We start from the raw sequence: 72,089 nt of genomic DNA, 5'->3' as shown, positions 1-72,089 counted from the left end.
ACAGTTTTCCCATCTCATAAGAGTTTGAGATTTCATATTTTCCCACTGTCCTGAGTCCATATGAAAAGTTGAAATACCAATTTTTTTCAAGGACCTATAATACAAAAATAAATTGCCGATTGGATTAGTCAAAACATTTAGTTTTAATAATTTCTATATATTTTGTATTGAAAATAGTTAACTTTTAACATATATATTAACTAAAATTTCAAACTGAGTTTAACATTAAACTTTCATTTCAAAAATGTCAAAATGGGATGGTTATTCCATAATGGCTATTTCAAAACTTTTTTTTTTCCATCTAAAAAAATGTTTGAATTGGAGCAGTCATCACAACCAACCCTTTCTTTCAAACATTTTCAGTTTTGACAAATCAGCATTCTTTGACCTGTTCAGCTCTAGGTAATATATTTCTCCCATACTGTATAAATATCTTAGAACATATCAGATGACATCCATTTGATAGACCTATAAACTGTATTCTAGCTTTACACTGTTTCAGGATATCATGAAATTACTTCATTCCATTTTTACCATACATTAGAGTTTGCAAGCTGTGTTACTGGGAGACTGAAAACCTGAATATTTATAAATGAAGGACTGAGGGTGAAGAAAAAAAGCTCACTTTAATGTTACAGGCTGCTCCCTTTGACTGAAATAGCAAAACTAAATAATTCTGTAATATTATATAGTCACAGAGAGCAAAGAAGAGTGGCACAAATGTCTAGCTTGTCTTTTCCTCTGCCTGGTTCTGAGAGTCAGATGCTTCCACTGGACACTTACGTGATCCAGCAGTCTACTCTTATAGTTCATCAGGCCAGCTTGCATCTGTGAATCTTGAATTTTCCCTTCAGCCTTCTCTTGCCTTCCCTCCATCATCTGCTCAAATCCCCTTTGAAACTCAGCCATAATGTCTACATCCATCACCAAACCTCAGATCTTCTCGTTAAGGGAAGTGGGATAGTTCAGTGTTTTGAGCATTGGCCTGCTAAATCCAGCGTTGTGAGTTCAATCCTTGAGTGGGCAACTTAGAGAAGTAGGGTAAAAATCTGTCTGGGGATTGATCCTGCTTTTGAGCAGGGGGTTAGACTAGATGACCAACTGAGGTCCCTTCTAATTCTTTGAAAAGCTTTTTCAGGAGGAGCACTAGCTCAGTGGTTTGAGCATTGGCCTGCTAAACCCAGGGTTGTGAGCTCAATCCTTGAGGGGGCCATTTAGGGATTTGGAGCAAAAATCTGGGGATTGATCTTGCTTTGTGCAGGGGGTTGGACTAGGGGACTTCCTGAGGTCCCTTCCAACCATGATATTCTATGACTGTATCAGGCAGCACTGCATACAAACAAAGCATTTTAATGTAAATTTCACAGGTGTCACATCTGGTCATCTTCATTGTCACTTCCAGTCCTTGTGTCACTACCACTGCTGTCTCTGTAGCTATAATCACAATTGCACCCATCCGTAAAGGTTTTTAAGGCCCAGCTTAAAAAAGCCCTGGCTGGGATGATTTAGTTGAGGTTGGTCCTGCTTTGAGCAGAGGGGTTGGACTAGATGACCTCCTGAGATCCCTTCCAGCTCTGACAGTCTATGATTCTGTGATTAAATTTCCCTGTTTTCAGGTCAGTTTGCTGACTTCTTTGCTGCTTGGCTGCTTTTGTAGGCCCCTTAAATCAGACAAGCCTCGCCTCTAATCAGGGCTCCACTGTGATCAAAGGCTCTACTTCTCTCACAGCACAATGCCGCCCTACCAGCCTCTGCAAACTGAAAACAAAAAGAAAGCAAACAGTCTCAGAAACTCAGGAACTGCCCCTAAGGAACAGGGGCTTGCCTCCTCTTCCTCCAACAGATCTCTACTCAGACTCCACTGTTTTCAGCTGTCACTGCTCAGTTTACCCAGTGGTTTTGGGCTGGGATTGGAGATTCTTCAGGGACATCATAAAGTTGTGGGGGTAATGACTGCCTGGCAGGGGCTGACCCTCATGTGGAGGCTCCCAAGTCACAAAAACCTGAAAAGTTAGCAGGAGTCAGAGAGATGGAAGATCCTGATGAATGGACCTCACAGCCCCTGTACTTAGATCTACTGATGGCAGACATGGGTTTCGTAGGTGAACGGAGACAATCAAACCATGAGCAGATAATGGGACCTATTTGCCAGTATAAATGGTGAGCCAGTAGACCCTTGCTGATGAGAGATTGACCCCAATTTGAGCTCAGAAGGGAGAGACTGTACTGGGTGGCAAAGGACCCCTAAACCAGAGAAACAAGGGTCCAACTTCTGACCCCTTTAGTTTTCAACTACTCCACCAAGCAGGGAGGAACCATAAGAACAAAGACTTTTTTTGTTTTGTTTTTTTAAGTAGTGGGGATAGGTCCTCAGGAGGGTACCCTGGCACTGAACTTGAGGGCCAGGTTATATGCTGGAGTTTATAAACCCCACATTAGAACTGAAGGGGTTAAGGAGCAACTCTGGGCCCCAGCAACCTCACCCAGCCCCACCTGCAGAACATGTTCCAGCTGGAGGTGGAGCAGAAAAGGGAACCAGACTGTTCAGAAAGGTGCTTATGGGGAAAGGAGAGCATTACCTTGAGAACTCCTAAAGAAGGGTGCTGTAGAAGCCTTTTCCTAGGGACACAGAGAGAGAGCACCTGCTGGTTGAATCCCAAGAGGTTGAAGGTTCAGTTAACTTCTTTTGGAATTAAACTGTAAGACTTTGGTGGGGCAGGAGTGGTAGGAAGTGACCTAGGAAGGTGATCTTGAGGCATTCTTGGGTGCTGGATTTTATGGCCTCTTACAGGATGTTAGTGAAGTGGAGTAGGAGGATCAGGGCTCCCTCACTATGCCCATCATTATGAAAAGAATGTGAACTCATTTCTAGATCCCCTCCCTGCTTTGGGGAAGCAAGGGAAGGTTTATGACTTTGAAAACTCCACAGCTGGGACTGGACATCCACAGGATCATTAGACAGTCAGAAGTTCCCTCCACCCACCTCTCAGTTGTGACAGCAGGGAAACCAATATCTTACATGAGACTCTCCTAGCCTGGAGAGACATAAGGCAAACTGGTGACCTGAACAGAGGGTTGAGTCAACCCCCACCAAAAGGTGGTACAAAGGCCAGTGAGACATTGAAGGTGGGGTGAGTGGAGACCTAGTGCCCTAAGCACTAGATGATGCTGCCAGTGTGCCCCTCCCATCACAATATACACATCTATATTATAGCTATTTCTAAAACGATGTACGTATGCATGTATATAAGGATGTTTGGTATCTCTATATTTAGAAGTGTGTGTGCACAAATATATTTATACACACTGTGACGGACTCGGACCAGAAGGCTATTAAAGAGTCGTGGAAGGCAAATATATCAGCCTCAGGATGAGCAGGACCCTGTTCCTTGGGTAGCCAAACAAAGGCTACTCCAGGACAATCAAGACACCTGATGCCAATTAAACAGTGAAGGTAGTTAGGCTAATGCAGGCCCCTACTCCAATTAACCTGCAAAGGATCAGTTAAGGCTGTTAGGCTAATGGAGACAGCTGGAACTAGTCAAGGTCCCACTCATAGTGCTTAAAAGCTCTCCTTCCAGTGTCCTCAGGAGAGCCCAGATGGCAGGAGCTGGAGGGGAGGAAATGTTGCTGAATCCTAAGGTAATGGTGCAGCTAGGAAAAGGTGACTACGGCAAAGTGGCCCAGGGAATCAAAGCTGCACCAGTGGTAAAGGGAAAGCTGCCAAAAGCTGCTGCTATTAGGATCCCTGGATTGGAACCTGGAGTAGAGGGTGGGCCTGGGTTCCCTCCACCCCCTTGCTCTACAGCAACCCCCTGAGAGGGGAAGCGGACCTAGGTCTAGGTAGGACTGCACCTACAGATCTCTAAGCAGCAAAAAAGACTGTGGGATATTCCCCCTTCCCATCTCCAATACTGGCCTGTGATCAGGGCTGGTTCTAGGCACCATCATTCCAAGCTGGTGCTTGGGGCAGCAATCTGCAAGGGGCGGCAGTCCCTGATGTTTTGCCCCCAAGCAGCCCACCGAATTGCAGCCGTGGACAGTGGAGGCAGTCCGTGTTCCCTTAGGGCGGCAGGTGTGTTTCCACAGGGGCAGCAATTCTGCAGCAGCTTCTATATTTAACTGTCCGCGGCGGCTTCAGCTAAACATAAAAACTGCCACCGAATTGCCACTGCCATGGAAACACGCCTGCCGCCCTAAGGGCACATGGACTGCTTCTGCCCTCCATGGTGTAATTTGGCATGCTGCTTGGGGTGACGAAAACTGTAGAGCCAGCCCTGGAGACACTTCGGGCTCTTCGGCGGCAATTCGGTGGTGGCTCTTGTGGTTGCTCTCGGTGGCTAGGATGGTGTTTTCTGGAAGGTCACCAATGCATTGTAGTTTCCTCAGGAAATCAGTGGTGTCATGGAGATAGGTGGGAGTGCTGGTGGCATAGGGTCTACTTAGACCCTGATTTCCTGAGGAAACTACAATGCATTGGTGACCTTCCAGAAAACACCATCCTAGCCACCGTGGATGTAGAAGCTCTCTACACAAACATCCCACACATAGATGGAATACAAGCTGTCAGGAACAGTATCCTTGATGATGCCACAACACAACTGGTTGCTGAACTCTGTGCCTTTATCCTCACACACAACTATTTCAAATTTTATGACAATATATACCTCCAGATCAGTGCCACCGCTATGGGCACTCGCATGGCCCCACAATATGCCAACATTTTTCTGGTTGACCTGGAACAATGCTTCCTCAGCTCTCGTCCACTCACATCCCCTCTCTACCTACGCTACATTGAAGACATCTTCATCATCTGGACCCATGGGAAGGAGACTCTGGAAAAATTCCACCACAATTTCAAAAGCTTCCACCCCACCATCAACCTCAGCCTGGACCAATCAACACGGAAGGTCCACTTCCTAGACACTATGGTGCAAATAAGTGATGGTCACATTAACACCACCCTATACCGAAAACCTACCAACCGCTACGCCTACCTTCATGCCTCCAGCTCCCATCCTGGCCACACCACACGATCCATTGTCTACAGCCAAGCACTGAGGTACAACCGCATCTGCTCTCACCCCTCAGACAGAGACCAATGCCTACAAAATCTCCACTAAGCATTCTCAAAACTACAATACCCGCACGAGGAAATAAGGAAACAGATCAACAGAGCCAGATGTGTACCCAGAAGCCTCCTACTGCAAGACAAACCCAAGAAAGAAACAACAGGACTCCACTGGCCATCACATACAGTCCCCAGCTAAAACCCCTCCAACGCATCATCAGGAATCTACACTCCATCCTGGACAATGATCCCACACTTTCACAAGCCTTGGGTGGCAGGCCAGTGCTCGCCCACAGACAACATGCCAATCTGAAACATATTCTCACCAGTAACTGCACACCGCACCATAGTAACTCTAGCTCAGTAACCAATCCATGCAACAAACCTCGATGCCAACTCTGCCCACATATCTACACCAGCGACACCATCACAGGACCTAACCAGATCAGCCACACCATCACCGGTTCATTCACCTGCACGTTCACCAATGTAATATACGTTATCATATGCCAGCAATGCCCCTCTGCTATGTACATCGGCCAAACTTGACAGTCTCTGCGGAAAAGGATAAATGGACACAAATCAGATATTAGGAATGGCAATATACAAAAACCTGTAAGAGAACACTTCAATCTCCCTGGCCACACCATAGCAGATCTTAAGGTAGTCATTCTGCAGCAAAAAAACTTTGGGACCAGACTTCAAAAAGAAACTGCTGAGCTTCAGTTCATCTGCAAATTTGACACCATCAGCTCAGGATTAAACAAAGACTGTGATGGCTTGCCAACTATAAAACCAGTTTCTCCTCCCTTGGTTTTCACACCTCAGCTGCTAGAAGAGGGCCTCATTCTCCCTGATTGAACTAACCTCATTATCTCTAGCCTGCTTCTTGCTTGCATATATATACCTGCCCCTGGAGATTTCCACTATATGCATTTGACGAAGTGGGTATTCACCCACGAAAGCTCATGCTCCAAAACGCCTGTTAGTCTATAAGGTGCCACAGGACTCTTTGCTGCTTTTACAGATCCAGACTAACATGGCTACCCCTCTGATATTTTATTAATTAACTTTCCATGTGGCGGTTTTAATGGATGATTTGTTTCAGGATTTTGGTATTGGTTGGAGTATACTGGGCACAAGGGTGTACTAGGTAGACAATAAAAATGTCTGCACTGAGGGTTTTCTAGCTATCCATGTATGCAAGATATACATTTGCTTGTCAGCCCTCCTACGTTGTGACAGCTGGTTATCTACAATCTTTTTTACAAGAACCTTGCTCTCTGCAATGCACTGATGCCTCTGTGCTATGTAAGATAAACATGGCAAACACAGATAACAACAAGGGAGTGGTATCACAAGCCCTGCTTGGCAGCACAGCGGCAGCTCTGTAAACCTCCTCCAGATTTGTTTGTTTATATGTTCTGACAATCTGGATAGGAAAGTTGGATGAAGCCAGAATTTATTACAGCAAGAGGGGCTGGCTCAAGTGCTTCAGTCTCTCTTTATTTTAATGACCATTTAAATTATTTCTCTGGAGTTATCACACACAGGGAGGCTGCACAATTTTAAGCTGAATCTTTCATCTGAATAAGTATGAATGCAGATTCCCAACTGGATACTTGTTGTGGACGCTCTCCAGATTTTATGCCTAACATTGCCACCAAGTGTGAAGTTGTAGGTTCCGCTGTTAGCAGAAGGAAAGGGCTTGATCCTGAGAGGTGCTGAACACCTCAATCCCACTGAGTTGAGAATGCCCAGAAACTTTCATGATCAGCCATGAATACACTGTGTTTCTCTCCCCCGCCCTCTGCCATTTACAAGACAGCAGTGGAAGGCTAGAAAAAAGGTTGACTTGTAGTGACCTAAATTTCTGGATTTCCTTCTTTTTCCCAACCCCTGACCCATTCTAGCTTCCCATATGCCTAGCCATTTGTTATAATGTATTATTTTCACCATCATGGTACCCAGAGACAGCAGCCAAGATTGGAGCTCTGTTGTAATATGTCGGCTATGCAAATGAATAGTAAGATAGTCCCAGCCTCAAAGTGCTTACCATCTAAAAGACAAGACAGACGAAGGATGGGAAAATGGAAGCATTATTATATCTCCCTTGTCAAGACGGTGGACTGAGGCACAAAGAAAGTAAGTCACTTGCAAAGGTACACAAAGGAAGTTTTGTAGCAGTGACAAATATGAAGCTGTAGTGTCCTGAGTCCCAGTCCAGTACCTTAGCAAGACCAACCTTTGTCTCATCATAGATTCGAAGGACAGAAGTGACCATTGTGATTCTCTAGTCTGACCTCCTGTATAACACTAGCCATAGAACTTCCCCAAAATAATTCCTAGAGCAGATCCTTTAGAAAACCATCTAATCTTGATTTTAAAATGGTCAGTGATGGAGAATCCATCATGACCCTTGGTAAATTGTTCCAATGGTGAATTGCTCTCACCATTAAAAATTTACACCTTATTTCCAGTCTGAATTTGTCTGGCTTCAACTTCCAGCCACTGCATTGTGTTATATCTTTCTCTGTTAGACGGAAGTTCCCATTATTAAATATTTGCTCCCCCTGTCGGCATTTTTAGACTGAATCAAGTCACCCTTAATCTTCTCTTTGATAAGCTAAATAGATTGAGCTCTTTCAGACTACAACTATAAGGTATATTTTCTAATTTTTTACTCATTCTTGTGGTTCTTCTCTGAACTTTCTCCAATTTATCAACATCCTCCATTCAATTAATGGACGTTAAGTACCTAAATGCTATTAAAGATCAGACCCAAAGTGCCTAAATTGATTTTTGAAAATGGAACTTAGGCTCCTAAGTCATTTTCAAGTTTTGCAATGTTTAGGCCATGCCTTTGGAAGGCATCTCAAAACAGCATTTCCCTCGGGAATTGAAATTAGAAAGACTGTCTTTATATACAGGAGGGAGTGAGGCCCAACAAGGGGTGAGACCAGGAGGCTGAAGGTGTGCTGTAGAGCACTATAGTAAAAACTGAAAAATGTTTCACAACCATTTTATTAGATTTAACTCGTGTCCTAAAATCATCACACAAGTTAAAGTTGACTACTCCAGCCTACTAGGAAGCACTACATCTACATCCTCCTTGGTTTCTTCTTGTAATTTTGCACAATCCTATTAACGAACTTCTCAAATGAAGTGTGTTCATTTTCGGTGGCTTCTCGTGTGTCTGGTACTTCTGGTCCTTCATGATATGCTCATGACTATTCAGAAGATGACTTCTTTCAGAGCACAAAATTCTATTCAATGAGGAAAAAGAAAGCTCATCTGTAGCTGTTATGTCCAGGAGTAGCAAGAAAGGAATTCCTACTTCTCTCATCCCCAGGAAATGTAGCACAAAGATTGGGTCAAATCACTAGTGGTGATAAAGAAGTTGAAGTCAAATCTTCATTTGTCCATTGTATGATATTTCACTCTGTGTTCAGAGTCTCTATTCTGTCCTGATCACAGACAGAGAGCAGCCCCATTGTTAGTAGTACCTCACTCCACTCAATTGCCAGTCTTTTATAAGACAGGCATCTGTAAAAGCTACATAGAGGTTGAGTAGAATCCAGAAGTTGCTGTTGTAGATTTGTAAGCATCAAATCTGTGTACTTTACTGTTTTAGCTGGCTTAACAAACACTTCTTGTCCTCTTCACTTAAGGCCCATATATTGACTCCCTAACTAGTCAATTTCTGAATGGAAGTCTTTGCTTCTTCCAGTATGTTTTCAATGGATATCACTGATTGATCCATGTGTAGCTTCTATTGCTGAACAAAGATCTATTACTGTTATAGCAGATGCCTGGGGCATTATTTAATGATCCAACTGGTTTGAACAGTAGACTTGCAAGAGAGAGAATGTCAGTTGTCTGCTCTGAACTTAGTAGCAAAAGTAATCCAATAGTCTCACTACTTAGATCTGTCACATCACAGTAGATACTTTCCAAAGTCAATAATACTGGTTACTGTATTTTCCAGTCCATGCATCTGATGAAATGGGTTCTAGACCACGAAAGCTTATGCCCAAATAAATTTGTTAGTCTCTAAGGTGCCACAAGGACTCCTCATTGTTTTTGCTGATACAGACTAATATGGCTACCATTCTGAAATAATGGTTGTAGTAATTTTAAGACAACAGCCAAGGATGGCTCATGAGAAAGCCAGTGGGTTTCTCCAGGTTGGACTGATTTGAATTTCAGTTTCAGTGTAGTTTCTATATATTACAAGATGTTCAGTCCTTTTGGAATCTTGCTGAAAAAGACATTATAACTAAGACATTACATTTATGGCTTTTTAATGTCTTTTAAAGATTCTGCTGTTTGTATTAGTGCTAGTTGGAGTAGATGCCCTCTGCAGAGGGCATAGGAGAGATTAGGGCTACACTGTTCTTTCAGCAAAGATTGTACTATGTCTTCCAGAGAATTTTGCAGCTCCATCAAATGCACAAGCAGCCATCTGTTTGGGGTCCAATTTACAAGCATTTAAATCTTCTGAGATGTGGATTGTCACAGATGCAGCTGAGCTGTCTTCTATAACCTGAACATCTAGAAATGCAACTACTGGCCTACTACTGACATCAAGATAATGTATGCTATGACTTAATGCTTGATGCCCATCTGCATCAGTTCATTCATCAGCCATGAATGTACATTTTCTGAATGCAGTGAGAGTTCTTCACTTTTCAGCTGCTGAGTCTTTCACTGTTGCACTGCATGCATCTAACCAAACAGCTGAGTTTGCTTGCAGAAAGATAGTGAGCATTTGCTGGTCTTGGTCAGAACCAGTGTCCAACTTCAGGATTAGCAAGTGACAATGCACTTAACATTGGCCTCCAGTTTCTAGTGCCTGGTATTTCTTGCTTATATAGAAAGTATGATGTGATAGCCATGTTTATTTGCATAAACGGTGTTTCTCCAGCATTCTTAATAGCCTCATTAAGTACTTCTAAAATTGGCTTTGGCAGTGACTAGCTTACAAGATTTTCTGCATGTCGATACAGTCTAGAGGCTTGATGTTTTGCAGCCTTTTCACATAGGTTGTTAACATTAGCTTTGCTGATTGGTCTGACAAAACACCTCTGCTTTTATTATATAAATCCATAGGACACCTATATCTTCATTACCATGTGCAGTTCTGTTTACCCCATCTCAAAAAAGATATATTGGAGTTGAAAAAGGTACAGAGAAGGGAAATTATAATGATTAGGGTACGGAACAGATTCCATATGAGGAGAAATTAAAAAGACTGGGACTTTTCACCTTGGAGAAGAGATGACTAAGAGGGGATAGGATAGAGATCTATAAAATCTTGACTACTGTGGAGAAAGTGAATAGAGACATGTTAGTTACTCCTTCACATAACACAAGAACTAGGGGTCACCCAATGATATTAATAGGCAGCAAGTTTAAAACAAACAAAAGGAAGTATTTCTTCACACAACACATAGTCAACCCATGAAAATTTGTGCCAGGAATGTTGTGAAGGCCAGGACTATAACTAGGTTCAAAAAAGAACGAGATAAGTTCATGGAGGATAGGTCCACCAATGGCTATTAGCCAGGATGGAACAGGATGCAAAACCATAGTCTGAGTGTCCCTAGTTGCTATTTTCCAGAAGCTGGGAGTTGATAACAGGAGATGGATCACTCAATAATTTCCCTGTTCTGTTCATTTCCTTTGAAGCACCTGAATTGGCCACTGTTGGAAGATAGGGTACTGGGCTAGATGGACCATTGATCTAACTGAGTATGGCTGTTCTTGTGTTATGTAAAAATTAATTATAATATAATAATGTTTAGTACAGAAACTCCCCAAGATAATGACCTCTCAATATAGCGACCCTGTGAGATAATGACCTTGGCAAATAATAAATTTTAAAAATCTTGGTCTACTAGGAAATGTATATTTGTATTAGTTTCCCTGTCACAAATCTAACATTCTGGAGCATAGTCACTAGAACACATTCCAACAAACAAATGCTTCTTTAACATATCCCGCCATTCTCCCTCCACAGCACCTCCATCATAGTTGTTGTCATTTGTCAGTGGAGACCCATAGTTTAGAGGTGCTTCTGTGTGAATTCACCTCTCACCCTGAGGGGAGTGGGAGCGAGAAGGCACTTTGCTCATTCTTCCAGACATTCGCTCTACTGCTCACTCCGGCCACTGTTGTTCGTCGTGACACCATTCACTCCACCACTCTATCGCCTATGGCCCTGTGCTGTCAGCTTCTGCTTCCACCTGCCACTGTGACCTCTTTGAGTTGGTCTCATGAGGTTCCACCCAACTATCAGTGATTTCAGTTGTCAGTGGGGAAACCTCACAGCTAATGCTGGCTGGGATGTGTCTTCCACAGAAACTTATACCTGATTATCAGTGGCTTCAGCTCTGGTGATCATTTAACAAAACAAAACACACGCTATGGAGCCTAATCAGCTCTATCTTTAAACAGAGGAGAGGGGCAGGTCAAATAATGCTTGTGATTATTAGGTGTTTTGCTTGGCGGTGTGGGCTGTGCCTCCCCTCCCCCTTTCTCCCCTGGGATCTGCCATCCAATCCCCTGGCTTACGGAGTGCATTTCAGTTGAGGGCCACCAGCGCTTGATTTGAAATGAAAGAGGTGCCAGGGATCAAGCAAGTTTTTTGCTTTCATAACTGATGTGGCAAACCCAGAGGTGCCAGGGATATGAACTGCCAAGCCTAGAGGTGCCTGGGCTCAGCCCTGGCAAGCCCCAGCACAAATTGAGCACTGAGAGTGATCCCCTCAATCAGGATAGCTAAGCACAGTTCTGCTGCCCTGTGCTTATAGAATAAAGATAACAACATTTCATTACCCAGGCATTTAATACCAAAGTGATTTGTAACCCAACACCAGCCAAAACTGATCACTTAATAACACCACTCTGTCAGCTCATACCTAAGCAGACTGGGTGTGTTCATGTAAATACAATCTGCTCCGGAAGCCTTTCCCTCCCACCCATCAGCTCATCACTAGTTGTGAGGGGAGAGCTGATTCAGACCTTGCTTACAAATCATCGTTTGTATGGCCAGCATCACTGAAACAAATATGCCAACATTGTCAAGAAAAACAACAGCTGTGTGAAGAAGCTAGTCTTTGTTCACACGTTTCAAACCTATTATGCTTTTTCAGGTACAAGTATTTTATCATATACTGTATATGCTTTTTAAAAATGTTTAATGTATTAATGTTTCGATTTCAATTTCCAACCAGTGACTAAACTGGCAACACTGCATGTAACTAGGTGATCACTCGGGGGGGTTGTTGAGGAATTTCTGGGGGGAAGAAATGTAGGAAAATCCTTGTCTTCAAAAAAGAGTCAAATTCTGACTCTGGATGCACATGCATTACTACCATTGATTTAATAGGAGTGATTTACATGCATCAAAGAACAGAATTAGCCTTGTACACAAATCCTACTGTTCTTCTAATGCAAAAACAAAGGATAAGTTAAGCAATAGGTATTTTTTCCTTAAATAAATGAGTGCCCAAATAATTATTTCTCTTATTGGCCTTAATGGCACCAGAGGAGCTATTTATCAGGTAAATTATACACAGCTTTGAAATTAGCACATGTGCTGGAGGAGCTGTCTGGGTCTATTAAATGAATAAGATTTTTTTGTAAACAGTAGATAAATAAACAAAACATGCCCCCCCCCAACAAAACAAAACAAAACAAAAGAACTAGGTGATTTGGTCTCCCATCACAGCATGGAGGATTTACCCAGGGAACTTGCATTTAAATTAATTAGGCAGAGATGGCGTTCACCTTTCGAGGAAGGGAAAGATCCTATTTGCACACAGGCTGGCTAACCTAGTCAAGAGGGCTTTAAATTAGGTTCGACGGGGACAGGTGAGCAAAGACCACAGGTAAGTGGGAAACACAGAGACCAGGAAGGTGGGTCAGAAACAAGATGGAGCATGGGCTATAATGGCAGAGAGAAAGGAGGGTCAGGGCAAAACTAGGAGGCAAGATCAAACCAGTATCTTAGATGCCTATATACAAATGCAAGAAGTATGGGTAATAAGCAGGAAGAACTGGAAGTGCTAATAAATAAATACAACTATGACATTGTTGGCATCACTGAAACCTGGTGGGATAATACACGATTGGAATGTTGTTATGGATGGGTACAGCTTGCTCAGGAAGGATAGACAAGGGAAAAATATATATGTTGCCTTATATATTAAAAATGTGCACATTTGGACTGAGGTGGAGATGGACATAGGAGACGGAAGTGTTGAGAGTCTCTGGGTTAGGCTAAAAGGGGTGTGTAAGGAGGCGCCCTGGCTCCCCGCCGAGCCTGAGGGGGACGAGCCAGAGCAGGCGCCTCAGTGGGCGGAGTCAGCACGGCCTGTCCCCGCCCCCCGGAAGTCAAGGGGCTGGACAGGAAGTATAAAAGCCCGGCCCCAGCACTCAGTTGGGCGCAGGCTGCCGGAGAGGACAGACGCTGGTGCCCGAGCTCCCGCCGGGCCGGACCTGCCCCGTGCCCACTACCCAGAGGAGCGCTGGCTGGACTTGCCTCAGACCCGGTACCCGGAGGAACGTCGGTCTGACTTGCCGTGTGCCCGATACCCCGAGGAGTGGCCTGAGCTTCCCCACGACCGGAACCTGGAGGAGCCCATGGTCTGGGACCCACCAGACGACGCCGGCATGAACCAGGTACCCAGAGAGGGGGAGGTTGGAAGTAGCCCGGGGATAGCCGACCCTGGTTTGGCTCCGGAAGAGCCCGAACCCATGTCAGTGTGTTGCGGCCAGGATCCCCACTGACTGCAGCGGGTCTTGACCGCTGCTAGGGCCCCGGGCTGGAACGCAGTGGAGTGGGAGGGCCTGCGTTCCCCCTGCCACCCGTAACCAGGTGGCAGACTCCCCCTCTTCCCGCCTATTGTCACTGCTCTGCCCTGACCCAAAGGGCCAGAGCTAACTAGACTTGTGTTTGGTGCCCCGCCCGAACCAAGGGCTGGGCCCCGTTGACTTTGCCACTACTCTGCCCTGACCCAAAGGGCCAGAGCTAATTAGACTTGTGTTTGGTGCCCCGCCCGAACCAAGGGCTGGGCCCCGTTGACTTTGTCATTGCTCTGCCCTGACCCAGAGGGCCAGAGCGAACTAGACTTGTGTTTGGTGCCCCGCCCGAGCCAAGGGCCTGGGCTGATACTGTGTTTGCTCAGCCCCGCTAGAGGCCTGAGCCTGAACTATTGCTGCCCGCCCTGTCCAAGGGCCGGGGCTTATTGACTTTGAGAGCCCCGACCCCGGCTAGAGGGCCGGGGCTCTACCCTGTTTACAGAACCTGTACCTGCCGAGGGCTAAACCTACCCAGACTGCGGAGCGTAAGGAGGCGCCCTGGCTCCCCGCCGTGCCTGAGGGGGACGAGCCCTGACACAACCGGCTTACAGGGTGTAAAACAAGAGTGATGTCATGCTAGGAGTCTACTACAGGCCACTTAACCAGGTGGATGAGGCTTTTTTTAAACAACTAACAAAATCATCCAAAGCCTAAGATTTGGTGGTGATGGGGGACTTCAGCTATCCAGGTATATGTTGGGAAAATAACACTGCGGGGCACAGATTATCCAGTAAGTTCTTGGACTGCATTGCAGACAACTTTTTATTTTAGAAGGTTGAAAAAGCTACTAGGGAGGAAGCTGTTCTAGACTTGATTTTAACAAATAGGGAGAATTTGAAAGTAGAAGGAAGCTTGGGTGAAAGTGATTGTGAAATCATAGAGTTTGCAATTCTAAGGAAGGGTAGAAGGGAGTACAGCAAAATAGAGACAATGGATTTCAGGAAGGTGGATTTTCGTAAGCTCAGAGAGCTGACAGGTAAGGTCCCATGGGAATCAAGACTGAGGGGAAAAACAACTGAGGAGAGTTGGCAGTTTTTCAAAGGGACACTATTAAGGGCCCAAAAGCAAGCTATTCCGCTGGGTGAGAAAGATAGAAAATGTGTCAAAAGACCATCTTGGCTTAACCATGAGATCTTGCATGATCTAAAAAATAAAAAGGCGTCATATAAAAATGGAAACTAGGTCAGATTACAAAGGATGAATGTAGGCAAACAACACAGGAATGCAGGGGCAAGATTAGAAAGGCAAAGGCACAAAATGAACTCAAACTAGCTATGGCAATAAAGGAAAATAAGAAGAATTTTTATCAATACATTAGAAGCAAGAGGAAGACCAAGGACAGGGTAGGCCCACTGCTCAGTGAGGAGGGAGAAACAGTAACAGGAAACTTGGAAATGGCAGAGATGCTTAATGACTTCTTTGTTTCAGTCTTCACTGAGAAGTCTGAAGGAATGCCTAACATAGTGAATGCTTATGGGAAGGGGGTAGGTTTAGAAATAAAATAAAAACAGAAAAAGTTAAAAATCATTTAGAAAAGTTAGATGCCAGCAAGTCACCGGGGCCTGATGAAATGCATCCTAGAATACTCAAGAAGCTAATAGAGGAGGTAGCTGAGCCTCTAGCTATTATCTCTGGAAAATCATGGGAGACGGGGGAGATTCCAGAAGACTGGAAGGGGGCAAATATAGTGCCCATCTATAAAAAGGGAAATAAAAACAACCCAGGAAACTACAGACCAGTTAGTTTAACTTCTGTACCAGAGAAGATAATGGAGTAAATAATTAAGGAAATCATCTGCAAACACTTGGAAGGTGGTAAGGTGATAGAGAATAGCCAGAATGGATTTGTAAAGAACAAATGGTGTCAAACCAATCTGATAGCTTTCTTTGATAGGATAACGAGTCTTGTGGATAAGGGAGAAGCGGTAAATGTGGTATACCTAGACTTTAGTAAGGCATTTGATACGGTCTTGCAAGATATTCTCATTGATAAACTAGGCAAATACAATTTAGACGGGGCTACTATAAGGTGAGTGCATAACTGGCTGGATAACCGTACTCAGAGTAGTTATTAATGGTTCCCAATCCTGCTGGAAAGGTATAACAAGTGGGGTTCCACAGGGGTTTGTTTTGGGACCGGCTCTGTTCAATATCTTCATCAATGACTTAGATGTTGGCATAGAAAGTACGCTTATTAAGTTTGCAGATGATACCAAACTGGGAGGGATTGCAACTGTTTTGGAGGGCAGGGTCATAATTCAAAATGATCTGGATAAATTGGAGAAATGATCTGAGGTAAACCGGATGAAGTTTAATAAAGACAAATGCAAAGTGTTCCACTTGGGAAGGAACAATCAGTTTCACACATACAGAATGGGAAGAGACTGTCTAGGAAGGAGTACAGCAGAAAGAGATCTAGGGGTTATAGTGGACCACAAGCTAAATATGAGTCAACAGTGTGATGCTGTTGCAAAAAAAAAGCAAACTTGATTCTGGGATGCATGAACAGGTGTTTTGTGAGCAAGACACGAGAAGTCATTCTTCCGCTCTACTCTGCGCTGGTTAGGCCTCAACTGGAGTATTGTGTCCAGTTCTGGGCACCGCATTTCAAGAAAGATGTGGAGAAACTGGAGAGGGTCCAGAGAAGAGCAACAGGAATGATTAAAGGTCTTGAGAACATGATCTACAAAGGAAGGCTAAAAGAATTGGGTTTGTTTAGTTTGGAAAAGAGAAGACTGAGAGGGGACATGATAGCAGTTTTCAAGTATCTAAAAGGGTGTCATCAGGAGGAGGGAGAAAACTTGTTCACCTTAGCCTCTAATGATAGACCAAGAAGCAATGGGCTTAAACTGCAGCAAGGGAGGTTTAGTTTGGACATTAGGAAAAAGTTCCTAACTGTCAGGGTAGTTAAACACTGGAATAAATTGCCTAGGGAGGTTGTGGAATCTCCATCTCTGGAGATATTTAAGAGTAGGTTAAATAAATGTCTATCAGGGATGGTCTAGACAGTATTTGGTCCTGCTATGAGGGCAGGAGACTGGACTCGATGACCTCTCGAGATCCCTTCCAGTCCTAGAGTCTATGAATCTATGGAATTAGGTCTGTATACCCTCATATCAGTGATTGTCTAGACTCCTAAATAGTAATTCTAATTCAAGTAGTTTCATGTTAGACTGTAATAATTTATCACACAAATTAGAGAAGGAAAAAAACCATATGAGGTCATCTAGGTTGAACCCCTCCCAGACTTGTTTGTAGCCTACTATGGACTCCAGTTCTTTGCCTAGTTTTAAGTGGTTCAATTGACAGACTGTCCATTTAAAAACAAAAAAACAAACAAAAAAAAAACAAGGAGTCCATGTGGCACCTTAAAGACTAACAAATTTATTTGGGCATAAGCTTTCGTGGGCTAGAACCCACTTCATCAGATGCATGGAGTGGAAAATACAGTAGGAGATATAAATACACAGCACATGAAAGGATGGAATTGCCTTACCAAATGGGAGGTCAGTCTAACAAGACAATCTGATTGACAGCAGGATACCAAAGGAGGAAAAATCACTATTGTAGCGGTAATGAGTGGCCCATTTCAAACAGTTGACAAAAAGGTGTGAGTAACAGTAGCAGGAAATTAGTATGGGGGAGATTAGGTTTTGTAATGACCCAACCACTCCCAATCTTTATTCAGGCCTAATTTGATGGTGTCCAGTTTGCAAATTAATTCCAGTTCTGCAGTTTCACGTTGGAGTCTTTTTTTGGAGGTTTTTTGTTGAATTGCCACTTTTAGGTCAGTTATAGAGTTACCAAGAGAACGTTATAATACCTGATGTCAGATTTGTATCCATTTATTCTTTTGCACGGAGACTGGTTTGGCCAATGTACATGGGAGAAGGGCATTGCTGGCACATGATGGCATATATCACATTGGTAGATGTGCAGGTGAATGAGCCCCTGATGGTGTGGCTAATGTGGTTAGGTCCTATAATGGTGTCCCTTGAATAGATATGTGGACAGAGTTGGCACCAGGGTTTGTTGTAGGGTTTGGTTCCTGGGTTGGTGTTTTTGTTGTGTGGTGTGTAGTTACTGGTATTTGTTTCAGGTTGGGAGGCTGTCTATAAGCGAAGACTGGCCTGTCTCCAAGGTCTGTGAGAGTGAAGGATTGTCCTTCAGGATAGGTTGTAGATCCTTGATGATGCGCAGGAGAGGTTTTAGTTGGAGGCTGTAGGTGACGGCTAGTGGTTATCTGTTACTTTCTTTGTTGGGCCTGTCCTGGAGTAGGTGACTTCTGGGTACCTTTCTGGGTCTGTCAATCTGTTTCTTCACTTCACTAGGTATGTATTGTAGTTTTAAGAACACTTGATAGAGATCCTGTAGGTGTTTGTCTCTGTCTGAGGGATTGGAGGAAATGCGGTCCATTGTTTTCTTAGGGTAACTATATTCCACACTGTTAAGAATTCCTTTCAGGTATTCAGTTTAAATATTCATTCAGTTACTCCCATTGGTGGAGCCACATGATTCACATGTTAAAATCAATTATTATAACTTATTTAGGAAGGACTTAGTAGTCAGAAAGGGAGGGTGAGTGGCACAGTATTGTCAAAAATGGCATTACCTGTTTCTGGACCACTGACACCTTGGAAGAAAATAATATGGAATGTTTATGGATCAATGTCTTAACAGATAAAGCATAAAATGGGGGTATTAGTTTGTTCTCTCAAATCACATGAGGGAATACCTCCTTACAAACCTATCTCTAATGTGGAGGGAAACAAAGCTGGGTGATCATGGAGACTTCAATCTGAGTGACACATGCTGGAGGTTTTATGGTGCTAGGACTAAAATGTCCTTGAAATTTCTTAATATTATAGATGACAACTTCCTAAGTCAAATAGTGTTGCATCCAACATGGGGGAATTCTATATTAGACCTTGTCTTGACAGATAAAGAAGAATTGATTACAGAACTAAAAAATAACGTTAGCTTAGGTAAAAGTGATCATGGCTTGATCACATTTATAATATACATCAGAATAAAATCCAGACCTATAATATATATACTTGGTGCTTTAAACGGGTCAGTTTCAAAAAGCTGAAAACTATTATGAGCCAAATCAGTTGATAGGAAGAATTTAATCAGAAAAATGTGAATGATAATCAGGAATTATTTCAGAACACTTTACTAGAAGCTCAGAAAGCAACAATCCCATCTGAGGAGAAAAGCTGTATTGGTTATTGAGAAGTGAAGGCAGCTATAAAAATAAAATAAATGTTATTTTATATATAAATAACAAATGAAAAAAAGGGAAAGCTAAAAGTAATGAATATAAATCAGAAGATAGGAATTGTAGAAAATTGATTAAGGAAGCAAAGGGATACAAGGAAAAATCTATGACCAGCATAATTAAGGACAAGAAGGAGGTTTTGTTTAAGTGTACTATCAACACCAAAAATATCTAACAATGGTGATGGCCTATTACTAGTTGGAAATGGTAGAATTATCAATAATAATGCAGAAAAGGCATATGTATTCAATAACTATTTCTGTTCTATATTTGGAAAAAAGATGAAGTAGTCATATCATATGATAACACTCTTTCTATTCCAGTAGCATCTCAGGAGGATGTTAAACAGCAGCGACTAAACTTAGCTATTTTTAAATCAAGTCTGTGTAGTCTTATCTATAGTTTTAGGAGACTTTAACCAATTTCCCACCCCAAGGTGAGGTTATACACCTATTTTAATCTCTGAGATTTCAGCCTCCATGATCGACTACAGTAGAGAGCTTATTAATAGATGGGGGGGTCCCATGGTGTGCCACCAAGACTACATAGTGCTCTTTCTATGTTAATTAATTATTATTAGCAATATTATTATGAGGAACAAAGGATGTGGCTCATATGTACAGGATGGGGGACTATATTCTGGGAGGTTGTGAGGCTGAAAAGAAGCACTGGGGTCATGGTCAATAATCAGCTAAACATGAGCTCCCGGCATCGGCAAAAGAACTAAAAGAATCCTAGGATGCATAAGCAAGAAAATCTCAAGTAGGAGGAGAGAGGTTACTTTAGCATTGTATTTGGCATGCCAATGACCACTGCAGGAAGACTGTATCCAGTTCTGATACCAACAATTCAAGAACAATGTTGATAAATTAGAGTTTAGAGAAGAGCCATGGGAATAATTAAAGGAATAGAAAACATGCCTTATACTAGCAAAAAGTCCTGTGGCACCTTATAGACTAACAGACAAGGTGCCACAGGATTCTTTGCTGCTTTTACAGATCCAGACTAACAAGGCTACCCCTCTGATACATGCCTTATAGTGATAGACTCAAGGGGTTAAATTGATTTTACCTTAAGAAAGAAGACATTAAGGAGTGAGCTGATCAAAGTCTACAAGCACCTACATGGGAATATTTGATAATGAGTTCTTCAATCTAGTAGAGAAAGATATAGCATGATCCAATGACTGGAAGTTGAAACTAGACAAATTTGGACTGAAAATAAGGTGCCCATTTTTAACAGAGAGGGTAATTAACCACTGGGACAATTAACAGAGGTTGGGTGAGTTCTCTGTCACTGGCCATTTTGAAACCAAGATCGGATGCTTTCAGAAAAGACTGTTCTAGGAGTTATTTTGGAGAAGTTCTCTGGCCTGTGTTATACAGGAGGTGAGACTAGATGAACACTTTGGTCCCTTCTGGCATTGGAATTTCCTGGCTCCAACGAGACGCTAATGTGGAATGGGAGTCAAGAGACCTGGGTTCTGTTCCTAGCATCGCTGATCTGCCCTGGGAATCTGGGGCAGGTCACTTCACCTCTATTTCTCACACTCTGCTTGTCTTGTTTATTTAGTTGTGAGTTATTGATTGAGATCAAAGGGGAGATGTCTTTCAAAATGTGTTTGTACAATATCTAGCCCTGATCTCAGTAGGGGCCATTAGCCACTACAGAAATATAAATAATAATATGGGAAAAGTCCAAAGTACCATGAGGATAACTGCTGATTAATCAGTGCTACATGGCACATCACAGAACACCTAAAAAGACACAGTTCCTTCCCTGAAGAGCTCACAATCTCATTCAGATAAATACCACACAAGAGTGGAGGTTAAAGGAGTGGCAGAAGCAATGCCAGAGAAGAGATCAATGAAGGAAAGCCTTGCAGAAGAGGTAGCTTTTATCTTGTTTCCACACTAAGCAATTGGCACTTGTAACACATGCAAGCTGTGGAGAAGAGCCAGTGTTGATTCACTGAGATTCTGTGAGTGCACAGATTATCCGAGTGACCTTGGAAACAGCGGGAGTCATTTCCTGGTTTTTTCTCTTTAAAGTCAGCCATATGTGATCAATGTGGGTGTGCATACAATGCATCCAGGGGTTTTGGGTTTGCTTCCAGGTGCAGGGGGTGGTGTGAAAGAAGGCAAAGAAAGGACAAGAGACCAAGGGCTCTGTCATAAACAGATAGCTAAGGGTTAATGTTCTTTTACCTGTAAAGGGTTAACAAAGGGAACCAAACACCTGTCCAGAGGACCAATCAGAAAACAGGATTTTTCAAATGTCAAGGGAGGGAAGTTTTTGGGTGGGTGTTCTTTGTCTTGGTTCGGTGGCCCTCTCAGCTCTGAGAGTGATCTATCTATCTCCAGGCTTTCTAATCTTCTGTTTCCAAGTTGTAAGTACAAGGATAGTAAGACAATAGGTTTATATTGTTTTTTTGTATTTACATGTGTGTAGTTGCTGGAATGTTTTAAATTGTATTCTTTTTGGATAAGGCTGTTTATTCATTTTTTCTTTTAAGCAATTGACCCTGTATATTGTCACCTTGATACAGAGACCATTTTTATGTCTTTTTCTTTCTTTTTATATAAAGCTTTCTTTTTAAGACCTGTTTGAGTTTGTCACTGGTTAAGGCTAAGGAACGAAGGGAGGGGGAAAATCTCTTTGTGTTAGATTTACTAAGCCTGACTTTGTATACTCTCTGGGTCAAGGGAGAGAGAGATTTGATCTCTCGGTACTTGTGTTTCAAGGACTTGAAACAGGGAATATCCTAGAGTACCCAGGGCGGGGAAATCTGGGAGGAGGTAAAGAGGGGGAAGGGAAGTGGGTTATTTCCCTTTGTGGTGAGACTCAGGGCATCTGAGTCTTGGGGTCCCCCAGGGAAGGTTTTGGGGAAACCAGAGTGAGCCAGACACTGGAATTTTCTGGCTGGTGGCAGCGATATCAGATCCAAGCTGGTAATTAAGTTTGGAGGTTTCATGCTAGCTTCTCATGTTCTGAACTCTAAGGTTCAGATCTGAGTAGGAAAGTTATGACATGAGTGGCAGCAGTGTGGAAAGATAAGAATCCAGAAGCCAGTAGGAATATTATTTTCTTTTTCTCTGCTAGGGCTTTTATGCAGAGAGAAAGGGTTTGGCTTTAAAAGGAGCCAGAGAGAATTTTTTTTTCTGTTCTCTCGTTGCAGTTTGGCTTGCATATTAAGCAAAGAACTATTAAGGTTGACAAAGGGTCTTTTGTTAAACTACAGCACTCCGATTGAGAGTCAAGTACCCAGCACAACACACATGCAACTAAAGTGGTTTTTCTGGTTTACTTTACATTTAAAAGATTAGCTAGAGGAAGAAAAAAAAAAGGCACTGTTGCTAGGCAAACCCCAGGAGACAACAGAGAGCCAGCAGTTCAAACAATAAACACCAGAGGGCACCCCAACACACGAAAACAGGAACCATGACTTCTAAGGCAAAAATGAGGGCAGAGAAACAAATCAAAGAAGCAGACCACAGGCGACAAATGGAAAAAAGAGAAAAAGAGGTGGAGCTGAAAGAAAGGGAAGAAATCATCAAACTGGCAGCCTATAAAAGAGAACAAGAAGCCAAAGTTGCAGCCCACCAACGAGAACTGGAAAAACAACAAAAACAGAGTGAAGAGAGGGAAAAAGAGAGAAAGCATGAAATGGACTTGGCGCGGGCCAGGCAGGATGCTCCAGCTAATCCTAACAACCCTGCGCCAATGATTGTTCCACATCACAAGAAATTTCCCACCTACAAGGCAGGTGATGACACTGAGGCCTTCTTAGAAAATTTTGAAAGGGCCTGTCTTGGGTACAGCATCCCTGAAGACCGGTACATGGTAGAGCTGAGATCACAGCTCAGTGGACCCTTAGCAGAGGTGGCGGCTGAAATGACAAAGGACAGAATGAACGATTATAAATTGTTTCAAACCAAGGCCAGATTCAGAATGGGGATAACCCCAGATCATGCCCGTCGGTGTTTCAGAACCCAAAAGTGGAAACCAGATGTGTCATTTCCCAGACACGCCTATTACATTGGGAAAAATTATGAGGCCTGGATATCAGGAACCAATGTTAAATCCTTGGACGAACTGCACCTCCTCATACAAATGGAGCAGTTCTTGGATGGTGTTCCTGAGGACATAACACGGTACATACAAGATGGAAAACCCAAAAATCTCACCGAGGCGGGGGAGATTGGAGCCAAATGGATGGAAGTGGCAGAAAGCAAGAAAGCTACTGTCAAGGGGAATGAATACCCCAGGGGGCACACCGACAATAAACCCTACAACAGAGGGCAACCCAAGACCCCTCCTACAACCCAAGGAAAGCCACAGACACCCTATTCTTCCACCTCACCAGTCTCCAGTAACTCACTTCGACCCAGTGACCAGTCAGATGGAAGATGCTTTCAAGTGTAATGAACTGGGACATATAAAGGCCAACTGCCCAAAGAACCCCAACCGGGTGCAAGTCATTACACCACCATCACCCAAAAGATCCCCAGGCCCAGATGCCTCTCAAATACCCTTGGAGCGAAGGGAAAATTTGAGAGTGGGCGGAAAGAAGGTTACTGAGTGGAGAGACACGGGGGCACAAGTGTCAGCTATCCACCAATCCTTCGTGGACCCCAAAGTCATCAACCCAAAGGCCCAAGTGACAATTTACCCCTTCATGTCACAAGCTGTAGACTTGCCTACAGCTGAACTGCCTGTCCAGTACAAAGGCTGGTCAGGAAGGTGGACTTTTGCAGTCTATGACAATTATTCCATCCTCATGCTACTGGGGAAAAATTTGGCCAACCAGGTGAAGCGGGCCAAGAGAGTGGGAATGGTTACACGTAGCCAAACCAGGCAAGCTTCCAGACCCATTCCTGTTCCTGAGCCGTCCACAGGAAACCCGTCTGTGCTACCAGAGACCCAGACAGAGGTAGTGGACCCAGATTCCCTGCCAACAACGGAAACAGCCACAGCACCTCCAGTCCCAGGCCCAGAACTGGAACAGCTCCCAAAACCAGTACCAGTGCCAGCAATCGCAACCACATCTTCAACCTCACCACCAAAAAGCACCAGCGAGCCAGAACTGGCAGAAGCAACAGATAACCATACCGAAGAGGCTCAGCCAGAGCCTGAAATACCCCCAGGTGCACCACCGGAGAGCGGTTCACCAGCAACAGAAACAACCCCATCACCTACATCGCTTCCAGAGGGTCCAAGCCCAAGTCCCCAGTCTAAGGAAGAACTGGTGTCTCCAGCTTCAAGGGAACAGTTCCAGACTGAGCAGGAAGCAGATGACAGCCTTCTTAAAGCTTGGGCGGCAGCACGGAGCACCTCACCGCCTCTCAGCTCTTCTAATCGATCCCGGTTTGTTGTAGAACAAGGACTTTTATACAAGGAGACTCTTTCTGGTGGACACCAGGAAGACTGGCATCCGCAAAAACAGTTGGTGATTCCAACTAAGTACCGGGAAAAGCTCTTAAGCTTAGCCCATGATCATCCCAGTGGCCATGCTGGGGTGAACAGAGCCAAAGACCGGTTGGGGAAGTCCTTCCACTGGGAGGGGATGGGCAAGGATGTTGTCAAGTATGTCTGGTCTTGTTAGGTGTGCCAAAGAGTGGGAAAGCCCCAAGACCAAGTCAAGGCCCCTCTCCAACCACTCCCCATAATTGAGGTCCCGTTTCAGCGAGTAGCTGTGGATATTCTGGGTCCTTTCCCAAGAAGGACAGCCAGAGGGAAGCAGTATGTACTGACTTTCGTGGACTTTGCTATCTGATGGCCGGAAGCAGAAGCTCTAGGCAACACCAGGGCTACAGCTGTGTGTTAGGCACTAACAGACATTTTTGCCAGGGTAGGTTGGCCCTCCGATATCCTTACAGATTCAGGATCTAATTTCCTGGCAGGTACCATGAAAGAATTGTGGGAAACTCATTGGCTGAATCACTTGGTTGCCACTCCGTACCACCATCAAACCAATGGCCTGGTGGAAAGGTTTAATGGAACTTTGGGGGCGATGATACGTAAATTCGTCAATGAACACTCCAATAATTGGGACCTAGTGTTGCAGCAGTTGCTTTTTCCCTACAGGGCTGTACCACATCCCAGTTTAGGGTTTTCACCATTTGAATTTGTGTATGGCCACGAGGTTAAGGGGCCGTTACAGTTGGTGAAGCAGCAATGGGAGGGGTTTACACCTTCTCCAGGAACTAACGTTCTGGACTTTGTAAGCAACCTACAAAGCACCCTCCGACACTCTTTAGCGCTTGCTAAAGAAAACCTAAAAAATGCTCAGGAAGAGCAAAAGGCCTGGTATGACAAACATACCAGAGAACATTCCTTCAAGGTAGGAGACCAGGTTATGGTCTTGAAGGCACAACAGGCCCATAAGATAGAAGCATCATGGGAAAGGCCATTCACGGTCCAAGAGCGCCTGGGAGCTGTTAACTACCTCATAGCATTTCCCAATTCCTCTCTAAAATCCAGAGTGTACCATGTTAATTCTCTCAAGCCTTTCTATTCCAGAGACTTACAGGTTTGTCAGTTTACAGTCCAGGGAGATGATGCTGAGTGGCCTGACGGTGTCTACTACGAAGGCAAAAAAGACGGTGGCGTGGAAGAGGTGAACATCTCCACAACCCTGGAACATCTGCAGTGGCAACAAATCAAGGAGCTGTGCACTAGCTTTGCCCCATTGTTCTCAGCCACCCCAGGACGGACTGCATGGGCATACTACTCCATTGACACAGGTAACGCTCACCCAATTAGAACCCCACCCTACCGGGTGTCTCCTCACGCCCAAGCTGCTATAGAACGGGAGATCCAGGACATGCTACAGATGGGTATAATACGCTCATCTACCAGTGCATGGGCATCTCCAGTGGTTCTAGTACCCAAACCAGATGGGGAAATACGCTTTTGCGTGGACTACCATAAGCTAAATGCGGTAACTCGTCCGGACAACTATCCAATGCCACGCACCGATGAGCTATTGGAGAAGTTGGGACGTGCCCAGTTCATCTCTACAATAGACTTAACCAAGGGGTACTGGCAAGTACCGCTAGATGAACCTGCCAAGGAAAGGTCAGCATTCGTCACCCATGCGGGGGTGTATGAATTTAATGTCCTTCCTTTCGGGCTGCGAAATGCACCCGCCACCTTCCAGAGGCTGGTAGATGCTCTACTAGCAGGAATGGGAGAATATGCAGTTGCCTACCTCGATGATGTGGCCATTTTTTCAGACTCCTGGCCCGAACACCTACTACACCTGGAAACGGTCTTTGAGCGCATCAGGCAGGCTGGACTAACTGTTAAGGCGAAAAAGTGTCAAATAGGCCAAAACAGAGTGACTTACCTGGGACACCAGGTGGGTCGAGGAACCATAAACCCCCTACAGGCCAAGGTGGATGCTATCCAAAAGTGGCCTGTCCCAAAGTCAAAGAAACAGGTCCAATCCTTCTTAGGCTTGGCCGGGTATTACAGGTGATTTGTATCACACTACAGCCAAATCACTGCCCCACTGACCAACCTGACCAAAAAGACCCAGCCAAATACAGTTAAGTGGACTAATGAGTGTCAGAAGGCATTTACCCAACTTAAGGCGATGCTCATGTCTGACCCAGTGCTAAGGGCCCCGGGCTTTGACAAACCATTGCTAGTAACCACCAATGCATCTGAGCGTGGTATAGGAGCAGTTCTCATGCAGGAAGCAACGGATCACAACTTCCATCCTGTCGTGTTTCTCAGCAAGAAACTGTCTGAGAGGGAAAGTCACTGGTCAGTCAGTGAAAAGGAATGCTATGCCATTGTGTATGCCCTGGAAAAGCTACACCCATATGTTTGGGGACGGCTGTTCCAGCTACAAACTGACCATGCTGCACTAAAGTGGCTTCATACTGCCAAGGGGAACAACAAGAAACTTCTTCGTTGGAGTTTAGCTCTCCAAGATTTTGATTTTGGAATTCAGCACATTTCAGGGGCTTCTAACAAAGTAGCTGATGCACTCTCCCGGGAGAGTTTCCCAGAATACACTGGTTAAAAAATTGTCCTTCATATGTAAAAGTCTTGTAGTTTACATACTTAGTAGTATATGTAAAGGTGTTTGTGTTGTATTCATCTGTTTCTTTAAAAGTTCTAGGAAAAAAATCACCGCCAGTGACGTTTCCCACTGTCTGTGATTTGGGTGACGTGTCATAAACAGATAGCTAAGGGTTAATGTTCTTTTACCTGTAAAGGGTTAACAAAAGGAACCAAACACCTGACCAGAGGACCAATCAGAAAACAGGGATTTTTCAAATGTCAAGGGAGGGAAGTTTTTGGGTGGGTGTTCTTTGTCTTGGTTCGGTGGCCCTCTCAGCTCTGAGAGTGATCTCTCTATCTCCAGGCTTTCTAATCTTCTGTTTCCAAGTTGTAAGTACAAGGATAGTAAGACAATAGGTTTATATTGTTTTTTTGTATTTACATGTGTGTAGTTGCTGGAATGTTTTAAATTGTATTCTTTTTGGATAAGGCTGTTTATTCATTTTTTCTTTTAAGCAATTGACCCTGTATATTGTCACCTTGATACAGAGACCATTTTTATGTCTTTTTCTTTCTTTTTATATAAAGCTTTCTTTTTAAGACCTGTTTGAGTTTGTCACTGGTTAAGGCTAAGGAACGAAGGGAGGGGGAAAATCTCTTTGTGTTAGATTTACTAAGCCTGACTTTGTATACTCTCTGGGTGAGAGGAGAGAGAGATTAGATCTCTCGGTACTTGTGTTTCAAGGACTTGAAGCAGGGAATATCCTAGAGTACCCAGGGCGGGGAAATCTGGGAGGAGGTAAAGAGGGGGAAGGGAAGTGGGTTATTTCCCTTTGTGGTGAGACTCAGGGCATCTGAGTCTTGGGGTCCCCCAGGGAAGGTTTTGGGGAGACCAGAGTGAGCCAGACACTGGAATTTTCTGGCTGGTGGCAGCGATATCAGATCCAAGCTGGTAATTAAGTTTGGAGGTTTCATGCTAGCTTCTCATGTTCTGAACTCTAAGGTTCAGATCTGAGTAGGAAAGTTATGACAGGCTCAATGAAGCTCCTATTCAAGTTACTCTTCACTAAGAGGAGGACCTGGCCCAAAAGGAAAAGTTATAAGTGAGAGTGAGGGAGCACTATAGGATGGAGATGGGGCAGGGTGGCTAGACAGGCTGTTTTGACTTCATGTTCAGGAACATCTGGATGAGACTGGAGTCAAAGATTCAGTGATGGTACACTGAGCAAAATAGTCACTGTTTTGTACCACTGTCCAAGAGACATAATTATTGTATCTCCATCAATCATCCTGTGTAAGATAATGCAATGGCTTAGTCTCTATCACAGAATAAATGCCTCCCACTTGTAAGAGAAATGTCTCAGAGATGCAACAACATTCATTTCTGGTAACACAGGAGGCAATCATCATGTGACAATGTGAAAAGAATCAGAGGGGTAGCTGTGTTAGTCTGGATCTGTAAAAGCAGCAAAGAGTCCTGTGGCACCTTATAGACTAACAGACTTATTGGAGCATGAGCTTTCGTGAGTGAATACCCACTTCTTTGGATGCACGTAGTGGAAATTTCCAGAGGCAGGTATATATATACAAGCAAGAATAGGCTGGAGATAACAAGGTTAGCTCAATCAGGGAAGATGAGACCCTCTTCTAGCAGTTGAGGTGCGAAAGCTCATGCTCCAATACGTCTGTTAGTCTATAAGGTGCCACAGGACTCTTTGATGCTTTTAATGTGAAAAGAGTTGGCTGAGTTCTACCATTTTAGAAGGGAGCATATGTCCTTATCGCCCCAGCAGTTCAACTGGAACTGACTGAATCTCGTGTCTCAACAGAAGGTCCAGGAATGAACAGAATAAGGAGACTGGACTATCCTCTCTCTGCTCCAAGTGGCCTTTCCAGGGGACGGTGAAGGCACAGTAATGGGGCATTGAGGAGGAAGCTTGCCCTATCACTGCCCACATTGTAAGTGAGAAATTAAGGGCTATCAGTTTAGCATCTTTCACTGGTATAAAGCTCATACTGGTGAAATGCTGCATGAGAGATTTTTAAAACTCTTCTAACAAAGGCCAATTCCATTGACACTACATTGGTTATTGGTACATTGTCTATGGCCATCTGTTGTCTCTTGTCTTAGACCGTAAGGTCTGGGGTGTAGGGATCATTTTTTTCTTCTGAGTTTGTACAGTACCTAGCACAGTTGGGTCCTGGTCTATGATTTGGGCTCCTAGGGACTGTTGAATTACTGATATTAATATTAATTCAAACACTAAATCTTGGGCCTTGTAGCTGAAGTTCTACCAAATGGCTTTGTGGGGGGACTGATATTTGCTTGCTTTCATTTTTATAGACAAACTACTACTTTTTCCCTGGGCATGCTCCACCCCCGCTCTGTCCTAAGACCTCCCCACCCTCTGCTGGTTCCCCCAAGGCCCCACCTTCGCTCTGCCTCTTCCCACTCCCGCTCTGCTTCCCTCCCCCAAAAGGCCCACCCTTTCTTTGCATCTTCCTGCCCCCACTCTGCCCCCTCCCTGAGGCTCCCGTCCACCTACTGCTCAATGGTCTCTGCCCTACCCAAGCCCTTACCAATTGTCAAATAGCTGTTTGGGTGCTGAGCACACAGTATCTTTTTTTTCCTGTGAGTGCTCCAGACGAGAGCACCTATGCACCTGGAGGATCTAAGGTCCTGGAATTAAATGATACACCAAAGTATCCCTAGTTACACACAGTGAGGGCAATGCAGGTACCTCAAAGATGCATTTATCATGATACGTCTAATTATAAATGCCATCTCCATAACATTTACAACTAGATGTTACGGCATGAAGGAGAAAGGGCATAACCATTCATAAACCACATATAGGTTTGTTTCCCCCCCACACACACACTTCTTTTCTGTGATGGAGACAATGCCTAAATAACAGCAGCCTTTTTCACACATTCAACCTGAATTTGAATCTCTTCCCCTCCGCCCATGATCCTTCTTCTGCATATATCCAAACACACACACATTTTATGGGCTAAGTCCTAAAAAATCATCCAGGGCATTTTAAAGCTGACCACAGAAAATGTTTTTCTTTTTAGAAGTCAAGTCTACTAGTCTAATAATTATTTGTCCTTATTTCTTAATAGTTTCTTCTCTCCTCTCCTCTTCTAGCTGTGACAGTCTTAATTTTCTGAGAATTAGAATCCAAGAAGAGCCAGATATGCTCAGCATTAGTATGCCAAGGGAATGGTTTCCCTGGCAACTGCAAGCACATAAAAAGTATACAGAATAGACCCAGTTTCCCCTCTGTTTTAAGCCTCCACTGATAGCAGAATCAAATCTAGTTCAGATTATATATAAAGGTGAACTGCAGGGCAGTCCATGGGTGTGTTCTATTTCATTCTGCCATCTAGTGGAGAAAAATTGTAATGACTGTTGTCTCTGCCAGAATATAGAAGGAGCTGTTGTCACAGAATTCAATCCCTACATTGAATGGATTTATAATCAAAGTAATAAAATAAAGATAAACAAATAGTTAAAATAATAGAGCTCAATATTTAAAAATTTCTAAAATCAGTTTTTAAATTATTGTGGTGTACTTTTAGGATTCAGCCTTCAGATGTGTGCTTGGGAAGCAAGTAAATATATTGATATGGCTCTAGTTCAGCAAAGAACTTAAATGCTTGCCTGTATTTAAGAATGTGGGTAGTCCCATTGACTTAAAATTCAGATCCACATTGATTTCAATGGGACTTATTAAATTAGGTATATGCTTACTGAACCAAGGTTTAGATGATGTCACTTTTTGGCCATTCCTATGTTGATGGTATTTTGTTTTTCATTCTCAGTAAAGGCTTGATCCTATCAGAGAAGTCGATGCAAAGCTCCCACTGAGTTGAATGTCTCAGGATCAGCCCCTAAGATGGAGTAATGTGGTATCTTACAACTGGCAAAAATACTAGCGTAACCCTACTGTAAGAGATCATGTTTCAGATATAGCATTTGATCTAAACTATGAAATAGTCTTTGTAATAAACTGATATTTGGCACTACCTTAGCCTTGGCTTGGTCTGTGCTGCTCTGCTTCAAGTAAGAACACGTGTTTCTGATGTTTGCAGATTGTAGTTCTTTTTAGTATTTGTTCGCATGGGTAAAGACTTAAAACCTGGATCTGAAGTAGAGGCGGGTTCAGACTTTCAATCTGATGCTGAGTTGCACAGTTGCCTGTGTCTTTGATCACAACACCCCTAGACTGACTTGGAGTTTGAACTCTGAATCTTTTGGCTTTGGCTACTCTCTAATTTTTTATGGAGCAACATCCAAACATGTATATGGCCCTACCCTGAAGAACTTGCAGCTTAATATGAATCACCGGGGAAACAATGCAGACATGGTTCAGTGGGCCACTCTTTGAAACAGAGGCCAGGGACTGAATGAACATGAAAACTGATCTGCTGCTGCTTAAGTTATCCTTCCAGATCCCGTTAGGCACATAGGTGGGTCAGCGGGGGGTAGCTTGCTCCGCTGCTCCCAACATAGGACAGCACCTACTGAAGGCAATATAAAGGTTCCCATTAACTTCAATGGGCACTGGATCAGGCCATAGAGTGAGGTTGTTCCTGTGCCTCGAGCAGCTATCTGTGCACTTCAGCAGCAAGGTCCAAGGAGTCCTGCAGGGACTGCTCCTTCTATGAATAGCTAGACAGTAGGGTGCATTGCTTCCCTAGGCAAAAAAATCCAGCTGCAGGCAACGTGCGTAATGAAGGGCAGTTTTGGCCAATAGTTTGTAAAGAGCTTTCAATCACGTTTTGAGTGGAAGATGTGATAATGAGTTACACTTATAAGGACCTGATCTAAAGCCCACAGACATCATTGGGGATCGTTGTATTGGTTACAGTGGGCTCTTGATCAGGCCAGTGTGAATTCAACATTTGATAAAGTGGCTTGATTCTTTTTTCCAAATAACAAAATTTTGCGTAAAGAGTAGGAGAGGGGTTGTTTCGTTTCTTTTAGTTTTTTGTCCAGCTCTGTTGGACATGTTTATACATGAACTACCACAAATTGCATCTAAATACCCTTACCCAATGTAAGTAAGACGATGAGCATTTTCTTCCTTCAAAAGTCCCAGAAGCTTTTCCTCATCCCTGCACTGTCTCCCATTTTGTACATTTGCCCAGTATTAATATTCCCTAAGTGCATTAACTTCCCTTTATCCTAATTGAATCTCATCAAATTGATATTTCTCAATTTCTCTAACTTCTCATCATTCCGTAATTTCTCTCTCTCTCCTTCACTGCATTAACATCCCCTGGGCTTTGTAATAATACTGGAGGTGGAGTGACTTATCAATCAAGCAGTGCAGAAATCACCCAGAAATATGTGACCTGGAATATCTTATTGCTGTGTTAAGAAAAAAAAATACACTAATACTCCCAAGAGCAGGGAGGTAGAGCTAATAATCTGAAATCTGTACACTCATGGACTGATCTGTGGTCCCTGCTGCAGCATACACATGAGCACTCAATGTTAGCAACATTGTGAGTGAGGCCAGGTGCAGACATTCAGCAGTGTGTTATAACAGGGCTGATGAACAAAACAATGCTGCTCCCAAGAAGTTAAGGGCTTAGTCCTCCCGGTTCTGAGCAAAGGCACTTCTAGAGGATATGACCCCCCATCCATATTTGTGTGTTCCTATCACACACTAGAGGTAGAGAGGAGGGTTCAGGAGTTAAGGCCCAGCTTGACAAAGCCCTGGCTGGGATGATTTAGTTGGGGTTGGTCCTGCTTTGAGCAGGGGGTTGGACTAGATGACCTCTTGATGTCTCTTCCAAACCTAATATTCTATTATTCTAATGCTGGAAGGAGCAACATAATCTCTTATAGAGCACCTACTCAGCTGGCAAGAGCCAATGTAAAAAGAAGCCAAATAAAGCCATTTGCAGTGCGCAAGATAGTTTTATTGGTCTTACAAAACCACAGTAACTATGCTTAAGCGATATCTATTAGTCTCTTATATATTAACCATTTACATATATACAGATATAGATCGCTGCTGTAATGCTAGTTGGATCCAACCTGTTCCAGATAACTACCTCTTAGCAAAATTTTTTGGTTCTCTAACCATATGTTGTCGTGCATGAGGCATCTATCAAGCTGGGAGAAAGAGAATGATGCTTTTTTAGACTTTGTCTCCTCCAGCCAGTTGTTGTGGTGATTTGATCCCATTTTTACAGTGAAGGCAACAGATGATCTTAAACTGTATTTTGGCGTGCATGGGATATGAATATGCTTACTCTGCCCATATCTGTTAGACCTATGTTTATACATTGTGGATAGTAGAAATATTGAAACCAACTCAACAAGGGTCATTCTTGGGGACTGAACCCAGAATTTCCCATACTAAAAGCATGAGCTTCCTAAAGTTTCCTAATTGGCTACTGTAGCAGAATCATTGATCTCTTATATGGACCAGTTAGTAAAAGGGAACAGAGATGAGATCTGCACAGTTATAGGCTGTATTACAGTGTGACATCACTGCAAGCCGATCCAAAAGTTTCATTCAATTCCAGAGCTGCTCACTCCATAATGAGATCAACACCCTACTATTCTTAAAAATTCTGTTCTATGCAGGTTCTTATAACACACCCATCACCATGTTATCTGAGTGGCTTCTAGGAGAGCATTATGTAATGTAACAAGCATCTGTCACATGTGGTTCTTTCACAGAATCATACAATATCAGGGTTGGAAGGGACCTCAGGAGGTCATCTAGTCCAACCCCCTGCTCAGAGCAGGACCAATTCCCAACTAAATCATCCCAGCCAGGGCTTTGTCGAGCCTGACCTTAAAAACCTCTAAGGAAGGAGAGTCCACCACCCCCCTAGGTAACCCATTGCAGTACTTCACCACTCTCTGTGTGAAAAAGTTTTTCCTAATATCCAACCTAAACTGCCCTCACTGCAACTTGAGACCATTACTCCTTGTTCTGTTAGCAGGTACCACTTGATAACAGTCTAGATCCATCCTCTTTGGAAGCCCCTTTCAGGTAGTTGAAAGCAGCTATCAAATCCCCCCTCATTCTTCTCTTATGCAGACTAAACAATTCCAGTTCCCTCAGCCTCTCCTCATAAGTCATGTGCTCCAGCCCCCTAATCATTTTTGTTGCCCTTCGCTGGACTCTTTCCAATTTTTCCACATCCTTCTTGTAGTGTGGGGCCCAAAACTGGACACAGTTTTCTCTCCCTGGGAGGAGAAAATTGCATGTGGATTTCATTTTCTTTAAATGTACCCTGTGCTCTTTGTTTATTTCAGTGAAGGAAGGTCTAACAAGTGTACATTGAACTAGGAACAGAAAAGAGTGATGTTCATAGTAGTTTTTAGATCCTCTAGGCTTTTGTTTCCCAGCTTTGGGCTGACCTCTAAGAAAGCTCAGTCTCCTGACCAGGTGAACTTTACCTTTGTTGTAGACTGTTCCATTGTAGTAGAGAAGCAGAGTTGTTGACTGCAGTCCTCATGTCAGAGCTTTAGACAATCTTTTAGGTAGCCTGGGCCCAGATGATTGATGCCATGAAGATAACTGAGATCTTGAACATATTACCATGTTTTATGGGGAGCCAATGTAGTGAGTGGAAGACAGATCTGATGTGACCCATGTTGCTAAAGACATGCGCTGCTGCATTCTATATTGGTTGTCACTTTCTGAGGGCTAATGCCCACTATATTTTAAGATCAACTCGCTGCACTGGCTTTGATTTCTATGTTCCAGTATAGAAAGAAGCCTTCTGCAAGAAGAGTGAGACTTTTCATAGACCCATATCTGAGACCTTTACTTCTGGGCAGCTGCTCAAGAATATCTGTCCATTCAATAGAACTTATTTCCTATTCTGTATGGATAGTGACTAGATCTGGTCGGGAATTTTCCAGCAAAACCATTGTCCCCCCAGACAATGTAGATTCACCAATCTACATGGGAAAGGGTCAGTTCTGACAAATTTCCTGACTTCAAAAAATGTTTGAAACAAAAAGTTTGGAAGTTGTTTAAATGTCTAATTTTTGGGAGTGGAGGGTTATTCAAAATTATTTTTTGTTTCAAAATGTTGCTTAATTTATACTAAAAGGCTATAATCAGAACATTTTTTTTCAAAATGAAACGTTTCAACTGACCCAATCTGAACATTTGTTTTGCATTATCAGTTTGCAAAATTTTTGAGATATTGATTTTTTTTTCTTGATTCAAGACCAGAGAAAATGTTTAAATCTCAAACTCTGATGTGATGGAAAATCTGTTTCCCCCCCAATCTAATTGTGACACTATTTACAAATCTATAAGGAATATCACAGGTGAATGGTTTTTGCTTTGTGAGCATTAAAACAAACAAATCACACATACACAAAGTCTGCATGTCAGTTTGCCCATAGGTATCCTATTTATTTTCCTGAACTATCCAAATTGCATTCAGCTAAGATTTGATTATCTGAGAAGTGTGTTGACTTTGGTATCTAGGTTATATAATAAATAGGTGCTCTAACCTTGATTATTCCAGGAACAGAACATAATGCACTGATCAGGTGATTCTAGCGCTGACAACCATTCTTAAGAAGTCAAAGTACAGGCATTTCAAATGCTCCTACAGGTGCTCCCTGGGTTACGCAAACCCGATTTATGCAAATCCGCACTTACGGAAAAAATTCTGTAAATTCTGTAAGCTAGAAAGTGGGTTTTTTTGTCTGTTTTGTTTTGCATAATGGTTGGTTATACATTCCTGACTTATGCAAAATTTGAGTTACGCAAGGTGTTCCGGAACGGAATGCTTGTGTAAGTCTGGGAGCGTCTGTACTTGTGAAACCAATGTGAAAGAAAACTTGTCTCCACTTGTGCCATGTTTGTGCACAAACCAATTAAAAACAAAAACTGCAAACCAGACTGATGAGCAGAAGCTAAATGTGGCATCCATTGTTAATACAGGGGAAAGTTCTGTTCCAAACCATGTCACTTGTATCTTATTTGGTGGCTTTCAGTAACCTCTCTGCACCCCAGTTTGTGCACCTGTGGTGCACTGTTGTAACAAATCCTGGTTGTCCTTATGCTGTATACCATGATCACTTGGCACTCCCCACAAGGACATAATGTGTGTCCTGCTCTGGAAACACAGGCTCCTACCACTTCTGAGAAGAGAGAGACTATTAGCAGTGCAGAGCCCATAATATGCAGCTGAGTATTGTGGTACTGCATGCTCCCTAGCACTTACTCTTCCCTGAGTAAGCTAGTATGCAGGAGGACTCCTATGACAAGAGATTGGCAGGCAAATCTTGCTCCTGCCCACTTGTGGCCTGGTAAACCAAGGGAGCTGTCAAACTGAAATGGCCCATGCCAGACCTTGTAGTCTTCCCCCAGTCCAGACACCTGTGTAAGGGCCTGTCACAATCCATCCCTAAATCATCAGTTGGTTAATGCCACACCCTGTGTCTTCTCCTTTCCAAGTGTTGACCCAGCCTGACCACACTTGGTGTTATATTTACACTATTACAGCCTTATGTGTTATGGATACAAGAAAATCATTAGGTGCAGTGACCATACAAAATGCAATGATCACTGTACCTGATTCTCATAGTTCTATGCTATTCAGGTTCTGCAACCATCACTGTTAGTACCAGATCAAGGCAATTTATGACCTCAGGCATACCAGATGGGGCCACCCCTCTCCCCCGCAGGATTAGCCAAGGGAAGGGTCCCTGCTCTTCTCCCATAGAGGCAGAGGCAGCAACAAGAGGGTCCCCCAGAACTTACTGCAACAATTGAAGTATATCTGCTTAGGTTGTGGACTAGGCCCGCAGCACTCTTCCCTTCCTGCGTTGCATAGGCTTCTGCTGGGGTCACACTGGCAAGACCTTCCAGGGCTCGTAGTTACCATCTCATGGAGATAAATACATCCATTCAAACCTCTCAGCTATTGTTTCAAGCTGCCTACAGACTCAAGCTGACACCTCTGCATTGTGTTCACATTTTCAGGCTTCTCTTCCTAACTATGAGAGCTAGACACATACTTTTTCTAAGAAATGAACGCTGAGCCACTGGTGTGCTCACATAACTCCAAGAGCTGGAGCCCTGCTTCTGGATTTACAGTGCCTATAACTTAATCCAGCCCTGATCACTGTGGCATCTGAGTGTCTCAAAAACATACCTTCAAAAAAAGCTACATCATCTCCTCTCTGAATGTATTTCTGTCCTTTGTGCTGGGCATAATATCACTCTCATAAAAAAATATATATATTCAAAGTGCCAACATCCAATTATTTTCACAGCTCAGACCTTCAAAGGCATGACAAAATGCACTCTTATGTATGGACGCAGTCAGTCGAGGAGGAAGGTGATAGGAACGTTACAGTGCTTGCAATGTCTATAGTGAAGTCAGCAAATTAATAATAATACATAAATAAACCCCACAATGTTTGTTCTGTAGAAAACACCAAAAGCAATAGCCACCACACTGCTGTGTCAAAAGGGAAATGGTGCCTGCCAATGTGAATTTGGGTAAGTACTTGTCTTGCTAAATAAAAGCAACAGGGGGTCTTGTTCAGCAGGATGCTGGGGTAGGTAAGCAGGCCATAGACTGCTGAGCAACAATTTAGCAGTGTTCTGTGTGTGTTTGTGCGTGGTTTAAAGAAACAAAGCCTTTGAAGTCAGTGCTTGTGATATCTGCTCATCTTATGAGTGTGTGACATGACAGCTCTATGAGAGATAATCAGGTAACCTGAGGGCAGCCACTTTAAAGGATTAGATACAGAGGATGGTTTGCTTGATGCACCTGTTGTATTAATTCTTTTTCTTTAAAACATAACAGTTCTTAGGGAAGCTCCCTGCTGCCTTCGGTTCCTTGGTGAGAATAAAAGAGGTGGAATCATTTTGTAGAGAAACATTCCATTTGGAGTGTTTGGCTTACATTGTCTGTATGATCCTGTTAGGAGTTTCATAAAGAGAATCAGCAAAAGAAAGATGCACAGACTGCAGTACAACAATGCTTTTTTCTAGCGGGTAGCTTTCATGCATTTGTCTTAACATCCCTGTCTAGCACTGTGGTTTTTCTTATTCCCCTACTAAGTTTTAATTAATGAGGACCCCAATCTGCAGATCTGGATCCAAACCTCCATAACGTTCTAGGAAATCTGGGGTTTGGATCCTCCTATTATAGAGATTGAGCCTACTGCCATGTTTGGGTTTCAGACTTTCCTCAGAGTTTAGGATGTTCACATCCAGCAATTTGGAGTGGAACCTCTAATTGTAATCAGACATTATTGCTGTAAAGCTCATGTGATATTCAGCAATGACCTTTAAAATGAAATTGCTTATTGACTTGCAGTAGACCGTTACATAAACACTTATAGTTAGATAACTTCAGCACATTTGTAATATTCAGGGTATTTTCTATCATAAGCATATAGAAGAGCAAGAAAATACTGAAAATTTGCCATCACTTTAAGTTACCTAATGTGGTCTAGTGGATAGAGCACTGGAGTGGGACTATGACCTTATTTCTGTTCCTGGCTTTGCCACTGATTTACTGACTGGCTGGGTGACTTTGGGCAGATCACTATACCTCCACGTACCTCATTTTCCCCATCTGTATAATGGACATGATGATACTGAGCTCCTTTGTACAGCATTTTTGAGATCTACTGATGAAAAGTGCTATGAGAGAGACCCTTTAAATGGACCAGCCACCCTGCGACAGAGCCAGGTATTATTAATTATATTATATTAATTAGCATTATATTTATTACTTTTTATTATTATTAAATACCCCGACTGTAACTTATATGACAGGCCTACTTTTTTGTGTGTCACTGCCAGCACTGACATACATAAAGCTCATTTAAGGGAATCCTTTATGTTCTATCACCAATTCTTATTTCTCATATTATGTCCATCATCTGGAGATAGACTAGTCACATCCTGGATATGCACTTCTCTAGTGCAAGCAGGGGACTCCCCTAAATGAAGGGACCCAGTTAGAACCATTGCCAAGACACAGCAATGAAGAGGTTGACTTCATCGGCTGTTTACTGCGCATTAGAAGAACCAGTCTCATTTCTTATTGGAATACATCCTTTAAATATTGTGAAGAGTGTTGCATGGACAGATCCTCACTGGGACTTGGTGGAGGTATAGGGGCTCCTGAATGGGACTAGTAGAGGGATCAATGAAGCTTTATTCATAAAAATTCTGCCTTTTTTTTCTCCTCCTCTGGAATCTACTGAATGACTTAATAGGCTAGTAGCTTGAAGGCATGAAATACATGCCTTCCTAAAGAACTATATCATTGTCTTTAGTCCTGTTTCCTTATCCACCTAATTAACTTAGCCTTCCTAGTGTAATCCTTCATTTAATCACTCTTTGCAGTTGCTTCATTTCACTAAGATCTTAGTCTTTCCTCTTCTATCCTGATGTTTTAATTCCTTGCCTCAGAGATCACTGACTATTTGACTTGCTAAATCTTTAGAAGGATTTTTAACCCTAATCTATTAGCCTCAGAAGCAAGTGCTGGGGGCTTTTCATTTTTATCCAATGATTCATGGAGAGGGGGGGAAAGAATCTAAATAGGAATTCAAATTAATATCTAAATTGCTCAGATGCTCAGACTGCCATAACCAGTGGCTACATTTGATTCTATGAGATTTAAATTATTGTTTTCAGCTTCTGACAGTTCACTGGCATAACAGGACATTTCTGATTACTTAACACAGTCCTTAGCCAGATATCTTGCTATTATATGTCCATGCCTTTGCATATTTTCTTTTGTTAACAAAGACACCTTTAGTCACTCGTTCACCATCACCAATGGCAACTGTGTTTCTATCTCCCTGCCTGCTTACATCATCCCCAGTGTTAGAACATAAAAACATAAGAACGGCCGTACCGGGTCAGACCAAAGGTCCATCTAGCCCAGTAGCTGTCTACCCTTACCAGGTGCCCCAGAGGGAGTGAAGCTAACAGGCAATGATCAAGTGATCTCTCTCCTGCCATCCATCTCCATCCTCTGATGAACAGAGGCTAGGGATACCATTCTTTACTCTTCCTGGCTAATAGCCATTTATGTACTTAGCCACCATGAATTTGTCCAGTTCCCTTTTAAACATTGTTATAGTCCCAGCCTTCACAACCTCCTCAGGTAAGGAGTTCCACAAGTTGACTGTGCGCTGTGTGAAGAAGTGTTCAATATCTTTCTTGGAAATCCCAGGCTTTTTTTTCTGTTGAGCAGGGGAGCACCATTCTATCATCACTAGACATGGAATGCTAAACTCTAGCAGAGAGGCCTACTGGATAGTATCTTGGCCTAGCATTTGGGAAAGCTAGGTTTTAGTCCTGAGTTCTGGATAACCTTAAGCATATAACTTTCTCAATCTGTAAAATTAGGAAAAATGATGCTCACCTCTTATGGTCAAACCATAGGGTTGGAAGGGACCTCCGGAGGTCATCTAGTCCGACCCCCTGCTCAGAACAAGGGCTTCTTGAATTGTATATATTTAGGGAATTTCTCATCTTTGCATTTTCCATGAAATTTCCCACCTTGGCATAATCACTGGTGCAAGGTCCCTGGGGGCAGCAATGGTGGGTGTGCCTGGGATGAAATGTGACAAAGTTGGATATAAGGAATTCTTGGTCAATGTTGTCTGGCTGTGGAAAAAACTTCCAAAAGAGATCAGAAAAATGCACAGCCTGACCACCTTTAGGTCATATTGCAAGACATTTTTCCTTGTTCATTTCTCCCTGACACTATTACAATAACTCTCTCTTGCCTCCCACCCAAAAATCAAAAACCTACCCCAAGCTGAACATCTCATCACTCAAAATGGGAGAAGAGCAGCAGACTTCATGAAGTCCACTAGGGACCTTGCTAGGAAAATCTTCCATGGAAAGCACTCCGACCCACATCTTCAAAGATATTTAGGATCCTAACTCCCATTGAAATCTATGGGAGTTAGATGCCAAAATATTTTTGACAAACTGGGTCTCAGATACTAACGTGATGGACACCACTACAAAATCCTAAACACTGAGAAATTAAGTATGTATTTACCTGTTCTCTTTCATCTTACATTTCAATTGTAGGCTCTTTAAGGTAGGAAACTATTTTTATATCACGTGTACATCACCTAACACAATGGGGCCCTGGCCCTTGACTAGGGTCTCTAGGCACTACCACATTCCTACCAACATGCCATCAAGACCTTTTCTAAAGCAGGGTTCAGAACAGATTCTGAAGATGTAGAAAATAAGGTGATCAAATATTACATGGCTATAAAACAATTCTTTCAGTGTGATCTGTTAGATGGACAGCCAACTGGAACAACATTATTTTGCCTTAAAAGACAAGCCAGTGCTTTTTATTTTATTTTTTTACAATATTATTCCTAAAATGTAGCAACACTTTGATATCACTAGATAAATCTGTATGACTTTGTTATCACTCTTTCATTTGTGCAGACACTCTCTAAATTTAATAGATTCTTGAGGCAGCGTTAGTTGTAATATCTTGAGATCTGAAATGAAATGTCGGTCAGGTCAGGTTCATTTTCCCCTGCATGGCTTTGCTCCGAGAATTCATTGATTTCTGTAATTAAATGAGTTGGAAGTAAATCCCAACCCTTTGCTGCATGTTACTCATCAGAGCCAATGGCTGAATCTTAATAAGCTGTTTAGTGTGATCTTGTGCCAGAGTGGCTAGGTGTTAACACTTTCCCTAGCGCTACAATTTCATGTAGCAATCTGTGGTTATAATTGACTCTGCCAGGACAAAAGAAAGAGGAGGAGGAATGGCATTAGATTAAAATGAAACAGCATAGCTCAGAGAGTGGCTAGCTCAATGAATACAAAATTCTTCCCCCTTTGTGTAAATTCAACTCACCAGTTACAATTTTCTTCCTTTAAAAAAATAGATTGCAGTGTTTCAAATTCAGATACTAGTTAGGAGAAAGCGATCTGAGGATGCTCCCTATAAAAAGAGCTTTGAAATGCAAACGTTAAGATACTTAATTAATTATCCGAGATAATGGTGATGTCTGTATAGTGTTCTTTGTAATCAGCAGTTTGCCACTGCCAATGTTGTGTAGTCAACATGCATTATAAGACTGGGAAAACAATACTATTGTGGTGTTCATTGAGCTGCAAAAAATCAGATAATGGTGTGCTTAGCTTAAAGAGACCAATCCAGAAAGCAGGGGAAAATAGACTATCTCATCATAGATGTACATTATGAAATAAAATGTGTACATTAATGCATAGGCTGTTGCAGGAAGGGAAAGAAAGATTGAACAGCTGATGGACAGATGTGTGTTGATGACATTTAATTGGTTACATTTTGCTTTCATTCACAACACTGACAAGGGCTTGGATATCACTGGCAAAGCAGATAAGAGAGAAAGACCTTTCTGAAAGAGCTTCAGTCATCTCTGCTGGAAAATCCCCTTTTAATAAGAGTCACTTTTTGCCCTATTTGTCTGCGCACATCGGAAAGCCAAGATGACCTGTACGCAATGTTGTTGTAGCTGTGTTGGTCCCAAGATGTTAGAGAAGCAAGGTAAGTGAGGTAAAAATTTAATTGGACCAACTTCTGTGGAAACTTGAAAGCTCGTCTCTCTCACCAACAGAAGCTGGTCCAATAAAAGATATTACCTCACCCACACTGCCTCTCTAACAAGCCTTCTAAAGTTTAGAATTCATAGAGGGGAGATTTTTTAAAAGGGTTTATTCCTCTAACCCGGGAAATGTACCAAGACTGAGAAGGTTACACAGCTGTTACGCACATTTCACATAGGTAATATATTACTTCACAGATCCAATGATAATGTCAGGCTACCTGGCAGTAGTCAGCACAAGTATTTGCTCATGGCAGATTACCCTGGGCACTGGGAAAATACATTGATGTGTTTTGAGACATGTAGTCTCATTGCTCCCTGAGTTTTCCTTTCAGATGACTGTGAACCTAAGCACTCAAAACATGAAGTCAAAATAAAGCCAGTTAGTCAAAGTGATTTTCCTGTTTTACATGGCAATTCACCTGAATGTCCTTGCCCCACACATATAGTTCTCATTCTATACCCCAACTCTGCTGTTGCCAGTAGGTGCATTAATGCTAATCAGCTTTCAGTATGGTTCTCTGCTGGGCCATATCAAGAAAAAATAACGTGTTTATGCTTCTTCTGAACAGCAGTTTTCTTTTAAAATGACTGTCAGCGTAAAATCCCACACTTTTCCACAAAGTGACTATATTACGCTAATGCTAGACATAGTTACTATTCCATAGCCCCTCATGACTGTCTCCTACTGAATGGTTACCCTTTTAAAGGCGCTTTCTTACCAGCAGGCATTTCTGCTCCTGGCCCTTTAAATTTAGCAAAACCGAACTATTTCAGCCCCATTCCTTTGAATAAACAGGACTATAGAGATTTATACAAATCCTTTTTTTAAATTAAAATGTACAGCAACAATTGTAGATGAAGGAGAAAAGATGAAAAGATACTATGAAGTAACAGAGGATAATAGGTTACTGAAAAATTATGAAAGAATCAGTGGAGTGCTAGTTAGTTTGTTAACTGTTAAGTGGTTTGGTCTGGCAGCAAAAGGGGGCAGGAACAGATCAATTTGCATTTTGACAAAGAACAACATGGAACCTCTTTCTCCACATGACCCCATGTCTCCATAGTCAGATCTGGAAGGAACTTTATCTAGGAGTAGCCCTCAGGAAAATGAAGTCCAAGGGGTGACTGGACTATAAAAGGGAAGAGCAAGAATGCCCATTTCTCTCTCTCCCTCCCTGCATCACCTGAGAATACAAAGGAACCAGTCTTGGGCCTTTGGGAAAGCTTCTGATCTGATAATTTTGTCAGCTCTGTTGCTGGAAGCATGAATTTCAACACTGTACAATATCTGAGACAATGGAGACTTCTTGAACAAGCATGTCACAATTCATGGCAATTGCACCTAATGTTCCCACTAGATGTTCAAGCAGGGCATCCACTCTTAGGCTTCCAGTTTCCCATTGATCACCTTTCTTGGGCAGAGAAAGACATCTCTCATCCTCCTGGCTGGGGGTATTTCCAGAGTGTGAAGTTCCCTGTCAACACTATGAATTCCCCAGGAAGTCAGATTGCCTCAGAAGACCTGCTTTGCCTTCTCCTCAGAGGCTATAAACACACAGTTCTTTCTAAGTAAGGACAATTATTGTGAAGGCAAAAGCATTACACACAATATATTTAAAAAAAACTCAGAACAAGAACTGTTATGGATCTGAGTCACTCCCTTATACATCTTGGGTTTTTGATCTGGGAATAGGTAATTCATAGACAATTGGTTTTGCCTCAGGATGAAGCTTGAAAAAGTTAAGACCAGAGGTAAAAATTTGCATTCTCCTCTTCTCAAGTATTTCCTAGAGAACCCATTCAACTTTGTTTATCTTAAACATTCCTTCCTGTCTGGTTCATAGTTTAAGAGTCCTTTGAAGCTCATAACACTTGCCAAAGTTTACATTAATCATGTCTCCCGCATAGAGATGTTATGTACTATTCCACAATAATACATAAACAGTTGTATTTTTAATGCAATTAACTACTAAAATACTTAGACTTCATTCAGGGTATTGACATATTGGTCACAAACCACATTTAGAAACCATTGCCAAAGTCATTACAAGGGGAAGGGTGGCAATAAGAGAACTAGAGAAAGCAGAAACTGAAGAAATGGACTGGTGATGTGTGACCAGCAAGGGAAAGAGCCAGGAAATATTCATCCCAGATCAAAGTATAGAATAGTTTCAGGAATTTGGCGAGTCTGCTATCAAGGAACCAGTCTTTGGAGAAATGTACCAGAAAGCTCCAGTGAACATACTTGCTTTATACTTTACAGACATTTATCAGGTTGCTACCAAGAAAGGATTTTAGCCATCTTGAGAAGGCAAAGAATCATCTATATTAAGAAGAACAGGATTCAAGATTAGATGGGTTACGTAGTCATCAGGCAAGTCTCCACTGGTGATGATCCATATTGCAACAGAGACTTGGTGCCACATGGAATATAGGAGACTTCTAGGATGTTGGAAGGGAGGTGATAAAGAGAAAAGGTGAAGTGATCTTCTTGGAGACCCTTCCAGTCCCATGAACAGGAGAAGGAAGAAAATATTGGTGGTAAACTATTGGCTGAGCAACAGATGTGAAGGTGATTCTGGTTCTGGGATGCATTGGCTCATATTCCAGTGACAGATGGGGCTGTATAGAGGGAAAAGGCCTACATCTCACAAATATGGGTACTACTAGTCTTCTTGGTTTTAGGCTACTTAGAGCAAATATGAAGGCATTAACCTACAATGCCAACAGATAGTGTTGAGGAGGCAAATTTAGTAAATTGTGAACAAATTGAACCAATGTGTCAGAGAATGAAGAGAAGACATTTCTCAATTGCCAATATACCCGTGCTAGCAGGCTGGGGGAGAATGTGCATGATTGAAATGTTAAAAATATTAGTTATAATCTTTGTAGGAAGAACAGACTGGTCAAAGAGGTACAGGCATGTGTCTGTACATCAATGATGCCATTACTTGTTCTAGAGTTATGGGTAACACAGGAGCACAGAATATGCTAACTAACAAAGCCCAGGAATGGGTACTGGTGGAGTTTGCTACAGAACACTGACTCAAGCCAGAGAACAGGATGAGTTATTTCTTAAACACCTGCTAATGTGTGGAAAGAAAAACCTAGTGCTGTCATGGGAGACACACTCAACATGTCATATAACCAGTAGTAAAACATTATTAAAGTTTCTAAAAGTGATAGATTTTTCTAACACAAGGACCTCATAATTATAGTGGATAAAGATCAATCATTTTTGCCGGATGTTGGTGGTTGCTTATGGATGGGTGTTCACAGCCTGGTTACATTTAATATGAGCAAACAAAGGTTAGTCTTAATCAGTTAAAAAAACACACCCACAGAGCTTCAACAGGGTGAATTTATGAGAGAAATTGATTGGGGAGAAAAAAGTTGGATGGAAAAATGTTAATGAAAATCTTGGGAGCTTTTTAAGAAGAGTTTATTATATGGTCAAAAAGCCCCTATTGCACAATGGAGAAAGAAGAGAACTTTGGCTAAAAGTCCATCGTGGCTGTACAGAGGGATCTCTATATAGAGTGAAGGCAGCTATTAGAAATAAAATTATATATATATATATAATATATAACAAATGGAAATAGCTAGAAATCAACATATATATATTTTCTGCACATCATATCTTAATATAAAGTAAGCTAAAGACATCAGGGCAAAGTCCATGGCTAGCAGGGCTAAAGGATAATAAAGAGGGATTTTATTTTTTTTTAGGTTTGTTAAGAACACAAAACATCCTAGCAATGATATAGACTTATTACTAGACAGAGATGTAAAACTGTTGCTAATGATGCAGAAGGTTTCAACAAGTATTTCTGTTCTGTGTTTGGAAAGAAGCAGGATTATGTACTCCAGTCATATGAGGTCGATAAGGTACTTTCCAGTCCATTAGTAAATGAGGAGGATGTTAAACAACATCTAGCAGGGATAAACATTTTTAAATTAGCAGGCCTGGCTAACCTGAGCCATCAAAGAGTTGGCTAAAGTGGTCTCTGGCCTACTGATATTAATTTTTAATACATCTTAAAACACTGGGGAAACTCAAGAAGACTGGAAGAGTATTAATGTTGTGGCAATATTTAAAAAGAACAAGTGGGATGACCTGCAGAACTATCAGCCAGTTAGCCTGATATAATTCCCAGGCAAAATAAAGGAAAAGCTTGTATGGGGTTTAACTGATAAAAAATTGGAATAAAATTCATGTTAGCCCCATGATTTTGTAGCAAAAAGCCTTGTCAAATTAACCTGATTGATTTCATTCTTTGAAATTACAAGTTTGGTTAATAAAAGGTAAACATCACAGATAAAATATATTTAGAAATGTTGTAAGGCATTTGATGGGTACTGCACAACATTCTGATTTTAAAATTAGCACTATACAGTATCAGTAAAGCACATATTAAAAGGATTAAGACAGATCTCAAAAAGTAGTTGTCAAGGAAAAAAACATAATTGACTGGGGTATTTCTAGTGAGGTCTGCTGGGACTGGTACTAGATCTGGAACTAGTCAACATTTTCATCAGTGATCTGGAAGTAAATACACCTCTACCCCAATATAACACGACCTGACATAACATGAATTTGGATATAACGCAGTAAAGCAGTGCTCTTGGGGGGCAGGGCTGTGCACTCCAGCGGATCAAAGCAAGTTCAACATAACTCGGTTTCATCTATAATGCTGTAAGATTTTTTGGCTCCCGAGGACAGCGTTATATCGGGACAGAGGTGTATCACTGCTGATAAAATGTGTGGGTGACTCAGTTAATAATGACAGGGCAGTCATACAGAGAGATCTGGCTTGTTCATTAACTTGGGCCCATTCAAACAAAATGTGTTGTAATACAGCCAAATGCTAAGTTATACGTCCACAAGCAAGGACTGTACACCATACCGATGGAATAGTGGACTCCATTGTGGAAGGCAGTGACTCAGAAAAGGAGTTAGGGGGTCACTGTGGAAAAACAACTGAACATGAGCTGTCAGTGTGGTGCTGTGGCTAATGCGATATTTGGTTGCATAAACAGGGAGCAATGAGTGGTAGGGAGGTGGTTTATATCTGTATATACAGCATTAGTGAGTCCAGTACAGAACAGGGCAGCTTCTGGTGTGGGAGTGGTTGGGAAAGAAGGACAGAGAGGGCTTGGATGGCTTGTGGGGGAGAAGGATGGAGATAAAGAACAAGGAGGGCTCTAGTGGTGAGTGGCACTGTTTCAAAAGGAGGCTGCACAGCCATCTGTCTTGGATGATTTAGCCACAATAAATCCTGCATGTTGGCAGGGGGCTAGATTAGATGACCTTTCAGTCCTTTATAACCCTATGGTTCTATGATTCTAAATAAAGGCAAGAAGGCTCAGCTGTTGTGTGTGCAAGGGGAGTTGTGTATGATTTAAAAAAAAAAAAAGCAGGCAGTGCTTATAGGAGAGAGTTATGGAGTAGCCTTGTCTGGAAGTGTAGAGCTTTACATGGGCACCAGGCAGCTTCAGCTCCAATTCATCCTTATTCCAAGGCTTCAGGTTCCCAGTTCCCTGTGAACCAGGGAAACTCTGCCAGTCCTACTGCAGCCCCTAACCTCCCCAGAGAATCTTTCCCACAGGTCTCCTTCTGTCCAGCTCCGTCCTCTTGGTTAAAGGATTCCGCAGCTCTCCTCTATGGGGTTGATCATGATTCAAGAAGGCTTCCTCAGCCCACTTGTTTCTAGATTCCAGCCCCATTCCATACAGCTTCCCTTGGTACTTAGATTCATGCACTTCTGGATCTCCAGCGCTCTCCTTCCTGGGGCTGGCTTGTGATTCAACCAGGCTTATCCAGCTCACCACTCCCACTTCTGGTTTTCACACAAGGTTACCTCTTTCCTGATTCAATGCTGTCCTGCAATTCTGTCCTCTTTGTCCACTCCTTCTTTATCTTCCTGTGTAATCTAACAGCTGGCTTAAAGAGGTTGCTACATGATTAACATATGGCCCCCATTCCTGAGCTAGTCTACTGCTCTACTGAACACCTGTTTCCTTAAAAGAGCCGTGTGATGAACAGAGGTGGGTTAGCCCCAACCCCTAACAGCATACCATTTCCAACAAGCTCACCTACCAGTAGTGGAACATGTACCACGCTTTGGGAATCTCCACTTTAGTCATAGAAAAGTTATTGGGTTCAATAAAAAGAAACGAACCAATTAAATTTTCCCAGAAAATTTCAAGGGGAAAAAAGGTGGTTTCAACTGGACTGAAACATTGATAAAACTGACTTTTCTTCTGCTTTCAACCTTAAGCTTTTAATTTTGTTTACATTAAAAAATCATGTTCATATTAAAAATTGAAACTGTTTCAAAAATGTTGAAATGGGACCTGAATGGCAATTTCATTTTTAAAATGAAATGGTCCAAAACACTTTTTTGAAACTTTGATTATAAAAAATGGGCCTTTTTTGTTGTTGCAAAAAGGTTATTTTGACGTAAAGTTTCTGACCAACTCTATCTTAAACTCTGTGCGTCTTTGAAAAAGTACCATGGGATCTTTAACAAAATATAAAAATACCACAATTCTTGGGCTGCATAGACAGACCATCACAGGGCTTGATCTTTCACACTGCTTTATGGAAGCTGACTTCTTTAGGAGTACACAGCATTTTGTAGGACCATCAAACCTTTAGATGTTACAATCCTATCTGAAAGCCCCCAAGCACTAATCTGCCTGCTTGAAATGATTATCCTCCAAGAAATGAGACTGAGTGAGTGAATTTGTGGTTCCAGGACATTCAAAGATTTCAGATCCAAATCTTTTGCCTGTAAGCCCTCTCTACTGGTTTTAATGTTAGGCAGTGGGTGTAGGGGGACAATGTTATGTTAGCCTGGAAGTGAATGTATTAGTAACTTTTTTGTAGATTAATAGAGTTTAAGGCCAAAAGGAACCATTAGATAATCTAGTCTGACCCCCTGTCTAGCACAGACAATTAAACTTCAGGCTCTATATTTAACACAATATCTTGTGTTCGACTAAAGTATATTTTCCAGAAAAGGATCCAGTCTCGATCTGAAGACATCAAGAAATGGACATCCCATCATTTCTCTTGATTTAACAGCCTTCATTTAGGTCTGTTATTAAAGGATCAGCATCCCAAGTATGGTCTATGGGAAAGCAAGCACCAAATGACAACTCAACCATATTTTGTACTTTTTTTCTCCACTGTATAATTTTTTTGCACCATTCTAGCCATTTTCCACAATATTTCTTGTACATTTTTGGTGATGTGAAATTCACAATCAGAAAGTGCAAACATTAACATCTTAAGAGAAAAGTACAAAAGACTTGTAGACAAAGATATAATTTGCCTTTTAACTAAGATTTCTTCCCCCTCCATCCCTAAACTTATGTCATTACTACATATCAAAGGGCAATAGAAATAAAGTTGCAATCAGAAAAATAAGCCAGAAAAAGCAAAACAGAAAAAACAAAGTAATTTTATTAAACTGTATAAGAAACCCACCTAACTGAGCTGGAAAATTTAAATATAATTTATAGTACAATGCATGAGAAAAATCAATAACATGTTCATATAAAATAAAATTTGTAGCAGTTACTGTAGATTTTTAAGTAAAAGTATTGACTGAAGATTCTAATCAGCAAGATGCATGAAGGTTAATCCAGAAAAGCATTAGAACATGCTTAGGAATAAATGAATTCAATTTGAATGTATCACTAAAATTATTTTTTGATCTAATGGAGTGATAATTGAATTCTTTTTCTAATCTGAAACAGGGGAGATGATAGCACCACAACATAATTACTTGTCTGGTTAAATACATCGTCCTTTTTTGTGGAAATAATTTGCTTTCAGATTCATGCTGAGAAGCTACAAGCTCCTCTTTATCATAATATAATTTAACAAAATGTAGCATCAAATTAAACCAATTTGGAAAATTGAAGAGTCTTTGGGTCTCAGCTCTTCAATCATCCTCCATTGTCATGCTCAGCTAAGAAACAGGGCATTAAAGGGAAAAAAGCTTGAAAAAAGGGACTGTCTTTTCTTATAACTGGGCCAGGGGAAAGATGTCCTTTAAGATGGAAGTGACTCAAGGGTTTGTGTTAGAGGTACACAGAATAAATTCCTGGGTTGCTACAACTCTGTTAAGGCTGTCTCAGGAATGCCTGCAGTGAGATCAGCTTATCACAGCAGGCCAAAGTCTCAGGTTGAGTAGCAAGAAGGATTCTGTAATATTGACCAAGCTTTTTCCTCAGAAATGAATGACAGCATTAGTACAGGATAACTGAATTGCTTTTCTTATTAGTCCTCATACCAAGGAGAATTGTCCTGTGGTGAAGAATAATGTGTGTGCTGCTCAACAGGTCACTGGCTACAGGTGAATAAAAATCCATAATGGTTGGTCAAGTGTTGAGCATGTCCACCTAGTAACTATATGTTTTCTTGTGGACAATGCTGCAGAAAGCAAAATTGAAAGATGTTCTATTCACTGGAATTTCCCTGTAAAAAATATCAGCGTTGGAAAGAATAGCTAGAGCTAGCAAGCTGAGCTATTTATTTCAAAAGACTCCTGAGGTGGTTAGTCCTAACAACTGATTTTGCCTTCACAGTGATCTTGTCTGGAAGATTATATCCCTGAGATTAAATGTTATTTGTCTCCTCCACACACACACACAAAAATTCCCAAATGTTGTTCCCTGTGGAATTGGAGAGGAGGAGGAGCCTTTTTATCTCAGGCCCTAACTCAGAAGTCCAGAGCATTTAAGTATATGCTTAAGCACAAGCAGAGTCAAGGATTTAAATATAAGCTTAAGTATTTTACTAAATAGTGTTAGACTTAAAGCATGTGTTTAACTGGAACCTTAAGTCCCAATCCTGCAATGAGAACATACTGTGCAGACACCTACTGAAGTCAGTAAGGCTCCCTGTGAGTGCAGTGGTCCTCCAATGTGGTTTTCAACCAATGGGACTTAGATGGCTAAGTTCCAGTTTCGAAAGTGACCCAGGCACTTATGCACAGATCCTCAATAGTAGTTCGGTACCTAACTCCCACTGAAGTCCCATTAAGCCTATACCTTTTTAGATTTGGGCTTCAGTGCCTACGGCACTTTTGAAAATGGGATTTAGCCATCTGAGTCTTAGGCCTTGCAACACAGAACAGAGTGAAACCTAAATACTTTTTTTTTTTTAATTGGCCTTGGGGCCTTGTAAATGAAATCCTGGGTCACCTGTCACTTTGTAGCTATTGCCACTAAACTGCACAACATGATCAACTGGAACTCACAGAAACAGAAATCAGGTCCTTGTGCTCTAAGAGAATCGGCTCCTAACAAAAGACCTAAAGTAGAGTCTGTTAACTGTTAATGATATAGCAGCTGGGTCATAATAAAGCAATTCTGATTCCATCCAATTTAGATAAATTGAAGTATCTCATTTATTGTGAGATTCACCATACAAAGAAGAGAATTTTGTGACTCAATCAGTTTTCTCTTTGCTAGTATTTCAGGGAAGATGAAATACCACTATTTTGGCCAGTAATTAGATTTATTGTGTGTCAAAAATGTAGTGTAACCACACAACCCTCCTTCTTATGCCTGAAATCCATCCAGTGCCTTCCTATATATTATATCCAGTTCAACTCCTCATCCTCACCTTTAAGGCCCAACAGAATCAAAACTCTGCTACCATCTGTAAACTCATTTCCTCCTACTGCTCTTGTTCCTTGAGAGATGCTCCCAATCCTTTCTGCCTATGTGCATGAAAGTAGTTCTGTTCCTTTAAATACCAATGCTTACCCTAGCTATGGAGCAGATTATGCCACACACAGGGTATGCCTACACAATGGTCATGGGTGTGATTTGCCGCTTGTGGAGAAGTACCGGTGCCAGCTGTGATCCAGCTAGCTCACTAAAAATAGTAGAGCAGATGCAGTGGCATGGGCTGCACAAGCTCTGTTGACTCCACCCCACCCATTTGGATGCAATACTCACTTGTGCAGCCAGCAGTGAAGCCCACACTGTGACAGCCTCACTTCTAGCTAGCTAGCTAAAGTACAGCTAGCATGAGTACATGTACACAAATTGCAAATTGCACCTGCAGCTGAAATGTAGGCTTGCCTTTACTCCGGCTGAGTAGCACATTACTCCATGAGTAGTAGTATTGATCTTAAATGTTCAGCTCACCCACATTTTCAGTCATCTCTCAACCTTTTTTCAGACTGTCTGGCCAGTTTGGAAGAAAAAAAATAAATGTGTTGATCGCTACAATCCTGAATGTAATATCCAGAAAGCGGGAACATGTGTCTAGCAAGATGGTTAGCAGCAAATGAAAAATTATAAAATTAAAGTCAAGGGATATTTTAGCTACATGCTTTATTGTTAGAAATAATTACATTCCATCTCCCCCCGCCCTCAACCTGCTAGTCACCATATAGAATAGATTGATGAAATGGTAAAGAATCCTCTGTTAGCTACGGCAAGATTATATCTATTATTTATAAGTGCTAAAATTTTGGCAGGGACATAATCCACCTTCTTACTTTGAAGACAAACTGGAGATTAATACAAGCATGAATTAAGGGAAAAAATCAGGCAGGGTAAAGCTAGTGTGACAAAATGAACACTTGTACTTCACTATTGCTGCATGAGGCACAGAGAATTAGCTGTCAGCTGATAAACAGGATGAATTGCCTGCTTGTCATATCAAAAGCTTTTAGCTTTAATCTGAAGATAATGAATATATTGCAAGTTTTACAGAGATAGAGCTGAATTTTGGCTTCATTCTGGGGAATTTAAAAATGAAATGTCCTGCAGTTTGATACTGGAATTACCTAATATGTCCTAATATTTTATGGCTTATTTATTTTATTTAAACTATCAAGACAGACTGCCTCATGCTAGTAGGCTGTAAGTGGGAAGATGTCTTTCAACATACTATATGTCTCTTTCGAAATCCTATATTAATTGATGTATTGTTAGTGATACCAACTACCACAGTAAAGAGTAAGATAAAAATACACAGAGACAGATGGTAGATGGGGCCGATTAGGAAGAACCATTTCTAGTACCAAGAGAATTAGTTGAACTGATAATTAAAGCATCTAGCCAAACACAATTTGATTGGGACAAACCAGAATAGCTTTTGCAAAGTAGAACCATATCTCCCCAGTCTACTAGCTGTAAATGCTAAAGAGGGAGAGAATGCATATAGGATGATCTCAGTAGATACCGGTAGTAATGGAATTAAATCTATCTATATTAGGAACTTAGATGTTCCCCTTTATTCTACTATCTGAGCACCTCCCAATCTTTAATGTATTTATCCTCACAACACCCTGGTTAAGTAAGGAAATGCTGTTATTATCCTCATTTTGCAGACACACATGGTAGATCTACACTACAATGAAAAACCCATGGCACCAAGTCTGAGGGTTTGTCTACATTACAAAATTAAGTTGACTTTATCTAATTCGGCCTTGAGCCTCTAATTAATGAAGTTGATTGTGCGTGGTCACACCATGCTCACTGTCTCGATGGAGTGAGTCCTCACTAGCAGTGCCTGCATCGATGCACAAAGCAGTGCATCGTGGGTAGCTATCCCAAAGTGCAACTTGCCGCAGTGTTTTCTGGGAAGTTTATGGAATGCCTCATGGGACCAAAACATTGACAAAGGGGAGAATGGGAACACTGTGTCGGCATCCTATAATGCACTGTGCTCCCTCCCTCTTATCAACGGCAAACAACCCAGTGGATTTTGCCTCTTAAAATCGCCACGTGTACGTCGTAACACCAGAAGGATGGAGCCTGCTCAGTTGTGCACTCTTGCTGTCAGCATCTCAAACACATCGCACCTTGTCCTGCAGTATTTCCAAAGACAAAGTAGGGCCCGTCTCATGTAACATATCAATTTGCTGCAAGCTGCCCTGCTGCAAACCATTGAAAAAAACAATTCACACTTGCTGGTGGCAGTCACAGAGCAGCTGCACTCTGTGCACCGTTTCTCGTCCTGTGAAACAAACACTGACTGGTGAGACTGCATTGTTTTGCAGGTATGGGATGATGAGCAGTGGCTGCAGAACTTTCAGATGAGGAAGGCCACCTTCCAGGAACTTTGTGCAGAGCTTTCCCCTGCCTTGAAAATCAGCAACACAAAAATGAAAGCTGCTCTGTCAGTGGAGAAGCGAGTGGCGAGTGCTATTTGGAAGCTTGCAATGCCAGACAGTTACAGGTCAGTGGGGAATCAATTTGGAGGAGGTAAATCAACTGTGGGAACTGCTATGCTTCAAGTGTGAATGGTCATTAATGTACCACTATGAAGGGTAGTGAGTCTGAGAAATGTGCAGGACATAGTGGATGGTTTTGCTGCAGTGAGGTTCCCTAGTTGCTGTGAGGCAATAGATAGTTCACATATCCCCATCTCGTCACCAGACCACCTTGCCAAAGTGTACATAAACCAAAAGGAATACTTTTCAATGGGGTTGCAAGCGCTGGTGGATCACAGGAGCCGTTTCACTGACATCGGCGTAGGATGTTGGGAAAGGTTCATGACATGTGCATCTTTAGGAACTCGGATCTGTTCAAAAAGCTGCAATCCGTGACTTTCGTTCCAGACCACAAAGCCTATATTTATCCTGGGGGACTTAGCCTGCCCCTTGGCTCATGAAGCCATACATCGGCTGTCTGGACAGCAGTAAGGAATGGTTCAACTATAGGCTCAGCAAGTGTAGAATGGTGGTTGAAGGTGCCTGTGGTCATTGAAAGGGTGCTGTAGAAGTCTACTAACAAGGTTGGACCTTAGTGAGGAGAACATCCCCATGGTTATAGCTGCCTGCTGTGTGCTCCGTAATATCTGTGAAAAAAAGGGGGGAATTTTCTGCAGGGGGGAGCACAGTTGAGACAGATTGCATGGCAGCCATTTTTGAGGAGCCAGACACCAAGGCAATAAGAAGAGCACAACAAGGGAATTGCATATCCATAAGGCTTTGAAAAACAGTTTCAACAGTGAGTCACAATAATGTGAGCTGTTTGTCTGCATTGTGCTTTCCTAAATCTTCACCTGGCTTGTTTCACTGTCCCTGTAAAGCCAACCCCCACACCCAAGTCCACTGCTTCTACTCAGTAAAGAACATTTATTTCTCAAATCCATTTACTTTATTTAACAAACATAAGTAAAGAAGAAGAACAGAAAGAAAGGTAACTTTGGGGAAAAGGGATTGTAAAGTTGAAACGAGAAGTCCCCAAAATTGTGTCCTAGGGCATGGTTCTTATCTCAGAGCCTGGGGCAGAGGAAAAAAGTTCTTTCATAAAGCCTCTCTGATTAATTTGCAGCTTCTCAGAGTCTCTCCTCCCCAGCAGCTTCAGTTCTCTTATAAGGAACCAGCTAGTTGCTGTTCCTTCTCTGGGCTAGGTGTCTCTGGTGGGCTCATTTAGCAAGCCTGCTCCAGGCTTCATGTTTCCTGCAGGCAGCTCCCTTGCTCCCTTTGCTCTAGCACATTTTACTCATAAGTGTAGTCTTCTCTTACTCCAGTAGTCCTCCTCATTTCAGTTTGGAAAAAGAGATCCTAAAACTTTTCCCCAGCAGCTTCAAATCTGGCCACCTCCATCAGACTCGTTTGGGCCTTGCTACGTCACTTATTCATTATGTCTGATCATTAGAATGAGATTCACTGCTAAATTTTACTGGCAAATACACACAGGTTGATATTTCCAAAATAGTCAAGGGGATGTAGAGACATGGTTTCCATTGAAATTAAGGGAAGAAATGTGTTTAAATCTTCTAGACTGCTTTGCAAATCTCAGATACAGGTCTCTATCCTGATCTCTCCTTATAGCTACATTGCAAGAATACTAGAACCTCACTGCCACCTGCTTAGTCACCTCCTGTAGTTGAAGTTTGTAGATACTTTGACACCCAGTGGAATTTAAAACTAAGAACTAAAATCTGCCTTCAGATTAAATTTAGTTTTTGACACCCAAGAGTGAAATTCAATTCCTGAATGGCAATTTTTTTCTCTTCTTTATTTCATATAAATTATTCTTTATTACTCCTCTAGGAGGTACATGAAGTAGGCTCATCTTTGTGAATCAGGAATAAACACACATACATACACACAGCAGCGTATTACACAAGCCCCCTGAAGACTCCAGGCCCCCTGAATCCTCTGGGCGGCCCTGCTGAAGAAGAGAAGACTGAATGGAGATATGATAACAGTTTTCAGGTATATAAAAGATTGTTACAAGGAAGAGGGAGAAAAATTGGTCTCCTTAACCTCTGAGGATATGAAAAGAAGGAATGGGCTTAAATTTCAGCAAGGGTGTTTTAGATTGGACATCAGGAAAAACTTCCTGTTAAGTTATTTAAGCACTGGAGCAAATTGCCTAGGGAATTTGTGGAATCTCCATCACTGGAGGTTTTTTAGAACAGGTTGGACAAACACCTGCCAGGAATGGTCTAGTTATTACATAGTGCTGCCTGCATGCAGGGAAGTGGACTAGATGACCTTTTGAGGCCCCTTCTAGTCTTACACGTCTATGCTTCTCTGAGTGTATTTTGGCTCCTAAGAGCCTAAATCCCTTTTGAAAATGATATTTAAGCTTTTCAGTCAGTTAGGCATTGCAATGCTGAGTGCATCAATATACTTAAATATGTATAAATATCTGTGCCTCACTGATCATGAAATGTGCAAAAATCACATCTTAGTTTCAGATGGAAGAAAAAAAGCAAAATTTCAACACACTTGCTCAAAAAGCTGTTCTTGTATGAATGGCCCAGCTCAAACAGGGAAGGATAGAAGTATCTTATGAGAAAATCCTCATCTTGACAGATTCCCAGTCCAATATTAAGAAGACACAGACATTTACCTGGATGGAATGGGGCCTAGCTATTCTCCAAAATGTAAAGATTCTAGGGCTGTCAAGCTATTAAAAATTAATTGTGATTAATTGCACAATTAATCGCACTGTTAAACAGTAATAGCATAACATTGATTTAAATATTTTGGATGTTTTCTACAGTTTCAAATATATTGATTTCAATTACAACACAGAATACAAAGTGTACAGTGATCACTTTATATATTTATTTTATTATAAATATTTGCACTGTAAAAAAAAAAAGAAGAAATAGTATATTTCAATTCACCTAATACAAGTATTGTAGTGCAATCTCTTTATCATGAAAATTGAACTTACAAATGTAGAATTATGTCCAAAAAAGATCTGCATTCAAAAATAAAACAATGTAAAACTTTAGAGCTTACAAGTCCACTCAGTCCTACTTCTTGTTCAATCACTCAGACAAACAAGTTTTTGTAGGAGATAATCCTGCCCACTTCTTGTTTACAATGTCACCTAAAAGTGAGAATAAGTGTTCACATGGCACAGTTGTAGCCAGCGTCACGAGATATTTATGTGCCAGATGTGCTAAAGAATCATATGTCCCTTCATACTTCAACCGCTATTCCAGAGGACATGCGTACGTGCTGATGATGGGTTCTGCTCAATAATGATCCAATGCAGTGTGAACCAATGAATGTTCATTTTCATCATCTGAGTCAAATATCACCAACAGAAGGTTGATTTTCTTTGATGGTGGTTCAGGTTCTGCAGTTTCCACATCAGACTATTGCTCTTTTAAAACTTCTGAAAGTATGCTCCACACCTCATCCCTCCCAGATTTTGGAAGACACTTGAGATGCTTAAACCTTGGGTTGAGTGCTGTAGCTATCTTTAGAAATCTCACATTAATACTTTCTTTGCATTTTGTCAAATCTGCAGTGAAGAGGTTTTTTGCCATACTGGGTCATACCGATGATCCATCTAGCCCAAAGTCCTTTCTCCGACAGTGGCCAGTAGCAGAACTTTCAGGGGGAGCATTCAGAACAGGGCAATTTTGGAGAGATCCACCCTCCCTCTCATGGCTTCTGATAGAGGTTTAGGGTCAACCTGAGCATAGGGCTATATCCCTGTCCATTTTGGCTAATAGCTATTGATGGACCTATCCTCCATTAACTTATCTAATTATTTTTTGAACCCAAAGTTGTACTTTTGGCCATTACAATTACCATTCCCAGAGCTGTCTTGACACTAGTGGTAAGGCACTGGTCTGGGAGTCAGGAGACGTGGTTTCTAGTCTCAGCTCTGCTGCTGACCTGCTCTGTGATCTCTGGAAATCACTTCACCACTTCAGATGTCCATTGTCTCTCTAATCTATTTAGCCTATGAGCTGTTTAGAGCAGAGATCATCCCCTCTCATTCTAGGGCGCAATCTGGGTCAATGAGTGGTTGCGTTCATCATCTGCCCTGTGACCTTGGGTACCTTAAAATGCTTTGCTGCCCTAGCTCACTTTTCTGACTGCTCCCAGACAGCAAATAAATGTGGACTGACTGTCTTTGTGATAAGCAACCTTGGACCAACATCCTGCTTGTTATACTGCAACCGCACTTTGGCTCCAGCAATCTTGATTACATGTTGCTAGATGACCCCGAGACACACCAGTCCCAATTTTTCCTTGAAACCATGTGTTCTGCAATGTCAGGCCCTCTCCTGGACTAATAAGGAATAATAAGGTTTGATTATTCCTCTAAAGAGACAAACTGCACAGTGTATCACTTTAACTGGAGTTAACTAACACTTCAATTCAAACACAGTGTTAGGCCTGGCCTACACTAGCGGGGAGGTTCGAACTAAGATAGGTACGCTTTTCGCATAGTTGAAGTCGAAGTATCTTAGTTCGACTTACCTGGCTGTCCTCATGGCAGCAAGTTGTCTGCCGTGGCTCTCCCGTCAACTCCGCTTACTCCTCCTGCCAAGATGGAGTACAGGTGTCGATTCGCAGATTGATTTATCGCGTCTGGACAAGACATGATAAATCAATCCCCGATACATCGAACACTACCCACCAATCCAGCGGGTAGTATAGACATACCCTTAGATAGCTTTGGATTAAAAGTAAAACAAGTTTATTTACAATAAGAGATAGGATTTTAAGTGAGTTCAGGTATAAAAGATTGTGTTGCAAATGGCTACAAGCAAATAAAAATGGCAAACACTTCTAGAGACTAAGACTTAACAAAACTACAATCTTGGTGCAAGGTACAGTAATAGTTTTGTCACACTATCTTCCAGGAAGATGACAGATCACCTCTTTGGTCAGGATCAGCCACAAAGTCTAAAGTGCTTGGTTCCTTTTTCTTAGGTGAAAGATCCCTTGTGCTTCTGTGCTTCTCTTTTATAGTCCTGTGAATCTTTGAAATGGACTTTTCTGAAGGTTGCCCTTCAAAGTAAAATACATTGAAGCTGTGAGGAAGGAGTAATGGAGTCTTGTGGTGAAGAAAATTCCATGCTGTTGTTAGCTAAAATACAAACTGATCTGTTTCTGCAATCTTTCCCCTCCTGCTGTGATGATGAGTAGTTATCTCCTTTCCTTGTTAGCTTGATGGTTTTGTTTACTCTCTGTGTAAATGTATTCCCGTTATCTCTTAATGTACCTTGGAAGTACCATCCAGGTGGCAGAACCACATTCCTTTGTGTAGTGCAGGGTAACTTCAGCCCTGCTTGGCAGACACTCATTAAGAACATAATTCCCTATACGTGTGTAATTTTGAATTTCTCCTCTGTACATCCACACCACATAATAATATTAATGATCAGTATATTATTAGCTTTCTATTGGTATCTTACGTGGCACCTTTTAGGGATAGGTTGGGGGACACTGAATAGGTCAGGCCAGCTGCTACTCACTGCCAGATACCAGTAGTGTTGTCAATTTTGGTTAGATGTGTTCCTGGAGCTTTTATCACATGACATAATCTTTAATTAAAGATTAATCTTTGATTCCTGGAGACTCTAGGACAATCCTGGAGGGTTGGCAGCTCTACATAACAGGGAGCATCTTACACTGGGATGCTGTTAATGTCACAGGGCCATTACGTATTACCACAACACAAGGAATAATATAAAAATTAGGCAATATCACCAGAGAGGTTGGTGGGCAAATAAGAGAACAATAAATAAGAAAAAAAGGTTTATTTAAATCTACGCCACTGAAAATTACAAGGGAAAGTTTTAAAAAAATCAGTGTTTCCTCAATGAAAAAGGATTTTAACAGTGAAGAAATAAAAATGCTCTTTATGCTTCTACAAGCGCTTTACAAAGAATGAAGAACAAAAAAACCAAACACATAAACATTGGGAAAAAATGGTGATTGCTGGTATCTGTTTAAGGTTCAGGGCAGCTTGTGATTGTTATGGCAGGTGAAGCATAAATCACAAGATTATTATTGACAAAGAGTCCTGTGGCACCTTATAGACTAACAGATGTATTGGAGCATAAGCTTTCGTGGGTGAATACCCACTTTGTCAGATTCATAAGATTATGATTTCCACTCTTGCCCAATGTACAATTTAATAGCTATGAAAAACTTACCTTAGTGATAGTGAAGAAGCAGCAGGCTGACCAGGGAGATGGAGCCATCACCGACACTGATCCTGGAACTGATATGGGAGGCCGAGCATGAGGCAGACCCAAGTTTCAGTGGAAGCTCCTTCCACACATACACTGAGCCCACCCTGTGAAGAGAAGTGTTTATGGGCGGGGGAGATGCAGGCCCCATCCCTGCCCCTGCATATCCCCAGCAGCCCAAGCTTAATTGAGTGATTATCATAGCAACACCTTTATAAAGTGACTACTGGACATGATAAATTGCCATGCTAACAAGATAATTTCTTGAGGCACAATTCCCTATACCAAGATTTGCACCTCTGTCATAAACAGATAGTTAAAGGTTAATGTCTCTCTTACCTATAAAGGGTTAACAAACAGGGACCCCAAACACCTGACCAGAGGACCAATCAGAAGACAAGATACTTTCAAATCTCATGGGAGGGAAGCCTTTGTTTGTGGGTTTCGGGTTTGGCTTTGTTCTCTCTGGGTCCTGGACGGGACTAGAGGTGCAACCAGGTTTCTGCCAATCTCCTGCTACAGTCTCTTATCTATTCAGAATTGTGAGTAAGAAAAGGCAGTCATAGTCTTTTAAGCTGTTTTTTTTTCATTTACATATGTGTATTTGCTGGAAGTAGCTTAAATTGTGTTTCTGCTGGAGAAAGTTTTTTTCTATTGTTTATAAGTTGAAAGACCCTGTAACTGTTTACCATCTAAAGTGCAGAGATAAACCTTTTACTTTTTCTTTCTTTCTTATTAAAAGTTTTGCTTTTAAGACCTGTTTAATTTTTTTTCTCCTAGTTAAGGTTCAAGGGAATTGGTGGGGAGAAGGGAAGGATAAATTTTCTCTTTGTGTTATATTCATGCAGCTTGTATTGCCTCTGGGTGAGGGGGAAGGTAACACTCCTCTCGGTGTGGTGATTCAAAAAGTTGAATCAGGCAATCTCCTAGTGTTCCCAGGGCGGAAAGGAGCTGGGAGGAAGAAGGGAGGGGGGAGGGAATGGCTTATTTCCCTTTGTTGTTGAGACTCAAGGAATCTGGGTCTTGGGGTCCCCTGGGAAGGTTTTGGGGGGACCAGAGGGTATCAGGCCCTAAAAATTCCTGATTGGTGGCAGCCTATCAGATCTAAGCTGGTAATTAAGCTTAGGGGAATTCATGCTAGTACCCATATTTTGGACGCTAAGGTCCAGAATTGGGAATTATACTTGACAACCCCACACAGCACTATGTTTTTCAAAATTTCTGGCATTGTGTTTGGCTACTGGAGAGGATGAATTGTGACATTTAAATCAAATCACAATTTGTCTTTAAACCAATTAAAATAAAAAAAGAAGATGCAAAATGTGTATTGTAGCTTTTGGGAATTCTTGTTAGGCTCTGCCTCACTTGTCTGGGCTGATGAGCTGCCCCTGTTGAGGTTGGCTTTAATCTGATGACTCCATTGTTATCCTACATCAGACTAGGGGAGTAATTAGATTTTGTACCTGCTCCCTGAAAGTTAGTGCATATTAAAGTACATATTAGATTCAGTAACACTGGAATGGACCGATGTGGATTTAAGTGGAGATGGTGGAAAGATACACTTGAGGAGATTAGGTCATTTATCACACATTATGACATTCATTTTAATGTGATATTCCCTTGTTAGGGTGCAGGTCAGCCATATCCTTTTAATTCTGTCAGCTAATTCAATTCCAAACTTTATTTGAATGAAAGGGTCTATGGTGGCATTTTCCTTGTGTCCTGTCATCCATATGAGTTCATTTTATACTGATACGATTGGAATGGGAATGGGAGGAGAGAAGTTCAATATGCAGTCTCACCTGTTCTAATTTGTTAATGAACATGTTGTTTGCACTTATTTAGCACATTTTATCCAGGGATTTAAGAGCTTTTAATTATTTCTTTATATTTATTAATAGCCTAAGGATTGTATGTATGGAAGTGGGGATGGGGTGTTTAGGACCAGAGCTCATTGAAAAAATATGAAAATTTTAGCCAAAAAATGTCTTTTTATAGAAACATTTAGAATTTTCAGCTAGTTCCACTTAGGACTCAAAAATTTCCGTGTGTGTGTGTATCCCTGCACAGGGGTTGCTTTGAATCCTGTTGGAGAGGTCAAAACCCACTTCCTAGTTTCCCCTGTGAGGACTATCTGCAAGGAAGTGGCTATGGTTGTGGTGATGGTCTCATCACCTCCTTCCTCGTGCAAAATGAGTGTGGAGAAGTGACAATGTTGCACACTTCCTAATGAAGGTGGAGCTCATTCCATCACTTTGGCAAGCACTTCTCCTGAGCACTACAGCAACCAGTTTGCCCCAGTGCACTGACATTCCAGCATGCGTGTAGAATGTAGGGCAGTGTCTTTCCCTAAGTTTCACAATACCACTGAAAACTAGATAATTAGTATTATAGCTGCACCAGTTGCATAATGAGTAAATTAAGGTATAAAAAGATTAAGTGTAGAACTGGTTAGGACAAATATTTTTCCCCCAAACAAAAAAAACCAAAAAAAAACAAAAGGGGAGTTTTCAATCTAAAACCAAAGAAAAGTCAATTTTAATTAAATAGTCTCAGGAACTTTTGTTTTTCAATAGAAGCACAAATATATTTCATTGAATAGAATATTTTGTGCATTTTTGACACACATACACAAAATCCTTTTGACTGTAAATATTTCAACTAGCTCTAATTAAATAACCTGCCTTACATTAAACATCAAATATGTTCAGCCATTCAAAATCCACATGGATGCCATTTTTTCCTCATGCCAGCCGCTCCTCCTGAGAGCATAAGAACTGCTGTACTGGGTCAGAACAATGACCCCTCTAGCCCAGAATCCTGTCTCCGATAGTGATCTTGTCCAGTTCCACTATATCCTTTTTGAGATGAGGAGACCAGAACTGGACACAATGTTCAAGGCATGGTCAACCATGTGTGATGTTCCCCTCTGGTGTTATGTGGACTGATGATTTGCTAGATCACCCCAATCCTTGACTCTAGGAGCCAGCCTTACCCTGCTCTGCTGTGAGATCTCCCACTCCTGGGCTGTTCACATACAGCCTCTGGTATGTAAGCTGCTCCTAGTTACTTGCAAGTGAATGACACTAGCCAATATCTCCAGTCCCAGACACAACCCTAGGAATCTCGGTCTTGCAGTGTCCAGTTATGCCCACTGGACACTGCTAACTTATATGAGTTCATCAATTTAACAAATAAATTGATATGTACCAGCCTTGTTATCCCATGGGGAGTCTCTGACAAGCTTCAAACCAAACACACTGCTTCAGGTAGAATAAACAAACAAATTTATTAACTATAAAGATAAATTTTACGGGATTATAAATCAAAGCATAACAAATCAGATTTGATCAAATGAAATAAAAGCAAAACGCATTCTAAGCTGATCTTAACACTTTCAGTGCCCTTACAAACTCAGATGCTTCTCATCACAAACTGGCTGGTTGCCCTTCAGCCAGGCTTTCCCCTTGGACCAGCACTTCAGTCACTTGGTGTTGATGTCTGGAGACGGAGGTGGAAGAGAAAGACAGAGCATGGCAAATGTCTCTCCCTTTTATCATGTCCTTTCTTCCCTCTTGGCTTCCCTCCCCCCTTTCAGAGTCAAGTGAGCATTACTGCATTTCTTCAAGCAAAGTTGAGCAATTTCCCTGGTGTGGCTTCATGCAGTTGAGTCATTGCATTGTAGCTCCCTTGCTGGACAATGGCTGTTGGTGGGTTGTTTGACACCCCACCCGGGTGTTCGTTACTTTCCTTGCAGTTGCCTCTGGGGAATTAATAACTGGCTGATTCCCCCAATTTACAGCATGTCTTAGTGACAACCATACTACACAATTGTCCTAACTTCATATGCATTAATGATATACGTATATGAATAGAGAAATGACTTTCAGTAGATCATAACCTGTCCCCTGATACCTTACAAGGCATACTTGATATGTAAGATCACGATTATATGAAAATGAGGAATATGAGGGTTACAGCACGGTCCCCAAGGTATAGAATGTCGCACCATGATTTTATACATTGTAGCATTTTCTATCTTGTTTTCTGTCCCTTTCCTAATAGTTCCTAACAATCTGTTAGCTTTTGACTGCTGCTGTGGATTGAGCAGAACTTTTCAGAGAATCATCCATGATGACGCCAGGATCTTTTTCTTGAGTGGTAACAGCCAATTTAGAACCCATCATTACATATGTGTAGTTGGGATTGTTTTTTTCTAATGTGCGTCACCTTGCACTTCTCAATGTTGAAATTCATCTGAGATTTTGCTGCCCAGTCATACAAGTATGTGAGATCCCTCTGTAACTCTTCACAGTCAGCTTTGGATTTAACTCTCTTGAATAATTTTGTATCATCTGCAAACTTTGCCACCTCACAGTTCATTCCCTTTTCCAGATCATTAATGTATATATTGAATAGCATATGTCTGAGTACAGATCCTTGGGGGCCTCACTGTTCATCTCTCTCCATTATGAAAACTGACCATTTTATTCCTACCCTTTGTTTCCTATTTTTTAACCAGTTACTGATCTATGAGGTGACCTTCCCTCTTTTTCCATGACTGCTTAATTTCCATAACAGCCTTTGGTAAAGGACCTTGTCAAAGACTTTCTGAAAATCCAAGTCTGACCCATAGCCAGAAAGGGTTAAGCAGCTTGCAGGCTAATTTACCCAGATTCAAACTTTAGGGGCATATAGGTAGATAATGTTTTTTGTGTGTTTACATACAAGTTGTTAGAGGTTAACAATGTAATCAAACATTCTCTGTCTATGCTGTATTCTGTTAATTCAGAGATCAAAAGGACACCTTAACATTTAAATGAACTGTAAATATAGTGATATCACTGTACTTGGCTCTCTTTGAAATGTACAGCAAATCACCTACCAATGGTGGAAAACAGGCAATTTGCACCCTAATTGAGTGACCTCAGAGCAGCTCCCTGGGACCCCCCGTCACACCAAGTACACTAGGTTGATTGGCTCAAACATTGTCCACATGCTTGTTGATGGTATGATTTTGGCTAGATTGCTGGCAAGTCATGACGACTGCTGCTGATGGCATTTCTTAGCCACACATCCTATTTTTGTTACCTCCTTCCTTCAATCCTCCTTTCTAGCCCACCTGTTTCTCTCATCCATCAGCTATGTCTTGCCTCTTAGATTATAAACTACTTGGGGCAGAGACAACCATTTATTCTGTGAATCACCTAGTACAATGGGGCCCTGACATGTTTAAAATCTACGTACTACAATAATATAAATGTTTAATGAGTGTGGCTAGATGAGGAAGAGGATGAACACCAGGGAGGATGAAGAGCTCTTTAAGAAAAAGGACAATGTTGGCACAAAAACAAATAGTATAAATTAGACCTGAATAAAATTGGGCTGGAAATTAGAAGAAAATTTCTAATCATTGGAGCTGTGAGGTTGTGGAACGTAAGAGTAAGATGTAATCTGATACATTTAGGAATGGATTATGCAATAGGGTTGCCTGGACTTGATGACCCAATTGGTCCCTTCCAGTCTTATGTCCTATGTTTCTAAATTCAGCAGGGGAGAAACAGAAACCAGTAATCCTGTCTCCCATTCTCCTGGCTCTAACAACTAGATAACTTTGCATTTGTATTAAAAAATGCAAAAGAAGCTCCTCTCTCAAAATTCCTTTTTTCTCTCTCCAAGTCCAAAATAGATAAATTATGTGAATTCTATTTAAGTCTGCAATTTCCTGGAAGGATGGATTTTTTGTATAGCTGCTTAATTAATATGCTTTAAATTTAGATAGTATGAATTAATTGCAGTGAGAATTTCTTAGGAGAATTGGTGCTAAAATAAAGTGCACTAAATGACAAGGTTTTCAGACAAGTGTTCTTCCAACCCCCTCACGCACCTTCCTGACAGAAGGAATGTAATGTATTATTTTCTTATTAATTCCACATTTAGGGTAGTCATATGAATAATAATTCAGGAGAACAAACGTGACTAAATATAGTAAGAGATGAAATTTGTCTCACTGCTTTTAAATATATATTTATATATAACACTTCTGAAAATTGGGTTGCTCTCTGCTTAAATAAAGATTTGGGGCCCAGATCATCAAAGGTATGCCCACTGGTGTGAGGTGTCTAATTATCTTTGACAATCTGGACCTAAATGCCTAACTAGAGATATCCACGTTTGAAATTTTTGGCCTTCATTGGCTCAGAGAAAAGTACTCTTCCAAGCTTCTGCATTTTGCATTGCCCATAGCACTGTGTCTTCTAAATTGGAGAGATGCAACTGTTGAAGTCTGTAGAGATAAGAAAAAAGTAGTGCATTGTCTATCTTTGCCTGCGTGAATTTGGGGCTATGGAGTGCTGTCTCCCTTGATATGAGAACAACACAGACCTACACCTTCTTATTTTCAAAGTTTTAACTCGAGCTGTTTGGTTTTATCTTTGGTTTGTTGAACTGTTTCTCATTTAATCTCGTCTTTTGTAGGCTATGTTGTGCTGAATATTTAAAAATAAAATCATGAAGTTAATGCACATAAAATTCTTGTGCCAAGATGCATCCACAAGTGCACTAGGAATTAGCACAACTGCATGTACTAATTTAGTAGATATACATGCGAATAGCTACTGTTGGGCCCAGTCCTGCAAGGTGTTGAGCATTTTCAACTCCCATTAACTCAGCACAGCACTTTCAGGACCAAATGCATCTAACTAATTATGTGTGCATAAATTTTCCGCATTAACCATGTGCATTCATGGTAAAATCTTGGACAAACACAGGTATATATATATATTTTTTTTTACTTACAGGCCTTGCCCTCCATCAGCCACCCTGCCCTCCAAGTCCTGACAGTTCTCTGGCAAAGAAGGATGCGAGGTGGAAGGGTAAGCGCCAAGTTAGACCAGTGGTCCTGTGCTCCACCAAATGGCTTGAAGTGCAGGTGGGAAGGAGCTCATCTGTCCCCCGTCCCTGACCCATCAGACCAGAACTCTTGACCCAGCTGACCTGGGCAGAGGAGGCTGCCAAGTAGATTGCCTGGCAGGCCTCCACTTGCACCAGGTCGCCTGGGTCCTGGACCACGAGGAGGACGTCGTCGGTGTACACTGACAGGACCAGCCACAACTCCGGCTCATGAAGCACTAATCCAGTCATCTTCCAGCAGAGATGACAGAGTAAGGGCTTAATGGCCAGAGTATACAGCTGGCCAGACAGTGGACACCCCGGTGTACCCTTCGCCTGTAGCTAACCGGTTTGGTCAGCGACCAGTTGAGCTTGACCAAGCACTCTGTGGAAGCATACAATACCTGGAGAAAATTCACAAACTAGTGCTTGAAGCTGAACACCCACAGAGTGCTCAGGAGATATCTTAGGTTTCAGAGTAGCAGCCGTGTTAGTCTGTATCCGCAAAAAGAACAGGAGTACTGGTGGTATCTTAGAGACTAACAAATTTATTTGAGCATAAGCTTTTGTGCGCTACAGCTCACTTCATCAGATGCATAGAATGGAACATATATGTCCTCACTATATGTTCCATTCTATGCATCCGATGAAGTGGGCTGTAGCCCATGAAAGCTTACGCTCAAATAAATTTGTTAGTCTCTAAGGCGCCATCAGTACTCCTATTATTTTTGCGGATACAGACTAACACGGCTGCTACTCCGAAACCTAAGAGCTGAAGGTAGATCATTGAATCACTTGCACACTGCAGAGCCAGTGAGAGCTTTTTCTTTCTCTGTCTGGCCTTGTCAGCATTTCAGTCTTTTAACACAACATTAGGAATATGAGTAAAGTGGCCAGTGTCTAACCTGTTCATAAAAATACAGATTTGGACTTTAATAATTCATTACATGACTTATAATTCATGGTAAAAGGGTAGAAACTACAGTAAACTGCCAGGGTTTCCCAGCACTGCAACCTTCCTTGCTGATGTCAGGAGTATTGAATGATAATAAAGTAAATGACATTGTAAATAATAAATTACCTCATCACCGAATATGTAAAAACAGAATGCTTGAAAGTGAAAATTCCCGACAGCCAAAAGGTTTTACAACTCTTCCCAATGTCAGAGGCACCAACTGTTGGTTTCTAGTGAAAGGCACTCTGTTTGCTGTGGGTTCATTTACAAAAAGAAAAGAAGGAGCAAATTAAAAACTGGCGTAGTTGCTGATAAAGGGCATTCAGATACTAGGAGAATGGGTGGATTAGAATGCAAGAAGATGACAACAACAAAAAAGAATGGAGGCAAAAACGGTAAGAATAGAGACAGAAAAAGAGAAGAGTATTTATAAAGGATCCAGCACTGTTGCTTTTGAATAGGATGTAAAAAGCAGGTCTTGGCCACTTGTCATTATTGTCATTTTTCAGAGTAAAGCATTAAACCCCGTTTCCTGGATAAATTCCAGGGTGGGCAATTGTGTTTTGTAAATCTAAAGGGCTTCTGTGGTTTCTGGAGAAGTATGTGGCTGTATTCTTCACTTCCTGCCATGATCTGTCAGTGTTGCTGTGTTCCGTTAAACAGCCCTCACATTCCACCCTAGAGATATACTTCAGTGGTAGGTGAAATGATGTTTCTAGATGTACTGCATAGAGGGCTCTGGGATACCTTGGGCAAAAGCGGATGGTTTTGGAACGACAGCATCAAAAGATACAGCTCTATCCTTGGCTCTTCTGCTCATGTGTTGGTACTGGACAAAATGCTTAGGCTACAATTTAGAAATGTGAGTTGCCAAAATTAGGCACCTGAAGAATCTTTTAAATAAATAAAACCCTGATAACTAGGTTACTATGAGATTTTCCTTTAAGGAAAAGCAGAGCCAATTACTGCTTGCCACATGGCTTTATGTTTAAGGGTGAACACTATATACATATAGAACACAACTACCTGGTCCTGGGTTTCAATCAATTATTTGAAACTTCACCAAGGGAAGTGAGCTAGCCTCCTAGGCCCAGATCTGCAAAGGTATTTAGGCATCTAACTTATAGACTTTAAAGCCAGAAGGGACCACCAGGATCATCTAGTCTGACCAGGAGCGGTGCCAGAGTTTCTGGCGCCCAAGGCGGAATTCGGGGGCGGCATTTTGTGCGATCCCTCCGGAGCACATGGGAGCTTCTGGTTCCGCTCTCGTCGCACTGCTGAAGAAGGAACCTCTGCCAAAATGCCGCAGGTGACAGCGGCAGTCATTGAGCTGCTCAATTGCCTGCCACTGTTTTCCGCGGCATGTCGGCAGAAGGTCCTTGTCGATGGGGTCTGCCGGGGCTCGACCCTCCCTGAGGGGGAGGGGAGCCACACCGGCCTCGATGTCTTCCCTGCAATTACAACCTGCTCTGGCCGTTCGGCAGGTCAGAGCAGTGACAAAGTCAAAAGGGGCCCAGCCCTTGGCTTGGGCGGGGCACCAAACACAGTTAAACAGCTCTGGCCTTTTGGAGCAGGGCAGAGCAGTGGTAAAGTCAAAGGGGGCCCAGCCCTTGGTTCGGGCGGGGCACCTTTCAGGGCGTACACAATGGCATAGCATTCCTTTTCACTGACTGACCAGTGACTTTCCCTCTCAGACAGTTTCTTGCTGAGAAACACGACAGGATGGAAGTTGTGATCTGTTGCTTCCTGCATGAGCACTGCTCCTATACCACGCTCAGATGCATCTGTGGTTACTAGGAATGGCTTGTCAAAATCCGGGGCCCTGAGCACAGGGTCCGACATGAGCGTTGCCTTAAGTTGGGTAAAGGCCTTTTGACACTCATCAGTCCACTTAACTGCATTTGGCTGGGTCTTTTTGGTCAGGTCGGTCAGTGGGGCAGCGATTTGGCTGTAGTGTGGTACAAATCGCCTGTAGTATCCGGCCAAGCCTAAGAAGGATTGGACCTGCTTCTTGGACCGTGGGACAGGCCACTTTTGGATAGCATCTACCTTGGCCTGTAGGGGGTTTATGGTTCCTCGACCCACCTGGTGCCCCAGGTAAGTCACTCTGTTTTGGCCTATTTGACACTTTTTGGCCTTAACAGTTAGTCCTGCCTGCCTGATGCGCTCAAAGACCTTTTCCAGGTGTAGTAGGTGTTCGGGCCAGGAGTCTGAAAAAATGGCCACATCATCGAGGTAGGCAACTGCAAATTCTCCCAGTCCAGCTAGTAGACCATCTACCAGCCTCTGGAAGGTGGCGGGTGCATTTCGAAGGCCGAAAGGAAGGACATTGAATTCATACACCCCCGCATGGGTGACGAATGCTGACCTCTCCTTGGCAGGTTCATTTAGCGGTACTTGCCAGTACCCCTTGGTTAAGTCTATTGTAGAGATGAACTGGGCACGTCCCAACTTTTCCAATAGCTCATCGGTACGTGGCATTGGATAGTTGTCCGGACGAGTTACAGCATTTAGCTTACGGTAGTCCACGCAAAAGCGTATTTCCCCATCTGGTTTGGGTACCAGAACCACTGGAGATGCCCATGCACTGGTAGATGAGCGGATTATACCCATCTGTAGCATGTTCTGGATCTCCCGTTCTATAGCAGCTTGGGCATGAGGAGACACTCGGTAGGGTGGGGTTCTGATTGGGTGAGCATTACCTGTATCAATGGAGTGGTATGCCCGTTCAGTCCGTCCTGGGGTGGCTGAGAACAATGGGGCGAAGCTAGTGCACAGCTCCTTGATTTGTTGCCGCTGCAGACGTTCCAGGGTGGTTGAGAGGTTCACCTCTTCCACGCCACCGTCTTTTTTTCCGTCGTAGTAGACACCGTCAGGCCACTCAGCATCATCTCCCTGGACTGTAAACTGACAAACCTGTAAGTCTCTGGAATAGAAAGGC

The sequence above is a fragment of the Gopherus flavomarginatus genome, chromosome 3, assembly GCF_025201925.1.
Source record: "Gopherus flavomarginatus isolate rGopFla2 chromosome 3, rGopFla2.mat.asm, whole genome shotgun sequence".
NCBI lineage: Eukaryota > Metazoa > Chordata > Testudines > Testudinidae > Gopherus > Gopherus flavomarginatus.
This window is presented reverse-complemented; position numbering follows the sequence as displayed.